General features: G+C 40.3%; 3 protein-coding genes across 3 annotated transcripts in view; 2 read left to right on the forward strand and 1 right to left on the reverse strand.

Annotated features, from left to right (window-relative positions):
- The window catches only part of LOC146632092 (E3 ubiquitin-protein ligase MARCHF9-like), an 8,382-nt gene extending 4,949 nt beyond the window's left edge, over positions 1 to 3,433 (reverse strand). The window contains exon 1 of the mRNA XM_085354057.1: positions 3,086 to 3,433. Coding sequence (XP_085210183.1) covers positions 3,086 to 3,433 — 348 coding nt within the window. The remainder of the gene's footprint in view (positions 1 to 3,085) is intronic.
- A 17,268-nt stretch (positions 3,434 to 20,701) lies between these two features.
- cdk4 (cyclin dependent kinase 4) lies at positions 20,702 to 38,277 on the forward strand. Its single transcript, XM_085354058.1, has 8 exons — positions 20,702 to 20,911; positions 31,728 to 31,962; positions 32,038 to 32,173; positions 32,348 to 32,515; positions 34,466 to 34,575; positions 35,779 to 35,829; positions 35,915 to 36,050; positions 37,495 to 38,277. The coding sequence occupies exons 2-8, from the start codon at positions 31,745 to 31,747 to the stop codon at positions 37,594 to 37,596; spliced, it is 921 nt and encodes a 306-aa protein (XP_085210184.1). The 5' UTR covers positions 20,702 to 20,911; positions 31,728 to 31,744; the 3' UTR covers positions 37,597 to 38,277.
- A 4,190-nt stretch (positions 38,278 to 42,467) lies between these two features.
- LOC146632094 (arf-GAP with GTPase, ANK repeat and PH domain-containing protein 1-like) lies at positions 42,468 to 59,993 on the forward strand. Its single transcript, XM_085354059.1, has 19 exons — positions 42,468 to 43,614; positions 50,036 to 50,094; positions 50,180 to 50,267; positions 50,583 to 50,668; positions 50,776 to 50,917; positions 50,997 to 51,131; positions 51,263 to 51,384; positions 51,589 to 51,747; positions 54,374 to 54,457; positions 54,728 to 54,832; positions 54,926 to 55,073; positions 55,660 to 55,788; positions 56,810 to 56,947; positions 57,080 to 57,139; positions 57,386 to 57,537; positions 57,842 to 57,932; positions 58,573 to 58,795; positions 58,985 to 59,285; positions 59,712 to 59,993. Exons 1-19 carry the CDS (start codon positions 42,468 to 42,470, stop codon positions 59,991 to 59,993), a joined length of 3,651 nt encoding a protein of 1,216 aa, XP_085210185.1.
- The last annotated feature ends 955 nt before the right edge of the window (positions 59,994 to 60,948 follow it).

A 60,948-nucleotide genomic window follows, 5' to 3' on the forward strand; every position in this document is an offset into this window, starting at 1 on the left:
GTGGCGTAGTTACAAATACCGTGAATTAAATCAAGACTGGACTCGTACTCCATTGCAGACGGCTGCAGACACCGTGGATGGATTGTTATTCTATATTATCTACAGGTCTGCTTTCAGGAAGAGTACACGGTTAGCGAGTCTGCAGTGTTGTGGTTGTGCTGGCTCAATCGTGGTCACTGCAAATTGGATGCATGTCCACTGAGATATACATCCACTGACCTGTCGATGTAGAACGTGTAAAGATACTTACAGTTGTGTTCTGCTTTAATATGGAGTTAAAAACTAATTACACTTGTTTTGCCTTGACTGATAAGCACTGCCTGTACATGTAACCTCACAGTGTTGTGTTATCTCTCTCAGTAGTGAACAGGATCCTGTAACTCCAGCCTCTCCTTTGGGAACATCTTAGAGTTTGTTGACTCTTCCTACTCTTTCTGACAGCTTGGAGTGATTCTTTACTTGGCGAGCTTTGCTGGCATTTCATACTGAACATTATTTGGCTTTTTCAGCCTGCTGCTGTGCTGCTGATGCTTTGCTACTCTCTTTTTGTGGTGAAGTAATCAATAGCCAGTAAGGCTTTTTTTGTTGTTGTTGTTAAAAAAGGAGAGTTTTTGAAGAACTTCTAGGAAATTATTACTTATGGGAAGGTTTGTGGTTTGAACTTTGGCTCCTCCAGTCTGCATGTTGATCTATCCTTGGTAAATATACCAATGGAAATGGAATGGAAATGCAGTACATAGGGTTAAAAAACAGAGTTGGTATTGCATGGTTGGTCAAAATCTGATGGTACTGCATTCATAATTCCATCAATTTTGACCAAATCCCCAGCATCACCAGCTAAACCATGAAAGAGCCTCTGCTGTGTGTTACAAATGCCTGCAGACACTCACTGTTGTACCTTTCTCTCCTTTTTGAGCCTTTTTTTATTAGTGAATGATTTATAGGTCAGTGTTAAAAGGTTCAGCACACACAAACAACATTCCTCTGAAAATATTCAGGTACACGGACTGGTCTGAAAATGAGTGAAGGAGCAGCCAAAGTCCAAAAAAATAAGAGAAAAAGACAAACTTTGAAAGACCAAGAAAGCCTGGAGAACTATTGCTTAAGACCACTTTAAAAATGACAAATAAGTCTGGCTTCTTGGAAGAAAAAATTAAAGAAGCAAGAGGCGGCTCAAGATTTTTGCACAGTGTATAGTATATATGTGCTGCCTGCCTTAATATCGTGCGCTTAAGCGATTTCAAACATGAATTCACGATGACACTATGTGATATTCTTTGACTATATGCTTCCTAAGACCTTTATCTGAATACCTTTCTATACTTTCCCCTTAAAAGAAAGCACAGGATATCTGTTGCAGGTTTTCATTGTCAGCATGACTCCCTAAGGCTTTGGACTGACAACACTCTTGCACATCTTCATTTATTTCCTGTCTGACTCTGGGTGACGTGCGAGGCCTTTAATTATGTGGATTTCTGGAGGCGAACCAAAAACTTTACGGACACCTCCAGCAGAGTCTGTCTGTGGGAGACACTTTCACTGTACTTTGACCTTCCTGTAACTAAAACACATGATCAAAGGTTTGATCCCTTCATTAATGGTTTCTGCTACAGAGTCAGAGTTATTAAACAGATACTGCCCTTCGAATCCCTTAAAATAACAATGAGCATAGATTGATTTATTTTCATGCTGAGAAATCCTTCTTAAAACCTTTCTTTATTGCTTTTTTAAAACAGCCTAATTTTGTGCATCAGATGCTGAATCTGTTTCCCTAAAGACTTCACTACTTCACACAGTACATATAAAGCTCCTCCCTTTTCTCTGAGACTATTCTTAACTGATGCCCTTTGTCTGCCCACTGCTATTTTCAGATCGCTGTTGATAGATAGTTCCCCTATTTTAGTCTTACTCTCTCTGACTTCGTTCTCTCTCTCTTTTTTAAACTTCAGAGCAGATGTGATGCAGTCTTCCAGATACTGAAAACAAGTTGAAACTGATCTACAGTAGCTGACATGTTCTCCATGTGTTTGCAAAGGAAACACATGGAATCCTTACCACACCCATGGCACATAAATGAAATCCTTACTGGTTTTACACATCAAGATTGCCTTAAAGGTCCTCGGGAGCACTTTTGCATTTGTGAAAAAAGATGTTATCACAGGTTATATCTGGCAAGCAATACAGAATTGTCTGTTGATGTACTCTCAGACTTTGGGGGCAGTGGGAATACTGAACTCCTTCATACCTGAGCATGAAAAATAGCCTTAGATTATTTGTTCACTCTTTTTAGTAACACAAGGCGACTATATGTACAGTTTCACTATGCAAACCTGAATTGACAGTTTATTATGCTGAATCTTGACTCTTATGTGACTCCAGTAAAGGCTGAGGGGCTTTATTTGTGTGTGTCAGATGATACCACTTACTTACTAGTCCTCAGCAGCTTCAGGAATTATCCCCTGCTCCTAGCATTACACACCCAAATCTCTAACTGAGTTGCATTGTGGGTAATGTGCAACACTTTTGGAGTTTCAGTCCTCACTGGTAAAGTAAAAATCTGGAGATTTCACCCTCTGCAGCTTTATCGGCTGTTCCCTTATTTTCCAAGCAGATGGATCTATGTGTTTGATTTCTTGACACAACCTTTATAACGACTTGGGACGGGCATTAGAAGTACACTTGTTGTGACTTCTTGAGAACCAGGAATTGTTCACATTTCATGTAAATGTGTTAACCATTAGACCTGCTCCAGGTTTGACCATTCATTAAGTCTGCCTCTAGGTAAATCACACTCAAGTAAAGCATTTGAGTGCATAAAGAAAGAGCTTGAGTACACTGGGCTAAATGCAGCTCAGGCTGGTGGTAAACTTTAAAGATCTGGCTTCAACTTCTTTACTCTTTTGGACAATGAGTAAATTTTCTAAGCAAACGTTCTCCATGTATCCGGTGGAAACTTTTCTGAGCAACTTGTCTTAAGACAGTTTCTTCAAGTGATTAGAGAGAAGCACCACGAACAAGCCACTGCTAGAGGCTCCAGTTGTGTTTGTTCCTCCAGCACCAATACCTTCTTTTTTTCTAACTTTACCTTTTCTGGCCCCTGGAAGCAGATCCGGCACTGCGGTGATCGCGTCCCGCTCTCTGAGAGACTCGGGAGTGAAGCAGCATCCATGTTTCCTACTCCTCCTCCCTGAGGTTTGGCACCTTCTTTATCCTCAAACGCCAGGCTTCGTGGCCGGAGGTCAGAGCCATAGTACTCCTCCTCGTCGTCCCGCTGAGAGCACCTCAGCTGTGGCCAACCACAGCCTCCAATAGCGAGCCCTCTCATCGTGGTCTGTGTGTTCGGGTCAGTGTCCGTCCTCCTGCTTGATCCAGAACGCATCAGTAGCAACACTTTGAGTTCATTAAAGAACATCCGGATGCGATACTTAAACATTCTTCAGCAGCTTTACTACACAGCCACAAACAGAGCAACCTTCAGCTTTACTGTCACAGTCCCTTCATTATTATTATTATTATTATTATTATTATTATTATTATTGTTGTTGTTGTTGTTGTTGTTGTTGTTGAGGTATTGAATTGATTCAAGTAGACAGTTCAAATCTTACTGAATAAAATTCAGATCTGAATTGAGAAAGCATGCGACTAACATGATAGGCTATTAGATCAGCCCATAGCTCTTTGCATATCCTGTTGTTATAGCATGTGCACCGCAATCCAGCCAATAGGGAAGGATTATTTTTCATGGACAGAGGCGTTTTCTTTCGGGATTCAATGGAGGCTGAGAGCCACGAACTGTGAGGCACAAACATTAAAGTCAGAGTAGTCCAGCAGCATCCTCTTACACGTCTCCATCCCGCTCGCTCGCTGATATCGCAAGGTTCAAACGGGTCATCTCGATGTTGTGAATCACAAGGAGCTGTCCGAGGTTTGCCACAGAATGTTTTCTTCTTCGTGCGGAAACAGCGAGGGTGTCTGAGGTGTGGGGTTGATGCAGAATCCTATTACCAACTAAGTCCAATCCGATTTATATTTGAGTTTCTCATTTACCCACAGAGCGGGTAGAATTACACGAGGTGACAAGCGTGCATCCTTTGTTGTCTGGCAGTGGCATCCATCACTTCGCCACTCTTTCCTCCAGTTCGCTTTAGCCCTTTCCCCCCTCTCTCTCGTTCTCTGCTGTTACATCGGGCGGTGGGGGAGCTCGTCCCGCACTTTCTCCCCTTAAGCAGGTCCGACAGCCAGATTATAAAGTTAGAATCCAGCGGGGTTCAATCTCAGCGGAGAAAGCGAAGAAAATAACATCACATGAAAAAAAAATCCTTTCACAGCAACTTGTAATGCCACTTCTTTTCCCGACCATCTCTGCGCCACAAATCAGGGGGAGCGAGAGGATGCCAGATATGGATTCCTGTGAACACAAAAAGAGCAGACCGCAACTGTCCCTTCCGGGTTGCTAAAAAAAACTGCACCTCCTCACTTATTTAGCAAATCATATAAAGACCCCGGAGAATAGGCGAGACAATGAAGTGCCACTTCACCTGGCAGACTGTAGTATAGTGTCTCCTTCATCATAATCCCAGGATGCTCAAATTCGATTTTCAGAAGTTTCGCATGCACGTCAGCTCAAACCACCCAAACTTCGTTATCTGTATAGTTTCCTATTTTTAAAAAAGACTTTTGCTTCTTGCAGCTAAGAAGAAATTATCTCCATCCTTCATTGGTGGTGTAGCTGCTGACTGTGGCTGCTGTCCAAGGTGCTGATATTCATGTGACGTTAAAGCCACGTGCTGTTATTCGTCTGCTGGTTGAGAAAAAAAGCAACTATTGTAATAATCCAGTGAGTGAGTGTACGTGTGTGGTTGTGAGCTGGTCTGGTATTACCCATGTTGTGGGGACCTAAATCTACTCAAACAGTCAATTTATAGGGACGTGTCTTTCTTCTGGGGACAAAAAACAAAGTCCCCTCAAGGAAAATCATTGAATTGCATGGAGGTAATGAAATGTCCGCAGAAATCATGGAAGCCCAACAGTTTGCGTGTGTGTCTAACAACCAGAACAAAAGCTCTCCAGGGTTGAAACAGTAGAAAGTGTGCATATAAGATGATTTAACAGATTCATCATTCACAGGAACATAACAACACAGCACAGATAATTGTTTCAGAGGAGACAGTGTACGGTTTATTATTAAATAAATAAACATGCTCTCTGTTCTCCCATTACAAGAAGCAGCGATTGGGCCAGAGCAAAAAGGCAGATTCAAAAGATGGAATGTTTCACTAGAATGAAAAAGCTTTATTTATTATTTTCTCATGAGACTTAATCACAGGGGCTGGAGGGATTGGTGATCTGTCCACAGTGTCCCTGATAGCTGGGATAGACTGTTTTCTTACAGTCGTGTAGAGAGAACTGAAGCATGTCTGCATGGACTCTGAGAACATCAGTGTGTCGTCTATTCGATGTGACAGGGACCAAGAGTTTTGACAGTTTTGCACGGATTGCAATGAATATTTTGAGCCATAGGTCTTGGACCTGAACAAGTAGATGCAGTCAGACTGCTCGGTAATGTCCTAAGTATAAAGAGGTCATGTAGTGAGATCAGGAATTATTACTCACATTTATTATAAATCACATTTTTATGACACAAAGTTTGTTTTAGCACATTCAAGCTCACAGCTGCCACACTTTCACCCAAACTTTCACCCCCACACCAGGGGAGAAATCTTTGAGGAGTTTTTGCTTCAACAGTGTTTGAACGGAACTTCTTGACTTCGTCCCGCTTTGTATTTCAGCTACTCTGCACTTCGGAAGAAAAACCCTTTTCTACTTGAACACTACACATAAAGTCGACGTGAAGCTTTATTTTTCCCAGGATCCTCCAGCAGCCACCAGGCCCAGGCTCTTCCAGCAGCCACTAGGCCCAGGATCCTCCTGCTCCACCAGGCCCAGGAGCGTTAAGATGCCGCCTAAGAGGAGCAACGTTAATGAGGAGGAACTGGAGGACATAAAGAAATCCCTAAACTTTATGTCTGAAGAAATAACAACAATTTCAAAACAACAAAAACTGATACTCAATTTAATGGATGATATTAAAGAACTAAGAAGGCAGAGCGAGGAAAAGGACAAGAAGATTGCTATGCTGGAAGGACGGGTGTCAGATCTGGAACAATATTCAAGAGTAAATGATGTGATAGTGACAGGACTGGAAACCAAGCATCAGACATACGCACACAGCAAATTCAAAAGTGTTAAATGTTTTGGTGTTAATAGTCTTCTTGCAAAAGTAGAGTTAATTTTACTCTAAGCAGAGTCACATTCTTTTAATGTAACTCTGAGGTGTAAAATGATAGTAGTTGAAATCGAGTGTTAAAAATGAGTGTTTCGCTGTCAAATCTGGAGGTGTTACAATGGAAACATTAACTCTTGACCTCTTAACTCTGAACTCCTACAGGGGCTATGACACCAACAGAGTAAATTCACAGACTGCGCCCCCAGCACGGCTCCAATCGAAGCTGAAGTGAAGCCGTTTCAGAACATTTTGCTCTACATATTTGAGTTGTTTGCCATGCTTGGTAAGTCATTTTTTCAAAGATTGTTTCAATTATTATTATGAGCTTTTACTTCTGTGGCTCTTTGGAGTTGAGACAAAGCTGTGTGAAAGGCATTAGCCATGTTGCTCGGTGATAGCATAATATTCTGTTTTAGCTAGCTGAAAGGTATTGTCTGCGGGCAAATACCACAGCCTTGGAAAAAAGCTTGCATGTGAATTTTCAGTCAAACTTTTGGTCAAATACACCTAAAACAATGTCTAGAATGTGAAATGTTGGTATAATGGTGCTACTTGAAGCCTGAAAACGATCGCCCATAAAAAAAACAAACGAGCAAACAGCAGTAGCTGACGTCCTGACTGGATTCTACGTTAGCATAGATCCCTCCAGAGTTTTGTGCACACGGTTTAGGTAAAAATGAAAAAGGTTGAGGTTTTACATTTAGTTCAGTATTACCTGTTGCCTGTGTCTTTGTCTTTTGGGAAAATACTTTACACAAGTAATGGCTCAAAGAGGATTCCTTTTTTTTTTTTACTGTGCTGCAATTGTTTACTGGATTATTTGTGCCATTAATTAGTGTCAACTAATTTTTATTCAATCTCCGCACAGGATATGCTTGTGAAGATGGAATATGGGGGAGAGCAGAAGTGCGTTGAAGTTCCACAAAGGGATGAATGAAGGACATGCATATTGTATTGAAGAAATAAGTGATGAGAATGCTGTTATTTGCATTTACCATGTCAGACCTTTTGATAAACAAAATTCTAATGAAAGTGAGAACATGTATACTGTTACATCTTTCAGAAAATGTTTTGAAATTGTGGTGCACAGTTCAGAATAAATGTTTTTCAAAAACCATTGCGTCTTTTTAGTAAATGTTTATTTCCAAAAGAAATTTCTAGAAGTTCAGAACAGTAAAATTCCCGCTTTTTAGAATGAATTAGAAGATAACTCTTACGTAGTTAAATTAAAATACTCTTTGAGAGTTAATATATAAACTCTTAACACCAAGTGTTAAATTATCAACTCCTGAACAGATTTGGTGTTTAACACTAAATCAGAGTTAACGTACCAACTCTCCAAAAAGAGTTAAATTAACACTCTCTGGTGTGGACCCATATAGACACTTTAATAGTGTTGAAATCAAATCCAACAGTGTTAATTTGGACATGCTGGATTTGCTGTGCACGGGTAGCAGCAGCAGAGAGAGGGGAGCCACCCGAGCAAGAGCTACGCTCTTTGGAAGAGCAGGTAATGGCCTTCTTTAAAAGCAAAGGTATAGAAATGGACAGTAAAAATATTGAGGGATGCCATCCTCTTCCGAGAAAAAATCAAATACCTGCCATTATCATTCGTTTTGTTAATAGAAAACAGAAAAAAGAACTGCTCAAGCAAGGAAGAAAGCTAAAAGGTACAAATGTTTATTTAAATGAACACCTAATCAAGAAAAATGCAGACATTGCAAGACAAGCAAGAATATTAAGAAAACAGAAGAAAATACAGTCAACTTGGACGTCAGACTGTAAAATATTCATTAAGTTAAATGGAACACCAGAGCAGGCTAAGGTTCTAGTCATCAAAGAGATGACGGAACTAGAAAAATATAACCGATAAATGCAAAGCAGTGCTAAATATGATGTGACCGTCCAAGTGCACAACCAACGCAGATGTCTGACAATTTTCAACTAACAACTCATATAGATATTGAAAATAAGACATTGATGTATGACAGCAACATAGATCCTGATTGTAATTTCTTTAACAATAAGACAAATGAATGCAATTATTATACAAATGAGCAACTTAAAAAGGAATTCAAGGTAGAACAGGGTATAACAATGGTTCACTTTAATAGTCGAAGCTTATATGCAAACTTTCAATCCATCAAAGACTACATAACACAGTTTGAACAGCCATTCAATGTGATAGCCATATCGGAGACCTGGATAACTCCTGGAAAAGAAGAAGACTTTAAAATAAATGGATATGAATTCCTTCATGTAGACAGGATCAACAAGAAAGGAGGTGGGGTGGCACTTTACATTGATAAAAACCTAAAGTACAAAAGAATGGGAAGAATGACAACTGTTATTGATGGAGTGATGGAATGTTTATCAGTGGAAATAAGTATAGAAAAAAGGAAAAACCTAACTGTCAGTTGTATATATAGAACACCAGGATCTAAGATTGAGATATTTAAGGATAATATGGAGGACTTATTTACAAATATAAATCAGAAAAGAATGTTTATTTGTGGGGACTTTAATATTGACTTATTGAATCCAAATCATAATAAGAGTACAGAAGAATTTATTGATTCCATGTACAGCATAGGTTTATTTCCACTGATAACAAGACCGACCAGAATAACATCTCATTGTGCAACTCTATTAGATAATATATTTACAAATATAATAGAAGGAAAGATAAAAAGTGGGCTGTTAATCAATGATATAAGTGACCATTTACCAGTCTTTGCATCGTATAATTGCCATTATAAAGTGAACAACGATGGACATAAGATTATTTACAAAAGAATAAGAACAGAGAAGACCTTAAATTGTCTTAGAAATGAACTTTTAAAGCAAGATTGGAATATTGTATATGAACAAACAGAAGTTAATAAAGCTTACGAAGGATTTTTAAGAACATTTAACACATTACTTGATAAAAACTGCCCAGTAATTGAAATCAATAGGAAACACAACTATGCAGGAAGACCATGGATGACAAAAGGACTACAAAATGCCAGCAAAAAAAAGAATACCTTATATCGAGAATTCATAAAAAAGAGAACAATAGAAACTGAAATGAAGTATAAAACTTACAAAAATAAATTAACTAATATAATGAGATCCTGTAAAAGAGAGTATTACATTAAAAGGTTAGAACACAATAAAGATAACACAAGAGATATATGGAATGTATTAAACAGAATAATCAAAAATGAATCAAGGAATAATGATTACCCTGGGTACTTTATAGAAGGGACAAGAAGTATTAATAACATGGAGGAGATAGTAAATGGCTTTAATGAATTCTTCGTAAACATAGGGCCAAAACTGGCAGAAGAAATAAAGGTTGATGGAATAGAAAGGGACACTGGTGAAAATATTGAAAGGAATAGTAGCTCAATGTTTTTAAGAGCAGTGGAAGAGAAAGAGATTTATGACATGGTTAGAGGACTTAAGAACAAAACCAGTACAGACTGGAATGATATTGATATGGTAACGGTAAAGACAGTTATTGATGGTATCGTAAAACCATTAAAATATATATTCAACTTGTCGTTTCAAAAAGGAGTTTTTCCACAAAAAATGAAAGTTGCTAAAGTTATTCCCATTTACAAAACCGGTGAAAGACATCATTTTACAAACTATAGACCAGTGTCAATACTCTCCCAGTTCTCTAAGATACTGGAAAAACTCTTCATAAAAAGATTTGACAGTTTTGTGGAAAAATATGAATTAATGACAGATAGTCAGTATGGGTTCAGAAACAACAGATCAACAGCTTTGGCACTGATAGATCTAATGGAAAAGATAACGGAATGTATGGATAATAAGAGGTATGCGCTCGGAGTTTTCTTAGATCTAAAGAAGGCGTTTGATACTGTTAATCATGAAATTCTATTAAAAAAACTGGAAAAGTACGGGTTTAGGGGAGTGGTTTTGGAATGGTTAAAAAGCTATGTAGGGAATAGGCAACAATATGTACAAATAAATGAATATAAATCTAATTTGATGGATATAGCTTGTGGAGTACCTCAAGGTTCAGTACTGGGTCCAAAAATGTTTATTATGTACTTAAATGATATCTGCAGAGTATCGGAGATTTTAAAGTTTGTAATATTTGCAGATGACACAAATATACTGTGTGCAGGTGGGGAATTGCCACAGGTTTTGGAAATGATCACACAGGAATTAACGATATTAAAGAAGTGGTTTGATATAAATAAATTATCATTGAATCTCGATAAAACCAAATTTATGTTGTTTGGAAACCAAAAGAAAAACATCGAAGTAGAAATATGTGTTGACAATGTATATTTAGAAAGAGTAAATGAAATAAAATTTCTTGGGGTGATCATTGACCACAAGCTCTGTTGGAAGCCACACATTACTTATGTTCGGGGGAAATTGGCACGGGGCATTGCCGTCCTGGGAAAAGCAAAGCATATGTTGGATCAGAAAGCACTGCACATTTTATACTGTGCTTTAGTACTGCCATATATGAGCTACTGTGTAGAGGTCTGGGGAAACACATACAAAAGTAACACACAAACAATAACTATAATACAGAAAAGGGCCATTAGATTAATAAATAATGTAGGGTACAGGGACCATACAAATGCACTCTTTGTCAAAATGCAAGCTATTAAATTCCAAGACTTGGTGAAGCTTAAAACAGCGCAAATAATGTATAAAGTCAGAAATAAATTGCTTCCCAAAGAAATCTGTAAATTGTTCATAGAAAGAGAAGGTGGGTATAACTTAAGAGGGAAATGGAATTTAAAAATACAAAGTGCTAGAACAACTTTAAGAACAATGTCTATCTCAATTGCAGGAGTTAAATTATGGAACAGTCTAACAGAAGAAATAAAAGACAGTCAAAACATAAAACAGTTTAAAGTAAAATATAAAAACCTAATTTTAAATAAGTATAAGAATGAAGAAAACGGGGTTAACCCAGGATGGTAATGTTGCTGGTAATGGTGTTGCAGTTCTTTTTTGGTTGTTTTTTTGTTTTTTTTTGTTTTGTTTTGGTTTGTTGTTTTTCCATAACTTGTGTATCTGCAAATATACACATTCTGTATTTTTCATATGAAAGAAACTATACTGTGGTGGGGCTTGCTAATTTCTTGTTTTTGATTTATGTATATTATGTTTTGTTTTACTTCATATGTTTATATGTTTCATATGTTGTTTGTTTAATTTAAGACAAAAAAAAATTAAATGAATGAGAGGTAAAACTTGAGGGGGTATAGGGACAAATAAGTAAATACTTCAGCCTACTCCTTTTCAAACAAATAATGGAATGATATTTTGTAATGATTGTGAAGGCACATGTTTGAAATGTTTGAAATAAAAATGAACTGAACTGAACCTCACCTAAAACAACTGCAAGGCTTCTGTGTAGGTGCAGATGTTGTGGTATTTATTTAGACTACATGAAACTGTGCGTGCAAATGTGCATTTGTCATTATTTATTTTGGTATTAAATAATTTTTTAATTTATGGCTTTATGTGTTTCTTAAAGCAGCCACTGTTTCCCATTTTGACAGCGTCGCACGAAGATGCAAAGCTGTCAAGAAGGCATGATTTCATTACCTGGTAAGGTGACAGAAGAGCTTCTTCGGAGTTTAATTGGCACCGTTTGTGTTCCAGTTTAACCAAACTATCTCATTTACATCAGCTGATTGTGGAGGCCAGGTCGTCTGATGCACCACAACACCTGGAGGCTGTGCAAGGGCCACAGGTTCATCTGGTCTGTGATACATAAAGCCATGGTAGCTGGAAACATAAATCTAATTGGACCAAAGCACATACTTTGGTCTTCAGTTCAGCTTGTGTTTCTTGGCCCAAGCAATTTTCTTCTTATTATGGAGCTCCCTGGGTAGTGTGTGCTATTTGAACTGTGGGAAGCATTGGGCTGTACTCTGAGGTGCTAGTAATAGGCTATTTGAGGCTGGTAACCAAACTTTCATCAGCCATTGTGACATGAAATAGTAGGCAAGCACGGGTGTTGCTAATCACATTAATGAAGGTTCAGTTATTTTTAGGTCCAGAAGTATCTTTAATGTGATTAGTAACATCTGTGCTTACCTACTACTTTAAGTCAAAATGGATTTTGTGAAAGCAGACTGTCATACTGAACAGTTTGACAGTTCCTTTGATTTTATAGAACAAAGGATCTTCTTATTGAAAATGACATAAACCTCCTTGAGAAGTAAATCAATCATTTGAAGAAGGAATATAGAGAAAAGTGATCCTTCTTAAAAACATAAGAAGTCTAGTCTGAGGTGATGAAACAAAGCAAAAACAAATAAACAAAAATCAACAACTAGACAAATTATTCCAACGAGATAGAGCTTCTTTTTTTTAAAATCTTACTTAGATACAGAGAAGACATGAAAGAAACACTGATGACTTGCTTTTTTCAAGATGCAATTAATACAAATTCAGTTTAGAGTAGATTATGATACCCAAATATTTTTTTTTTTGTCCTTTCAAAGTGTTCCAGCACCATTACTGGTTAAAGCAAAAGATTTTGATTAGAGGTTGAGGTTCTGCCTCTTACTAATGAGCACTCAGTAAGGTTTGTATTTATTAAGCAGTAGTTTGTTTGCTCAAATCTACATTTGTAGAATATTAAAACTGAATTGCAGTGCTTCTTGTACTTGTAAAACCTTTTTTAAAATATAATACTGTTATCTGAATAATTTGTGTTTTAGAGTTAGCAGAAAAATAAAGGTTCAAATCATTAATAATATCAGAGAAAAGAAACGGTTTCAAGGTAGAACCACAAGGGGAATCTAATAAACAAATGAATTTAGAAAACCCAATGAACTTAAACATGACCCATAAACATCAAAATAAACTAAAACTCAAAACACTGGGTTAAAAGACCCAGGATCATGACAATGAGCTGAAGATGGTCTTGTTTTTCCTATTATACAGGTTATTTGTTGTGTACTGAGTACCTGATGGCCCAAAAAAACAAGAAAGAAGTTTCAATCTGAAACTTCTTTCAGTTTCAATCTGAACAAGACTTACGTGAAAATCATCTCGGGTTAAAATATTTTAGTCATACAGAGTGTATAGAGCTTTCAGTGAGTCAAAAAATGGCAGCTTGGGAAATTTCTAAATATGGTAAATGGCCTGTATTTATATAGCGCTTTACTAGTCCCTAAGGACCCCAAAGTGCTTTACATATCCAGTCATCCACCCATTCACACACACATTGGTGATGGCAAGCTACATTGTAGCCACAGCCACCCTGGGGCGCACTAAAACATATTTAACTTTGTCTACATTTTTTTTAGCAACGTAGAATTCAACTTGTGTTACTTTTCATGTATTTTCTTAACTGCAGAAAACACAGGTGTAAATCTTGAAATGAATAATTAAGTTATATACGTCAGGTAGAGATACGGTTTTCAGGGGAATTGTGGGGGAGAAAGGTCCTCAGATATTAATAGCGCTTGCATTTTTCAGTGATAATATTAAACTTTAATCATTTAGAATAAGTACTTTTTAAAAAGAGATACAGAATGTATAAGAAACCTAATGCATCATACTGTAGTGGTCTGTGTGTGGAGTATTTACCTGGTGTCTGAGCTTTGTGTTTTTCAAAATAAAGGGGTGGTGAGATGAAAACTCCAGAGATGCCTGAAACCCTAAGGAACAACTTTATTGTCAGACAAACGTGTTTCGGCTTGTGGCCTTCATCGGGGTTATTACAAAACACCAAACAGCTTGTGCTTAATTTAAAGTAAAACAACAGAAAATAAAAAAAACTAATGAACCAATCAGCCACTCACACATAAACATAATCATTAATGGGGATGATGATTGTTCAAATATGTTCTGGACTGAACCATTACAGGATAAGTGACTGGATGTCACCTTATACATGTAAAAGTGGGTCATTCCCACAGGTGCACAAAAAATGCAAACAAGATAAAAATTATACATAACAATCACAGGAACTCTAAGAAATGAATTCCATGAACTAAACAACAACAATATGCATCACAATTTTTTTAGAGACATTTTTTCAGAGACAAAAATAGATCGAATCACAGAAACTCATTAATAGCTAGATCTTGCTGCACCTCCACCCACCAGTCTGTCAAGCTAATCAAGTTCGCAGATGACACCACCGTCATTGGGCTCATCTCTGACGGGGATGAGTCTGCCTACAGGAGGGAGGTTGAACGTCTGGTGTCTTGGTGCAGCCACAACAACCTGGTGCTGAATGCCCAGAAGACAGTGGAGATTATTGTGGACTTCAGGAAGCACACAGCCCCACTCCCCCCCATCATCCTGACTGACACCCCCATCACCTCTGTGGACTCATTCCGCTTCCTGGGTACCACCATCACCCAGGACCTGAAGTGGGAGCCCACCATCACCTCCGTCATCAAGAAAGCCCAGCAGAGGATGTACTTCCTGAGGCAGCTGAAGAAATTCAACCTGCCAACACGGACGATGATGCAATTCTACACTGCAATCATCGAGTCCATCCTCACCTCCTCCATCACCGTGTGGTACGCTGGAGCCACTATCAGGGACAAACAGAGACTGCAGCGTGTTGTGCGCTCTGCTGAGAAGGTGATTGGCTGCAGACTCCCATCTCTGCAGGACCTGTACACCTCCAGGACACTGCGGCGTGCAGCCCGGATCTCAGCTGACCCTTCTCACCCTGGACACAGTCTGTTTGACCTGCTCCCCTCAGGCAGGAGGCTCCGGTCCATTCGCACCAGAACCTCTCGCCACAAGAACAGTTTCTTCCCCTCTGCTGTTGGACACATGAACAATAACCACATGACTGTCCCCGCCACTAACACATGACCCTACGCTGTGTCACTGCATCATTTCATGTCTGGCACTGATCACCACCTGCACTCATGTATATATCTTTCTACGTAGCACTCATAATTCTTATTCTCATGTATATATGTTTGGCACTGATCACCACCTGCACTCATGTATATATCTTTCTACGTAGCACTCATAATTCTTATTCTCATGTATATATCTCATGTATATCTCATGCACATATCTTTCTTTCTACATAGCACTTTAATTCTTATTGTCTGCACTGAAGCACCGCAGCAATTTCCTAATGTTGTAAACCTCAACATCTGGCAATAAACCCATTCTGATTCTGATTCATTCATACCTTTGGGAAATAAACTCTTTAAATGGAATATCTAGAATGCCTCTCACTTTTCTCTGATGAAATTGATATAACCAGCTCTTTGACTGAGCTTGATGGCTTCAATGCCTATAAAGAATAAAGATGAGCTACAATGTTTTTCATTAAAATTTCTTGCAACAGGGCTGGTTAAATCATTTCTCTTAATAGAACTTCTGTGTTTGTTAATTCATTCTTTCACAGGTGTTTTGTTGCATGGACACCGTATCATGTAGACCACATTTTTAGTTTTGCTGGTAATAAAGCTTTTTGCATCAATAATCTTGCCACTTGGTTTTACATTTTTGAGTATTCTCAATGTATGGAAGACCCACACTTAAAATGACCTTGTAGGTTATGAGTTGCCAGGTGTTGTTTCTGGGGTTTAGAATCACAAAAAGCTCGAATAACCCTATCCCTAATGTTTTTATCATTGGCTGTTCTTTAAAAATCTCCTGTAAATTCGAAGGATGTGCCAATATTTTAAAATTATTTCTTTAATGTTCCTGGTTTTTGTTGTAATGGTTGTGCAAAAAACAAGATTTCATTTGGGTTTTGGAGGTTTCTTAGTTACCAGATAAAACTTTCTGTTTTTTGAGTCCACCTTATTTTCTGCAAATCTTAGCCAGTCCTCTTTGTCATTTTTATAACATCTTTTCTTTGCTGTAATTATATTGTTCAGGAATTTCACAAATGCATTTGAATCTAATGACTTGGCTTACAGGTAAACCTTTTTTGAGGCTGAAAACTTGCAGCGTGAAGTAATGTATTTCAATAGGTTTGGAGTAAAGAGAGGTGGACAGATATTTGTCTTTTTTGGTTACTATTATGCCAAAAAGGTTAATTTCTTTACTACCATGAACAAGAGTAAAACATCAATCTGCAAAGTGTTCATTTAAAAATCGTACAAACTCCAATACTGTGGAGACTGATCCCTTCCAAAATAAAAATACATCATCTATGTACCGTTTCCAAGACATGATGAATGGTAGAAAAGGGGTTTTTTTGGTGGTCGTATAAAATTCATTCTTCCAGATGGACAACAAGTAAACAAGCAAAACTAGGTGTCATTTTCGTGCCCATTGAAGTGCCAGAAATTTGAAGCCATAGTGTGTCATTATAAAAGAAATCATTCCTCTTCAGAACAAAAGCAGCCAGCTTAATTAAAAAGGAAGTAGATGGTGATTTTGTAGGCCTGTAGGTGAAAATGTTCGACTGACTCTTTGTCTTTGAGGCTTTGTTGTTTTTTCACAAGGATGTAACATCATTCATTGGTGGGAGGTATTTGAAAAGAAGCAGGAAATGAGAGCTGTCTTTTATGTAGGAGTTCAAGGTCGGTACGAAATCTCACTATGGAAGCCTACAAAAGTTGATATTCACTAGATTTCTGTGGATTTTTGGAAATATATACAAAAAGCTTTTAAAGGATGTTTACTGCGTAAAAATGTTTTTTCCTTCAGAGAAATTTCACCATAGAAGAGGTCAACAAGGAACAGCTGTTTACAGCTTATTTACTTGTGACCATTGTGACAATGGCACCTCCTTTCTTAAAGGCTTTAAATACAATTATTTATCCTGTCCAAGCTCTATTACTGCTTTCTGTTGATCATTTGTTAAATTATTTAAGGGAAATCAAGTTCTGTGAGTCTACAGTATGTATCTATCACGTGATTTCTGTTCTCAGTGGGACAAAAATTACTTTTAATATTAAAATCACTTCATTTTGACAAGACTCACTTCTCATTAAAAATTCTCTGACGTTTTTACAGCTCTTAAAAACAAGTTCAAATGGACTTACAGAAGGAGTTGGCACAAAAGAAAGACGAAGTTCAAACACTGATAGTGGAGCGGGAGTCAATACAGTTCTGCTCGGGTTGGCAACAGCTGACTTCTTCCCCAGTATTGAGATCGGGTCCATGGGCGGTCGAATGGATCTTTTCCTTTTCCCCCATCATCCAGGAGATGGGGGTTCCAGGGGATGAAACATTTTGCCCAAAAAAGGATGTCCAAGGTGGCTGGAGAATTTACATTGAGTCTTTTTCTTGTTTGGAGTGGTTGAAGGGAATCTTTGCTTGGATGTGTGTGTCATTAAACCAAACTTTCTGTTCTGTTGGGCGTGGTTCAGTGATGGTGGAAGTATTGGTGGTTAAATTGTGAGCGTCTTTGGACCAGGGATATATAAATCCCTCCTTATAGTCGTTCTAATCTCTGAGGAATTCTGGCTTTTTTTAGGTCTTTTATTTCTTTTTCACATTCTGTTAGTCTTATATCAGGTTCCTCCATTTGTTTTAGTGCATCATTATTATCTCTTGTCAACACTTCCAGGTACTGTTCATTCTTTAATATTTCATTTTGTATCTTACTTTCTTTCTCATTCAAGTACTTTATAGTAATAGCCATCAGCCAAATGGCTTTCACATATAGTCGAAACACGTAATAAAGTTGTTCCCTAGTGTTTCAAGTGTTGCTGTAGTTTTTATCTCACCAGTTCTTTATTTTTCTCCAAGCACCTTGGAAAAGGTGAAGTTGAGGCGGAAACTTTTAGATAACTGATTTTTAAAATAAAGAAATTTTCATAATTTATGCAGAAAGGAGACAATTTGGTCCATTATATGTTCAATCATAAGCTACAGTCATGATATTAAACACAGTATCAGGGCTTACTGGGTCACTTTCATACAACTGAGCCATCACTGATGTTATTATTAACAGCTGTGTTTATAAGGCAAGTAAAGTGTCTGCAAGGGAAGAGTCTATCGAAGGTTCTTAAAATAGTTCGAGATCACTTCCTTATAAATCTCTGCAACTGACTCTGTGTTTTCTCAGCAGTTCTCCTGGTAGGCAAAAAGCCCTCGAGCAGCTTTAGAGAAGCAATGCCTTGATTTAGAGTTTGTCCCAGCTACTGGGACAGCCTGCACGTCACTATCACTGTACTATATTCCCATTTCTGGTCACAAGTAGATAATGTCTACTTTCTTCCCCTCTAGCAGGCAGCAGGCACATAAATGCATGAGTGATGGCTGGAGAGAAAGCTGTAAAAGCAGGGAAAGACTGAGCGCCAAATGGATATGTTGTGCAGGATATCAGAGCACAGAAATTTTAGCTGACCTAATGGGATTTTATTTATAAAATACTACGTCCACCATTCATGCTTTTGTTTTTTGACCCCATGCATCAGTGCAGACTGACTGTGGAGTTTGTTCATAACCAGTAAGCATCCATTAAGTAAATATAATGAATGTGTCTGGGATTGAATTCACCCCATTAAAGCCCCTTTATTTCCAGTACTAAACACTTGTATGTTGTTTTGGGTGCCTGATGCAGAATTCCCTCAAGGCACGGAGACAGACAGGATGTCCATTAGTGTGGACAGACGATAAGATCAGATTATTGTTAACAAGAGATTCACAGCCAAAAGTATTCAACCTAATAGCCACGTGTAATTCATTATTATCTAATAATGCAACACTGAATTGTTGTAACAGTCTGATAATCTGTCCAGGATACTCCACCTCGTACGCTACATCAGTATGACAGACTTGATATCCACCACCTGCTACTCTATATTGGATAAGCATTCAAAATAACAGTATGGACAGACTATTAGCTGTCAGAGATGAATGAAGCCTGATGTTATTCCATTTGCATCTTTTAAATAAATACACAATTAGCCATTTTGCTAATCTAATTACACTGTTTAGTTTACATGGTGTAGTCTTTTTCTCCTTTTTAGAGGACACCTGTTTCTCTTTTGAATTGTTTTTAGACTAACTGTTGAAAAAAAAAACTGTTTTGAAATTGAAATTAGGTGATGTTTTAAATACTGAACATATGGAGAGATTAAAGAAAAACTGTTAAATTAATTTGCAGGTCCATATGTCTCTAGATAAAGTTTGCAAACTTTAGTTTGGTATTTATGTAAAGGGTGATTTTAGGATATGAAATAAACTATTACATAGTTACTGGTACACAGTAAACAGAGGACAATACATATATGCATATTTCAAAGAAGTTGTACAACTTTTAATAGACTGGCTAGTCCTCTAGCCTCCATAGAGGAGGTGGGTGAGAGGAGGATGTTAGCCAAGCTAATGCCCATTATGGACAACAGCTCTCACTCCCTGCATGAGACTGTGGAGACTCGGAGCAGCTCTTTCAACAGTTAACAATTACAGCCACTGTGTAGGACGGAGCATCATTGCAGGCCCTACATCCCAACAGCAGTCAGACTGTACGATAGGCACATAGGATAAATACTTGCTGAGAAAAATATGCGTGTATATATTATCATTCCTGCTGCACTTTATTTATGTATTTAAAAAAAAACTTTGATTTATCTTTTAGAGTATTTTGCTGTGTATAGTATTGTACAAACCAGTCTTGTGTAGTGTTTATTTGTAAATCATTTTTCTTATTTATTCATGTATTTTAATGGTTTTCTGAAGTATCTCTAATTCACTTTTTCTTTCTGCCCCTCGTGCTACTGTAACAAGTGGATTTCCCCAGTGTGGGTCTATATCTAGACCATATCTATATCTGCATCAGTCTGTCTGTATCTGTCTAGCTGTAGGAAATGCAGAAAAAGAAGAGTGATTTCAATCTTAGAGTTAAAACTCATTTGACGAACCACACTGCTTCAGTGACTGGATGGACGGATTTTTAACATATTTTTGGGGAGGATCTAAAAATCTATCAGGTACTTCATATAAATTTTGATGATGTGTTAATTAACTCATAATTAGCATTATTTGATCAATTTAAGTTATTTATTTGTCTGTTTATTTATTTTTCAATGCCACCAGCAGTTTTTTCATCTTTGAACGTTAAAAAAATAAGCCAGTTCAAACTAAGAAATGATTTGTTTTATAAGCTGAAATCTCAAGAAACTATTTGTTTGCTTGTTATCAGTAGTTAAATATTTCTAAGCGACGTAAGCAGGCTATGTTATTCTCCTGCACGACGCACAAACTCAGACACGGTAATATGTAAATATATATTCTAAATAATAGTTTTGATGGGACAAATTAGATTTGACTACTACATATCAATTATCCTTAACTACCTCCCGACTGATTGTCATATATTGCTAATAACTGCAGATTCTGGACACTTTATAAAAGTTTAAGACGCACAGCTGAGCTCGGGAGTTTTTCATTCATTTGCTGGTGAATTATTTTGGCTCCGCCTCCGAGATTTGCTAGAAGCAACAGGAAGACAACCCAAAAGGGGTGCAGGCTTGAAGAAAAAAACACAGTGGAGGCCGAAATCATCTCGGTGTATTGGCTTCTCCACAGCAGATCCACTGCTGGGCTTTAAACCTTACCGACCTGCCACTTGTGACCCGTTTGTATGCGAGTTATACGTGGCAGATTAGTGAGCATGTCTTCCTTATAGAGCTAAAGTGAGCTTACCTGCCACAGAAGAGAGAGAGACAGACGGGCGAGGTGAGTACAGTATCTGGGCTGACGATTACTCGAAGCCGCTTGCGATCAGAGTGTGTGACACTGATATTTATGTAATGTGGCACAGATGTGGAAATGGAAGTTGCAGGCGGCGATTTGCCTCATCCGCTGCTTGCTGTAGTTTGCTGTTTTCCCTGCCACGTCAGTGAACATGTAGGTGAGGAGGAAAAAGTCCATGTGGCCTGTTGTTGCTGCACTTTGTTGCCAGTGTAATTAACAAAGGAGCGCTATGGAGGAGCACCACGTGTCGGGACAGAGCAGGCTTTCTGTGTGCCCTGGCCTGCTTTCTCTCTACCTCCGCCCACTGGCCTTCAGTGTCACTGGTTTGCATTTTGCTTAGAAGAATCAGTAAATGAATGAAATGTGTGGAGGTAACTGTGAGTTTCACGACCAGTTCTGGCAGCGATCAGTGACCCCAGTGTTGTCAGACGCTGAAGCTTCCAGATGTGCAGCTGTAGTGTGTCCCCTGGTTGTGCAAGCTGTTCTATGCTGGAAAAGGAAACCGGGAGATGTTTTTAGGGTGACAAGTCATGGGTTGTTCACTTCCTGAACGACTCACAGCTCAGACAGTGAGACCACAGAAAGGCTGATCATTCATTATGAGAGTCATTGCTCTACAGGCAGGCTGTGGTAGTTTCACTGAAAACCACAGGGCTGTTCTGTTGTGTCCTGCTGTGAAGACAAGGGGAAAACACTGCTGGCACTAGAGCCCGACGGATTATTTATTCTGACCACTGTCAACCAAGGATGGGGCAAAATGCACATGCAGTAATCCTCTCTAATAATAATAATAATGGATACTTTATTGATCCCCATGGGGAAATTACTTGTTTTTCTCTGCATTTGACCCATTCACTCAGTGAAGCAGTGGGCAGCCCACTAAGCAGGCGCCCGGTACCTTGCTCAGGGGTACTTCAGGGTAGCCGTTAAGTGGATTCGAACCGCCGACCTTCCGATCATGGGGCGACCACTTTACCTACTGAGCTATCCCTGCCCCAACTGGTTCCTCCTGCCAGATATTATCAGTACATGTTTGACAGGGTTTCGCACATTTGATTCATTTGATGTCCGTCACAAAATTGTGCTTCCCACAGTTTGTTTGAGTCAATAAATGTAGACATTTGATCTGCCTGCTGCAAAACGTACATTTGAAACCAGTTCTGGGGAGCGGGGATAAATATTTAAGTCAGCCCACACAACCAAGTGCAGCCTAGCCCAGACCAGTTAAACTGGTGTTAGAATTGTGATGGGAAGGTTTCCTCCCTGACTCCCAAACCCCCGAGAACCCGCAGAACCAACATGAATTACAGAGTGCCTGCTTTGTGACTGTTCGTGGTCATTCATTATAAAGTGAAGGAGTAACCAGGTTGCATGCAGTGAAGAGGCAAATGCAGTGCATATCATTTATTATCTCGACACATGTTGAGTACCGCTGTATCATGACGCCTTTGTTATCACGGGCAATGTTTTGGCCTATCATATCAAGCGTTAGTAATTTCCTGCCCTGATATTAATTTGAAGCAAATACAAAGGAACTGAACGCGGCCTGATAAATGGAAGTGCTAACAACTTGATTTTTTTTGTTGTTGTTGCTCTTTTAACCTATGAAATGTAAGGTTTAATTTAAGTGTTGTATGCAAAGTTACTGACAAAGGTGTCGACTTAAATGAGGAGTTAAAGGTGAATATAAACTTGGAGTCAAATTATGTTGCTAGCTAGTTTACTGCTTTTCCCCTTTCCAGGCACATGAAACATGCTCATATGTTCATATTTATATATTAAACCAAATCACAACAACAGTCACCTCCAGGCACTTTATACTGTAAGGTCAATACACCAACAATCAGATGATCCCCTATTATCAAACACTTGGCGAGAGTGGGAAGGAATAACTCCCGTTTAACAGGAAGAAGCCTCCAGGCTCAGGGAGGGGCGACCATCTGCTTCGACTGGGGTGAAGCAAGGAAGACCGGACAAAAAGCACACGATGGGAGAGAGCCAGAGTTTAATAATAACAAATGATTAAATGATATAAACACATAGTGAGTGAAAAAATGTCAGTGAAGAAGAAACACTCGGTGCATCATGGGATGCCTCCAGCAGCCTATGCCTATTGCAGTATAACTTAGGGTCACCTGATCCTGCCCCAACTATAAGCTTTGTCAAAAAGGTTTTTATGTAAATATATCTTGATGGCAAAATTGATCTCAGTGTTATTTAGAGAAGTGAGTTCTGTTTTGTTTTTTGCAGAAGAGAAAGTTTTATTTGCATCCTGTATGTCGGTTCATTTCTTAATAATTTCGAGAGAAATTTTGGTGGATTCATGTCAGCAGACAAGTCTGACTCAGTTTTCTTTGCACAAGAGGAAGAGTTGCGGTAAATTAAAGCAATACCTCTTCCTCTTAGTAACAACAGTTTATATTGACTACATGTGGTTTATAATTGCCGTTTGTGGTTTGGGAGCACGTCTGGATATATAAAAACAACTGTAGGCAATATTAGTCATTTTTTATTCTTAGTAACTAATTACTGATTACTTCCCCCAAAAAGTAATCCAGTTACTTTACTGATTACTTATTTTCAAAAGTAATTAATTACTTAGTTACTTAGTTACTTTTTAAAAACACGATTTAAAACCTGAATAGGTGATAAAGCGATAGACCTTTCAGCCCAATTCTACTTTTTCTGCATAATCCATCATACAAAATGTAATCAAATGGAAAAGTCCCTTTTTAAAACTTTTATTAGTTTTAATCTTTTAACTTTATGCATCAAGCAAAAATTTAATTATATGCAACATTCTCTGACTGGAAGAAATTTGTTTAATATTTAAACCTATTTTCTGCACATTCCAGCACATAAAATAATTTTTTTTTTGTGTGTTTACACTCAGTCTTTCAAATAGATGCAAGTAAAACACAGCAGAAAATAAATAAAGTCAAAGACTAGCGGTCCTGTTGCTCTATTTTCACCTGTAAAGCAGGAGCGGGGTAGGCGGAGGTTTACCCTGGTGCAGGTGAGCCGCAGCGGTCAGTGGAAGAATCCGCGAGTTTCTCTGTGAGTTTCCCATTACGTCGTTGCGCACTCAGTGCTTGCTTGGACGTTTGGGGGGGGGTTTCGCTGTAAAAAGAAGTTTTCTTCCCACGCACAATGCTAATGGACACTAATGTTTTTGTCACTTTTTATGGAATCAAACTCAAAGTAAGGTCAGTACTTCCACGCTTTAAACACTGTACGCTCATACTCTCTCCCGCACTCGATATATTATCCACTGTTGATCTGCACACAGCTGTTGTCACGAACGTCGCACTTGCTTACGTCACTGTCATGAGACATTCTCGCAAAAAAATCACGGTTTTAGTAACGCAGTAACGCAGCGTTCCTACGGCAAAGTAACGGTAATCTAATTACCGTTTTTGCAATAGTAATCCCTTACTTTACTCGTTACTTGAAAAAAGTAATCGGATTACAGTAACGCGTTACAAGTAACGCGTTACTGCCCATCTCTGGTTGATACAGTATTTTAGCCGATGCAGTGATCCAGTGGATTATTCATTCATTAAACACTTTGAGATATTAATAACAAATCTGAACTTGGCAGGTTTCTTTCGTTCCATATGGACATTTTCTTCTCGTGGAAGATGAGGACTGTAAGATTTTTACTGAATTATCTCTATGCTGACAATAAGCCCATAAGTGCACTCTCTATTTATTTGTTTTCCATCTCTGGGCTCATATAAAACACACAGAGATGCTTTCATACTGTGTAAGCCAAATATCTCACAGCCGTTTACAGTGTTGGACTTTGGATTACCTGTTTTGGAAAATGACATTAGCAGCCAAATCCAGAAGAGAATGAATTCCTTGTTGAAGTGTTGGACTTTGAGTGGATTGTGTTTCTAGTCCTTTGTTGCTGTGCCTTTCTTCAGAAAAATGTAAGTTCTAGGCCTACTTCATCTTTCTTTTCTCTGATCATCGTTAATGCACAGAGTCAGGTGATGTTTCTGCTCTACTTTTATTAACAGTTTGAGTCACATGAAAATAGGGAAAATAGATTTTGTTGGTGGCAGTACATCAGCCTGGGGATGTCAGGTTACAGTCAGCTTTGTCCTCTACTCCTTTTACTCAGAAGGCATGAACCAAACGGATGGTTTTGCTGTGCTGTGGTGGGTAATAAATACTGTTAAACGAAAGTGGTGCCGAATCCAAAACACTGGAGTCTAGTTTGGTTTGAGGTCTTTCTTTATTTCTTCGACAGCAACACATCGCTCGCTCTGTGACTTGACATAATGGCAGACAAGTCTTGGTCTAAACAAGATCAACAGGTTCTTAAGAGACCCTGAATGGGACATTGTTTTGTTTTCACACTTTAAAGAGAAGAGAACTTCTACCAAGGAGTAAGCGAGCTCAGAATGCAAAAGCAGGGCTTGCAGAGAGATCCGTATCAGGCATTAGAGGTGTAGTAGGTCAAAGGGGTGTGGATGGATGGAAATCAGTTAGGGGATGGGCTGAGCGGAGGAAGTGCACCAAGCTGCCTTGACAGATTAAAGGCCGAGGCTTTAACAAAGAGAAGGAAGCAGAGGGATGATGTTGTCTCTGGCCGTGTACCTGCTTCCTGTCGGGAGACTGAGGGCTGGAGCGACGGCACAGAAAGATTTTTTGGGTCGAGTGATTGAAGGTGCTTCCTGTGCTGCAGAGTGGTGGGCAGAAGTCCCTCGTCAAAGGACCTCGACTTTAAAGTGGAGCCGCATTTGTTGAGTCACATGACTCCTGCCACTTGTGGATTAAAAACCTAAAATTAATAGTATTTCCCTTTTTTGATGGGTGGGGGGTAAAGGGTGGGGTGGGGGTAGCAGTTGTCTTTATGTGGCAGTTGACAGTTGGGGGCAGGCAGGAAATGGGAGGTGGAGAAGTCAGGTGGGGCCGGAGGGGAGTATGATACGCAACACGTATTCCTGGCTGGAATCAAGCTTAAGATGTTTTTTGTGTCATGCGTTTCACCCATTTCGCAAATAAGACACTTCACATTTGATAAGTATATAATAGAGCACTGATGAATATATCTCCGCTCTAACCGATGTTGGCTTAACTAGCCTTCAAATGCTTTGCAGCTCCAAGCATAGTTTTGTATTACAAACACACAGTGAGAAAAAAAGCAAAGTTAATTCTGTTATGTGCACAAGTCAATTTTAATAATGCTGCTGGGTAAAATATAAAATAACACTAAAATAACATCAAAGTAACTTTTTGTTTGAAAAATCTTAACCCTCTCAAGGCAAGCGTTGCAGATTTGCAACAAGTAAAAGCTAACAACCTGATTACTCCACATACATATTTTATGAGTTTGTTTTACTCAGAAGTACCACTGCAGGTGTTCTTTTGTGCATTAGCAACAAAAACTTAATTTGAGCCTGAGAGGGTTAAAAAACAAATGTGTAAATTGTAAAGTATTTACAGCATGTGTACATTTTTAAGGAGCTACATTAAACGAGCTGAGTGACATTTTTACCATAAGTTTGTCAAGATGTGGGACATTTTTCTACTCCTAAAGCATTTTAGTAGAACTTTCTCAGTCTTTCTGTGTGTATATATCTGTATGGACCTTATCACCTCTTCAACAGGGAGACCAGTCTGTGGCAGAATTTTGTTTGTCTTACTAGAGCTGGGCGATATATCGAGTTTTTAAAACATATCGATATAATTTTATACGAGATATAAGATGTGACAATATCCTTTATATCGATATAGTCTATGTTACGTTATAATTATAGTTGTGGAGCCGCAAGTTTGCCTCTCTTTCGTCCACTTTTGTCTCTACGCAACGTTACTCCGCCTCGCCTTCACTGAAGACAACTCCCCCTCCTCCCCCATCGCTTCACGTGCAGGCAGCGACAAGATGGACACGGCAAATCTCCTTTAACGAGTTACTGCGCATCGCCCTATGCGTGGTAGTGATGGGTCGTTCGCGAACGAAATGGCTCTTAGAGCCGGTTCTTTGACGTGAACGACGCGAGCCGGCTCCTTATCGCGAGCCGTCACGTGGGTTTTTTTTTTTTTTCTTTCTCTCAGCCTCTCTCTCGCACTTTTTTCCCGCTTCACTCTGCACGCGGGCCTTGTGCTTTACGCTGGGCAGAGGGAGGAGGGGCGGTAGTTACACTCAGTAGCACAGGAACAGAGCCAGAGAGAGAGAAAGAGAGGCAGGGACAACAACATTAGAAAGGTATAGTAATCATCCACAACTATTTTCGGTTGCAGATGATAAAGGATTGAGAAAGTTTATTCATGCAGGTCCATATGACAGAGAATATGCATGTTCTTTTAGTTTTCATATTATAATTTATATTTAATTGTGTTGTGGTTTGCAGTGTTTTGTGTTCTTTTCACTTTAAATTTGTGAAAGGAAAAAGCTGAAAATTTAAATAGTTAAAACTTGAAATGTGAATAGTTGATTTTTGTATTATATGATTTATTTATTACATTTTATGTGGAGTGAATAAATAAAAGTATATTTACGGTGGCCCCTAGAGACAAAGCACATACAAACTTCAAATCACGTACGAACTCTGAAGCATGTACAAACTCCAAAACACGTAAAAACACGTACAAACTCCAAAACACGTAAAAACTCCAAAACATGTAAAAACACGTACAAACTCCGAAGCACGTAAAAACTCAGAAGCATATAAAAACTCAGAAGCACATAAAAACTCAAAACACGTACAAAAGACAACAGAAGTGCTCCAGGATGCTGGGCGCAGTGTTGAGCCTTTGTTATCTTGTGGCTACACAAGCCAGCAAGTACCAACGACCAGATTTGGTGTGTGGTAATAACAGGTAAATGAACTTTTTTTTAAATTATTTGAATATATATATGAGTGCCTGTGTATAAATACACAAACAATACACACATGCTTTCAATTGTGTAATTTAAGTGATCTAGTAGCTCTGCTTTGGAAGTTCAGTTCATGCTAGAAATGTGTTTTGGAGTTTGTACGTGTTTTGTCTCTAGGGGCCACCGCATATATTTATATATAAACATATATAAATAAAACCACTTGTTTTTACGTTAGTAATTCCTTTTGTGCATAATTTTATATTATTGTTAATAATAAATTAATTAAAGCAACAAAACAACCTGAAGAGCCGGTACGGAGCCGAAAGAGCCGGCTCTTTTTAGTGAGCCGAACCGAAAGAGCCGGGTCTCTAAAAAGAGCCGGAAATCCCATCACTAATGCGTGGGGCTGGACGGCGTCAACGTGCTAACGAGCTAAACATGCTAACGAGCTAACCGCGCTAACGAGCTAACCGCGCTAACCCTAAAATCCTTTCATTCTCTCAAAAGTTGATAGCGCGCCTTATGTATGAATTCTGGTTGTGCTTGATGGCCGCGAACCGATTTTATGTGGTACACGGCGCTCAGCAATCTGTCAAAAATGTTTGAGTACGACTTTGGTAAGCTACGGAGCTGCACCGCTTGATAGATTGTCGGCGCATTACGGCTACCGAGGAGCTTCGCGGAGTGATACAAAGTTTATAGTTAAGGCTGGATCAGGTGACCTTGAATCCTACCTTAGTTACACTGCAATAGGCCTAGGCTGCTGGGGGCTTCCCACTGAGTGGTCTTCACTCTCCGTGTGTTTATACACTGCTCTGCATTGATCGTTACTTATTATTAATCTCTGGCTCTTTCCCACAGTGTGTTTTTTGCCTTTCTTCCTCTCGTCACCCTCAGACAGTTGGGGCAGATGGCCGCCTCTCCCTGAGCCTGGGTCTGCTGAAGGTTTCTTCCTGTTAAAAGGGAGTTTTTCCTTCCCACTGTCGCCAAAGCGCTTGCTTGGGGTTTTCTCTTTATCAGAATCAGAATCAGAATCGTGTTTATTGGCCAAGTATATGTGCAGACACATACAGGGAATTTGGTTCCAGTAGATGGTGGCTCTCAAGCACAGCAATGTAAATCACACACACACACACACACACACACACACACACACACACGTGTCTATATATACACATTACACATACATACACAAAGCTGTGTAAACCAACTATAAATAACGAATCTAAACTTATATACATAAAATACAGAAATGAATGAGGTGGAATGAATACTACAAAATGTACATAAGGTGCAGCTGCAGTCTGGCAGTGGGAGCAGTGTGACAGGTCAACTGTTAAGAAGGGAGATGGCGAGGGGAAAGAAACTGTTCCTGTGTCGGGTGGTCCTGGTCTGCAGGCTTCTGTACCAGCAGCAGATCAAAAAGTCTGTGTCCAGGGTGTGAGGGGTCTGTGATGATTTTCCCTGCCCGTTTACTGGTTCTTGAGAGGTACAGGTCCTGGATGGAGGGCAGGGGCGTGCCGATGATCCTTTCTGCTGCCCGTACAGTCCGCTGCAGTCTGCTCCTGTCCTGTTTAGTGGCTGCTCCATACCAGACTGTGATGGAGGAGCACAGGACAGACTCAATGACCGCAGTGTAGAACTGGATCAGCAGCTCCTGTGGAAGACTGTACTTCCCCAGTTGTCTCAGGAAGTACATCCTCTGCTGGGTCTTTTTGAGGATGGAGTTGATGTTGGTCTCCCACTTCAGGTCCTGGGAGATGGTTGTACCCAGGAACTTGAAGGTCTTCACAGTCGACACAGGGCTGTCTGATATGGTGAGGGGGAGCAGAGTTGAGGGATGTCTCCTGAAGTCCACTGTCATCTCTACAGTCTTAAGAGTGTTCAGCTCCAGATTGTGCTGACTGCACCAGAGTACCAGCCGCTCAACTTCCTGCCGGTATGCAGACTCATCACCATCCTGAATGAGGCCAATGACAGTGGTGTCATCTGCAAACTTTAGGAGTTTGACAGCCGAGTTCTTGGAGGTGCAGTCGTTAGTGTAGAGGGAGAACTGTCATGGATTGCCGGGGCAAGCCGTGTGGAATGTAGAAAAGGACCCAAAAGGCGGCAGCTCTGGTGCAGGTGAGTGTTTATTGACAGGGGTGTAAGTACAAACAGCGGTGGCGACAAAACATGAAACCGGAAACCTAAACTGGGTAAACTAATAAGACAAACCAGAATGAGGATGCAGGGAGGTCCGGAGAAATACATACGGGGAGACGCAGGGAGACCGAGGGGAAACAACACAGACGAACCAGCAATTACTAAGACAGAAAATACAACTTAAATACACTCAGAACACAGGGAGATTACACACAGGTGGGAGACACAGCTGGGAGTGATTAACATGACGAGACCAGGGAGGCAAACTGAAAACACTCACATAAGACGCAGACCTTCACAATAAAACAGGAACACACGGGGGGGAACAGGGTAAACACCAATTAGAGGTGAACAGAACCAAAATCTCGAAGAGAAAACACAAAACGCTGGGTCAAAAGGACCCAGGATCATGACAAGAACAGTAGTGGTGAGAAGACACATCCTTGGGGGGCACCAATACTGAGGGACCGGGTTTCAGAGGTGATCTCCCCCAGCCTCACTTATTTTTGTAGGATCTTTACCTTACAATATAAACTGCCTCGAGTTGACTGTTTGTGTGATTTGGTGCTATATTAATAAAATTGAATTGAATCAAAATTAAAGGGGTACTACATCATTGAAAACTACAGCTGAGACAGTCGAATGTATTTGCACAGCAACACTGACAGCAGTAGTGAGTGGGCTAATTATCTCAAGAAGTCAAAAGGACTAGTGCTGCTAAAGACTTGCACTATAACCTATAACAACACGAGTCTTTGGAGCAATTCATTCACAAACAGACACTAAACTGAAAGCAAAATGAACAGACGAGGACATTTTTACAGATGTTTGGTCTGGTGGCAAAAGTGTAAGGTCTGCTAGACGAGGGGAAAAGCCAACAGCTGCTGATAGAAGTGGATCTCTGTAGTGGGGGGGTCTTTGGAGTATTAGGGAAAAGGTTTTAAAAATGTAATGTAGTGGAAGAAGTTCAACTGAATAATTTTAGCAAGCTAGAAACTTTTTCACATCAAAAACAGGCTAAAGCTCAAAGAATAAAAGAGAAACTGGTAGCTACCAAAAACATTTGCTATAAAAGCCCCCGCTGTAGTTAAACAGATAAGCATACTGTTGCTATAGAAGGTCATTTGTAAGCATACTGTTGCTATAGAAGGTCATTTGCAAAGTTTAAAAAAAAAACACGAACAGGAAGACTTTCATTGAGAGCGCATGAAGTTCTAACACAAAAGTGCTTTTTTATCGCCAATTCGAAGTTATTTCTAAGATGGACTGCTGGCAGTGTGACAGGAAATAGACTTTGTACTCGTTTAGAAATGGATCCTCAAGCACAAGAGCTGTTGAGGAGCATCAATTCATTTTGGATGTGGCAGGTTTGCAGAGATGTGGTAATGAATTTCAGCCTCTGCCTGGTGTTAGCCCGAGGACTTTTCTCTCTTTATTACTGAACAGTCACCAGCTTCTCCCACACAGAATGTCTTTGGGAAGATGATGTTCCTTGTTCGGTGTAGAGAGTTCATAAAAAGTTCATTATGCTGGTTGACTGTTGTTAGATGGGTTTTTATAAGTTTTTTTTTCTTTTTGCATTTTTAAGCAATGCCAGTGTTGTTGTTCTCTGAAGTGGATGGTCAGATAACCACTTGGGTCCAGGCAGTCTTCATGCCCAGAGGGTGAATCCAGCTGACTTTAACGATTTCATTACTTTTTTTCTAGCCTCATCATGTATTTGCATCTTCAACCACTGTGATCGGTCACTTGAAGCAGTGCACTTTCCACAGGACATTAACCGATTGCCAGTAATATCATTATTGCTTTATGTGTCAGGCTCTTTCAACTTGGCCATGGCCCACAGCACCAGCATCCAGTATGACCCGGTGGCAGAAATCGGTGGAGGTGCTTATGGGACTGTTTATAAAGCCCGGGACATTGAGAGCGGGCAGTTTGTGGCTCTGAAGAGCGTGCGTGTGAGGACAGACCAAAACGGCCTCCCGGTCTCCACAGTCAGAGAAGTGGCTTTGTTAAAACGGCTGGAGCAGTTCGACCACCCCAATGTGGTCAGGTGGGTGTCGTCTTTTCATCTTGTGATTAAAATGAATGCTTCACACAGGAGTCATGAATTTTCTTACTTCTGCAGGCTTATGGATGTCTGCGCCACCAAGGGAGCAAACCAGGAGACCAAAGTCACTCTAGTGTTTGAGCACGTGGACCAGGACCTTAAGACATACCTAGAGAAAGCGCCAGCACCAGGATTATCTCCAGACCGCATTAAAGTGAGAACTGGCTCCAGCTATATCTACACTAAAAGTTAGCTAAAGTAAAATAACATTGCTGATACCACATTCCAAGCATGGACGGTTCTGCTTATTACTCATTTAAATCCCTGTTCCCAAGCTGAAAGCTGTAAAATATGTAGTTCCAGTGAAGCTCTGCTTGTGTTTTTGCAGGATTTGATGAAGCAGTTGCTGTGTGGTCTTGCATTCCTTCACTCTAACCGCGTGATGCACAGAGACCTGAAACCAGAGAATATTCTGGTAACCAGCCAGGGCCAGGTGAAGCTGGCTGACTTTGGACTTGCCAGGATCTACAGCTGCCACATGGCCCTCACTCCTGTGGTAAGACGTGTATAGAGTAATTTTCCAAAGGATATTGTAATTTTTTTTTCTAACTTTGATTAATTCTTATTGTCAATTTTCTACCATTTCATTGTAGTCAGCACTTCAAAGTGTTTTAGGCAGCTAGACAGTGAAAATAACATACAGTTTCCAGTCTTCAGCGTTCTGGTGCCAGGCATAAACATTTTGGAAAATATGCTTATTTGCCTTCTTGCTTAGCGTTAGATAAGAACACTACAACCAGCAGATGGTTAGCTTAGCGTAAGGCAGGACTGGAAATGGTGGGTAAACAATCCAAAAGTAACAAAAGCTGCCAAGTAGTAACCCCACGCCTCGGTAATTAATGCATTATATCACATTTTTGTGTAAAGATGTTGTGTAAAATCTCACGCCGTGACTTGGATGGGAGCAGTAACTTCCTGGAGTGTTAGCAGATTGCCAGGAAATACTCCAGGACAAACCATGATGCCTCAAAACTACATTTTTATAAAAAAAAAAAAAGACGTAATATCCAGATTTACTGCACTGGCTAGCATTTTATTACTCATGTTTAAACTGCTATGCCTTGTTTTGGCGTTTTGCTTTTAATGTCACGCACATTTGCCCCATAATTGAAGATGCTGTGATTGTGGCTGTGTCCGCTTATTATTTGTTTTATTTGAATTCAGAAAAATTGTTTTAGTGGTTTAAAAAATGAACAGTAAAGTAACAATAAAAGGCTAGAGCCATGCTGGTATGTCTGTAACTTTAGCTAAATGCTAGCTTCTGCATTAGCATGAGTACAGTGAAAGAAAATTACCTGCTGAAGATGCAGACCTTTGCCAGGCAGGGGCATTTTTCCAGGACTTTTAAAAGGAGAGGCCCATCAATTAGTCAAATGAGTCAGGGAGGGAGGCTCATAGAGTTATTTTTGGTTGCTATCTTAATTACAAGGACAGGAAGTAGCTCCACATGCTTATTTTGGTAGATTTTTTATACCAGATAACCTTCCTGACACGACCCCAAAGGACTTTATGTTCCCTCCTGGGATTAAACCACAGACGTTTTACTGATATAGTGTGGAAGTACTGGAGGAGGCTAAAAAATATTCAATTAAATACGTAGGAAAACAAAAGCACTTTAAAAGTGTTTTTAAATTTAGTAGCTGTAATGATCTTAATGTTCACTAGACCTCCATTAGAAGACGTAGCTTCCCCATAATTATAAAGCACCCTTGCTGCAGATTCAGATTTAGCGACAAAGTAATGGAGCCAATAAAATAAAGAGTGGTTACAGCAGTAAGTATGTTTAATTTTCCTGAGTGCTAGAAAAAAACACATCGTTTTGCTTACAGTTTGCAAATTCAAGAGTTTGGGGGGGGGGGGGGGGGGGGGTATGAGGGGGAGCACATCTTTTAACAATGCTATTTAACCCTATAGCTGTCACTGCACGTAATGGTATTTACGTGCAGTGATGCACTGAGGGGGACAAAACAGTTTTTAACAGAAAAAGGGGCTCAAAACTTTCTTGTCTTCCTATCTTATCTGTAATTTCCGCCCATGGTTGGAGTGACATGACTACACAATTTTGGAGGGGCAACATGGGGGCCCAGTTGAATATCAAGGGGGGTCGACTGCCCCGCCCCTGCTACTAGATAATGTTTTGTGGAGTTTTTTGCTAAACACTGTCTTTGCACTACGAATAAACTCTTTTACGTGATCTTCAGACATCAGTAAAGCATTTTTTCTCACCTCAACCTGAATGACACACTCTGGAAACATCTGCAGAAAAGCAGCTAATGTGCGAGTGTTTTGTTCTTCAACAGTATTTGACCTGTTTGCGACTCTGTTAGAGCCCAACCCCAAGTTAGAAATTCCCATCAGATCATGATGAATTAGTATCAGCATATACATATTGATAAAAGGTTTTTTTGGTATGTATCCATTGAGCTGTTCTGTTTGTGTCTTCCAGGTTGTGACCCTGTGGTACCGACCTCCGGAAGTCCTGCTGCAGTCCAGTTATGCCACACCCGTGGATATCTGGAGCACCGGCTGTATCTTTGCAGAGATGTTCAGACGGAAGTGAGTCAGCATTCGATTTTTGTGATCTGAGTCACTAAGTTAAAAAGTAGCAGAGGCCTGATTACTCATCCTCTGCGAGGTGTGACGTGAGCTCTGGGTTCTCATTAAATTCCTGAAAACAGATTAGATTGCGATTTTAAATCATCTCCATCGTGCCAAGTAAGTTTGATTTGCCCTGGTTCTGTGTGAAACCATTGCCTCGATAACCATGACATCTTTTAACTGCACCCGTGATAGGGAAGCAGTGTGTACAAAGGCACAAGCCTGGGACTCGTGTCTAGCTTTTTATTTGCTGTTCAGGTTCTGAAACTGTTGGCTAAGGTTAGAGAAAGTTAAATATTTACAAAGTGTTGTTCATTTTTTCGGTTTAAGTCAGGCTGACTTTCTCATGTTTGACATAGATGTGGATCATTTCTTCTTTTTAATCACGTGCAAGAAATATTTAGTAAGATGCCAGGACATGATAGCAAATCCAGTGCAAATGTGCAACGAGGCTGAACATTTTACAGATATATGAACATTTCTGCATTCTGCTTCTGACTGAAACCAAAATATTCACGGCACATTTGCAGTCAGTGTGTGCTCTCTGGTCCTGAGGCACGGGCGGTTTTTAGTTTCTCATATATTAGTACATATATCAGTAAAATGAGTTTTAATAAGGGTAAATTGGTTTAAAGAGTAAATAAAAAAGGTCTTTGCCATAAACATTTTATAGCTGTAACTTAAGATTAAGGTTTATTGAGTTAAACTGTATTTTTTTTATAGCTGTTTAGGGAATGATGATGCTTGGTGATACAAATTTACCATAGAGCAGGGGTGGGTAATTAACCAATAAGCTTAATATTAATATTAAGAACTGACTTCAGCTCAGTATTAATTTTGTTTGGTGATTTAGAAGTTTAATTTAAGAGACTGATCCTGTGATAGCAGCAATTTTATGAACGTATTAGAGGAGCTTTTAAGTTTAATCAGAAATGCTAAGAAGCACACAGCAGCTCCACCTAGCGGTACAAATGACACATTGCATCAAAGGATGAATGCCTAAAAAACGATCCCTTTGTGAGCAGTTCCTATGAAGATGGTGAGATTCTTATGATTCATCAAAAATGCACAGTGTTATGATGTTGTAGCTTTTAGGCCAAAGGTCAAAAATAACCATCAGCTTCCAGCTTTTAACTCGTCTTTGTTCTGTCTGTGTGTTAGACCTTTGTTCTGTGGAGAATCAGAAATGGACCAACTTGGGAAGATTTTTGAGTGAGTAACAAACACTTTCAGTCACATTAACCCGACTGATCATTCTCGCAACTCCTTTGTCACTGAAACTTACACGTCATTTCAGGGTTATCGGCTTGCCGCCAGAGGAGGAGTGGCCGACTGATGTTACACTATCAAGGAAAAACTTCCCCACTCTCACGGCTCGCCCAATCACGGACTTTGTCCCAGAGATAAATGAGCATGGGGCGCAACTGTTGCTGGTAAGGCTCGTGAATTAAATCATTAGAGCGGCTTTGCATCCTGCCTGGTAGTTGATTTATGTCTCAGCTACATACCGAGTTAAAATCAGGGCATTAACAGATTAAGCAACCTCATATCCCAGAAGAATTTCATTTGCCTTAAACACGAGCCTCAGGAATTCAACTGCTGCGATCCTGACAAATTCCTGTGACTCCTTTTGCTTATTCAGCTGGTTGTGTTAGAGGAGAAACCCGGACTTGTGGAAGTGCCCTTTTAAGAAAAGGGTTTTGTTCGCATGCTTTACAGAGTGCTGGTTAAAGAGGAAATATGACTTAAATTGACATTTTAAATGGAATATTTAAAGGAGATTTACAGTAAATGTTCATTCCTCCTGTGATTAAAGGCGTTACCTAACTATTTAAAGTAGACAGAAGATTTTATCATGTCTCCCTGTATGATGTGATAAATAATAGAAACACAAGTGCTTTTACTTCTCGGTTTCACTGCAGAATTGGTAAATAGGACTGAATCTGCCAGTTAATCTTCTCTGGTGCAGGAAACATACCTCCGAGATCTTTTTGCTCCATATTGACATGATAGCATCACACAGTTGCTGCACATTCATGATGTGAATCACCCATTTAACCACATGCCAAAGGTGCTGTGGAGGCCATCCGAGTACAGTGAACTCATTGGCATGTTCAAGGAACCAGTGTGAGATGATCTGAGCTTTGTGACATGTTATCCAGCTGGATGGGTACACTGTGGTCATAAAGGGATGGTCATGGTCAGCAGGCTGGTAGGCTGTAGCATTTAAATGGTGCTCAGTGGTTCTAAGGAGTCCAAGATATGCCAAGAAAATAGCCACCAGCAGCAGCAGCTTGAACCATACAAGACACGATGGAGCCATCTTTTCATGTTGGTTACCCCAAAGTCTGACCCTACCATCTGAAAGTCACAGCAGAAATCGAAAGACCAGCCGACGTTTTTCAGTCTTCTGTCGTGTGAATTGTAGCCTCAGTTCCTGTTTTTAGCTGACAGGAGGAGCACCTGGTGTGGTCTTCTGCTGCTGTAGCACGTCTGCTTCGAGGTTTGATGTGCTATGCATTCAGAAGTCTGCCCATTCCCCTCTGACCTCTAAACTCAGAACTGCCGCCCACTGGACATTTTCTCTTTTTTTCTTTGGAAACCCTAGAGATGGTTGTGTGGGAAAATCCCAGTAGCTCAGTAGTTTTAGAAATACTCAGACTGGCCTTTCTGACACTACAACCGTGCCACATTCAAACTTACATCCTCTTTCTTCCTGATTCTGATGCCCAGCTTGTCTTGACCATGTCTACATGCCAGTTGCTGTCATGTGACTGGCTGATTAGATATTCTTTGGCAGTTCATCAAACTGTCCATTAAAGAGCTCACAACGTACAGTGATACACTTCTAACATCGTGCTACTCTTTCCTCCACAGAAAATGCTGACCTTTGACCCCTTGAAACGCATATCAGCCTTAAACGCACTAGAACATGAATATTTTCGGGACGAGGCGACGTCGACTCAGACAAAAAGCTGAAGTCGTCCAGGGAAGCGCGCAGCAAGAGGTAACAGTGTCGGAAGTTTCGACGTATCAGTGTCATTCACCGCTCTGCCTTTCACGATGTCTGCTTCGGAATATTATTTTGTTATTCCCGCATCACAAAAAAAAAGGTAAAAGGCTGAGAAAGAGGAATGAAATGAGGATCGCTGCTATGGTTCTCAATGTGTAAATGTAACGAGTAATAACGTGTCACGTCTTAAAGGACAGTACCAGTGTTTTTTCACGTATCAGTATCGTCAGCTGGCACTCATAAACACAAAAGTCGTGTCATCGCCGACAAAATGTTCCTCCTGCGACATTTCTGGACGTGTCAGATTAGAAAAGCCATTAGATAGTGAGTTTACTGTAGCTGTATTGATATAATACAATAGGAACAATAACATTGTAAGACTGTGACAGGCATTGAGCTGTATGTAAATGATTTAAGCTAGCTGTGTTAAATTTGTGAGGAAAAGGAACAAGTAGAAGTGGATAAGCACACAAGAACGACACACCTTATAAAAATACTGGTATTGCCCTTGAATTAGCTCAAGAAACAAAAGTATTTTTCTATGTGCTGAAAGACTGAATGGGTGTAGTTCATTTCGTGTTTAACATTTGTCTTCTGTTGCTGCAACCATCTGAAATCAGTCATCACTGCAAATATAAATAAATGTTTCAACCACACTGAGGCTTAATTGTGTTTTATTACACAGATTGGGGGTCTGTGGAATGAATGAAACCGAAAAATGGACTGAAATGTGTTTCTTGAATGAACATGAGGTATAAAATTGTGAATCGTGCCATCGTTAGCATATTCAATTAGACGGTACTGTGAAAGCCCCCCCTCACTTCTTTATTTTTGTTAGGTAAATGGGACTGATTCAGTGCAACAAGTGCGAGTATTTAAGGCAAAACAGAGTTCGTAATATTTAATATTTTGTATGACCACCTTTAATCATCAACACAGCCTGAACTCTCTTAGGCAAGCTTCGTCATCATTGCTATAAGTAGTGTCTTGGGAATAGTTCTCTGGACTTCTTGAGGGGCATTCAATGATCTTCTTTGGATGTTTTCTGCTTTTTATTCTGTTTTTGGTCAAGATGATCTCTCGCTGCTTGAATAATTTTGAGGTTTGGGCTCTGGTGAAGCAGATCCGTCACTGATAGTGTTTTGCTGTGTTTTTTCTATTTAGGTATGCTTCAAAAATAAAGTTACTGGGTGAAGGTTTCCAGTATTACATGGTAGATAAATTCATAATCACTCATAATTCCATCAGTTTTGACACAAACTCCAACACACTGGCTGAAACCATCACAGAGCCTCCACTGTGTTTTACACATGGCTGCTGTACCTCTCTCCTCACCTCCTCCATACCTGTTGATGACAATTTGAACCAAAGATGTCTCAGATCCATCACGCCATCAGACCTGTTGCCACTGATTTTTAGTCGAGTCCTTGTGTATTTTGGCATTTTTCTGCCTCCTTCACTTTCTTAAGGATGCCTTAATAATCCCACCTTTCCACTGAGACCATTGAAGCTTTAGAGAACAGTAGATGGATCAACTGAAGAGGATTTGGGTTTTTCAGATACTGTTTTTTCTTTTTTTTTTTATGCCTGCCACTTCTTCATTTGTTCTGCACGTGTTCAGTTTCTTCAGATTTTTTAAGGAGACGCTGCACAGCATGCCGAGATGTGCCATGTTTTCTACTTTGGGAGTAAACTTACATGAGAAAAAATGTGATTTTTATGCCTGTCAAACTGTGCTGTTTGTGACATTTTTGTAGTTATATCTAAAGAAATTTGGGGAAAAAATACTTTTTTATATTTTTCTTTTATTTGAATGAAGTTTTATTTGTCTCATGTAGACATTACATTAGTGCATCCATTGAGTTAGGCGCATTTTTAATGCTTGAATGACTCATAGGTCAGTGTGAAGTAGTTTAACAAATAAACAGTAAAGAAAACTTTGAAAGACCTTCAGAAAGCACAGATTGCTCAAAAGCATTTTAAACTTTGCAAGAAAGTCCAGCTGCTTGGATGTGAACTATAAAGAAATGAGAGTTGGCTGAAAGACTTTTTCACAGTACTATACAATAGCAATAGGCACTAGTAAGAAATGCGTTTATAGAGTGTTTTAGACTGTTAAAAGCAATATTTAAATCCCCAGGTCTATCTTGATTTGGTTAGATGAATACATTTACATTAACAGTTAACTTTGTGCTTTTGCAGCATTCCCATTGTTAGCAAAAAGCTCTAAATGTTATCAAGGCTGAAAAATGTGAATTAAGTAAAGACATATGAATGTAATGTTTTGGCAGGTAAGCACAAAACCACATATTAAACACTGTTCTGCTTTTTAAACGTGGGTTTTAACTTTCCATGATTTCCACCTAAATGGCAACCACCTGTGGCTACAAAGAAAACACTCAAAAAACCTGAAAATTAAACAGGCATTTGAAAATAGCGCCATTATTAGCACAACTGAAATATCTGACACATACTGTATATGAGTAATAGCCATTTTTGACTTTTACGTATTAGTTAAGTATGGAAACGAATAGATATCATTCCAGATATGTGCAGAAAGCAAAGTGAACGGTTAACAAGTAAATTATAAAGTACATATCAAAAAATGAGCAACAAAAATGCCAGCGAAGATTTAAGTCGATGAGATAAGATAGGATGAGATGAGATGAGAGCCTTTATTAGTCCCAGAGTTAGCTTCAATGTGTGTGATTGTACTGCTGCTGAAAGAAACTCTACTTTTCATTATTAACTGATTATGATGCTAATATTATAATTTCAGCAGCCTTAATAAATCACAATATGTTTAGTAAATATCTTAAAACCACAAAGGCTTTAACATAACATACGGATACCCATAGGTTTTACGGCTCGATCTTCTGTTTTTAATCGAGACAACAACAACTGTGACTCTGAGGTTTAAATGTAAGTGTGAGAAGAAAGCCGTTTGCTTGATCCCTGAGTCATGTTGTTGATGCTGACAGGTTCACGATTAAGAGACAAGACAAAATAGGACCTTCTACCTGAAGGTTGTGCATTGTGTTACTTCTAAAGTATGTTTTTGTCCTTCCGCATCTTGTATCTTCTCTGATGTCTTCCACCTAACTTATCATCAATATTTGGAGTTTTCCCTCCATTTCTCCTGCTGTTACTGTAGATAGCTTCCCTCCCTCAAAAACCTATCTTCTGTTTAACATTTTCTATATCTTTCTAATTTTTTTCCCCTTTAGAAACGATCCATCCTGTACATCCTTACTTTCTCACTCAAAGAGGACATGCAGTGAGGCAGAGAGAGAAAGCAGGAGCTGCTCACAAGGAGAGCGGAGAGAAAGAGCTAGAGACAGAGCAGATGCATTGGCAGGAGTAGAGCTGAGGCTTTTTTTTCCCTCCTTCCTGTCTCTCTTTGTGTGTGTGTGTGTGTGTGTGTGTGTGTGTGTGTGTGTGTGTGTGTGTGTGTGTGTCGGCACAGATAAAAAGAAAATGTGATGAAGGTGGGCAAGGACCACCACCGCCTCACAGCAAGCTGCTCATTCCCCAGCCTGATTGCCCGAGCCGTATCCAGCGTGGATGTGGTTGTGCGGCAGGCTAACGGCGCGTAAGCAGGGGGGCTCCATGGCTCTGTGGCAGTGAGAAGAGGAGGAAAGAAGGAGGAAAAAAAGGAGGAGGGGCTGTGGTGAGCTGGTGGGCTTCCTCTGCCTCACAGACACATTTTATTGACTTGCTAATTGGATGAGGCACTCGGAGGAGAGGATGCAGTGACCGAGAGGAGCTGCTCTCCAGAGGAGGCATACATGCAGAAGAAAGCATTGCTTGGGTTGTGGAAATCGGGCTACTTTATCCCTCTTTCCTTTTTTCTTTTTTCTTTTTTTTTTTTTTTTTAGCTTTTCTCGAGACATAACAACAGATGTTTTTTCAGCATCTCTCAGTGACCCTCGCACTGTGCATACATAATTTTATGCATGACATTGTCGATCGGAGGCTCCAGCTGCCAGACGCTTCGTGACAAGTGAATGATTTCCATTTTGTTGTTCCCCTTTCACCTGTTTTCATCTTCAGTTGGAGCTCTTTTCTGTCAGCCTTGTTTGATGTGCCATTTGATATGAATGGTAATCCGGCGGCAGGATGATTTCTTCGTCAGATCAAATGTGCACGAAGCCGTGAATGGATACTCTTCAGTGGGGAGAGAAAAAAAGAAGGTATGATATGAGCAAAAGCCGAGACAAATATTGTAGTAGGGTGGCATTATACAGCTAGTATTAATATTAGCCCTATTCAAGAAATGGATCAGTCATGAATGTATAGACTGTTGCATAATTCCAGGCTGAAATCTGAGGCAGGGACACCTACTCTGTGGAAAGATATACCTTATTTAGATCCATCCATGTGTCTCTGTGTCAGATTTGCTCTGAATAAATGAATTTAAGAAGGAAAGCAAGGCAGAGAGGGAGAAGGATTATGAATGAATCAGTGGTAGAGACCAGTAGTAGTGGTGTGCATTGAAGAGGATTAATGGAGGCATTTTTTAAAAAAAAACAGTCTAGACTTGTTTCACCAGTGGGTCAGCCTTCTGAATATATTCCATAAATTTGCAATTCAAGTGTTCCTCTATTTTTTATTACTGACTTCCTGTTTTTATTAAGGTTTTAAGAGCAAACTTGGACTACTGTCAAGTGCATTAGCCCGACATCAGCCAAAATCTGCCACACATCATTTGATCAGATCTGTATTTGATTTTGTTTTTTCTTCTGGTCTTCAGTCTCATCCTGGTTGCCATGACTGAGGTGTGCAGGTCTTTTGAGGTCAGAGAGCAGGTGTCATTGCACTGAGGTCTGCTGTCCCAATGAGCAAAGCGGCCAACCCACAGAGACGCACCACCTACCTCATATCCCTCACTCTGGTGAAGGTTGAGGCTTTGCCAGAGGATGTAGCAGGAAGCCAGACGGAGGCTCTTCCAGAGGGGGAAGGGAGCCCTAAGAAGGAGGAAGAGGAGGAGAAGGAGGAGCTGAACATTACTCCTGACAGGGAGGAAGAACCTGTGTGTTTGGAAGTGGCAGAAAAAGAAAACACAGAAGTAAAAGAGGAAGTGGAACAGGTGCGGGTCAAGTATGGCAGCCCTAGTGAGAACAGAGGGAAGCCTGAGAGGAGGGATGGACACCAAAAAGACACTGTATCGGTTGGTAAGAGCAAAGACGCTTCTTTTGAACACCCACCTGTCAAGCAAATGGTTAAAGTATACGGAGGAACTACCACAGAGGGAACTGCGCGCAGAGAGGGACCTCGCTCAGATGCCTTGCGCCCTAAGACTGAGCTCTACCGGGAGCCCCCCATGCTCTTCTTAAAGGGTGAAAATGGAGCGGACTTGAGCGGTCGTTCACGTTGCAGCCTCCCCTTTTCTGTCCCATCACAGGTCAGCCCACGTCCTGAAGTCTTGATGAGATCCCACGCAGGAGGTAACTCTGCATGGAGGGAGTTCAGAGAGACCAACACAACAACCTTGTATCACTCTGCAAAGACTTTGGACAGAAGGGATAACCGCTTTGGGGACCAGTCCCCCTTAACAGCAGCTACAACCATGGGGCCTTATAGGGCGTCCTGGGCCGACAGCGATGGCAGGGGGGCGCTCATCCGTCCCGGAGCTCCCGTCAGTGGAGGATATTCAGGCATAATGACCCGGGACAGCCCTCAGGGGGAGAGATTTAAGACAGTTTCCGTTTCCTTATCCGCTACCGACATGTCCAGGGCTCAGAGAAAGCCCACAAGTCGTACCCTGGACAACAGCGACCTACATTGCCTCTCCGAGGACCTGAAGAAGGGAAAGGAGGGACAGGGAGGAACAATCCACCGTGCTCCTCCTCCTCCCCCTCGTGATCGTAAGATGCTCAAGTTCATTAGTGGGATTTTTACCAAAAGTGCAGGCGTGCCAGCCGGCGTCAACACTCCACCTCCGCTGTATCCACCTGTGGAGAGAGGTTCGAGTGAGGAGGAAGGTAAGGCAACCTCATGAATCTACTATCTCTTCATACAAATGCAAATGAAGGCTGTAAACCAGGGGTGTCAAACTCAAATACACAATGGGCCAAAATTCAAAACTGAAACAAAGTCGCGGGCTAACGTTAATATATATTGAAATATATTTATTCCTCCAGATATAAGAATGAATCTTTTCTTATGGACTCAAACACGTTTGCTGAAAAACTGAATATGGAACAAGCAAAGCTTAATACTAAACAATATATATATTAGCTGTATAATACCAGTAGGCCAGCTCTAATAGTAATTTGGTATGGCTTCGCAGGCCAAATGTAATTAGTCTGCAGGCCAAATCTGGCCCGCGGGCCAGAGTTTGACACCTATGCTGTAAACAGTAGCACACCAGCACCCCTTTATTTGACAGTCTCACTCTTCTGGACTCTTTTGACAGACCCAGACCTAAATTAACACGTGCTTAAGAATCAGAGTTTGTTGTACATGGCGAACAATATGAATGAGATCTCTGGTGTAAAAGTGGCAACAACAAAAAAATCATTTCAGATATATTTTGTTTCACCCAACAGCAGTCCCTTGGGAGGAAAAAAATTAGCCAATTAAGATGATTAGTTTATTCTGTGTAATTAAGTAGGGTCCCGTATTTATTACCCATGTATATTGCCTTCTCTGGAGTTTGTGTGGAACTAAACCCCTCAAAAAAACAAAACCGCCCCCTCTTAGTTATGCTCGAATGCGCTCGCTTATTTATTCACACGTTTAATTTATGTGAAGCACTTGGTGAAAGTTCCACGCAGACACAAGTATAGTGGAAAAAAATGCATTATCATTACTTTAGTTTGGCTTAACGATTTGTGTGAAACATCTTCTGTAATTGTTTCCTTTGCATGTTTCTCTGGGGAAATAGAAGACTTGTGTAAATAAAATAAAAAATAAAAAAAGCTAACATGAACATGTGGTACCTTTACAAGTGAGCTTTGTCACTATTGTTGTATTGCATGGTAGGTAACACCCGAAGGGCTAGAAATGTTCCAGTTACTTAAAGCTAATAGGTAACTTTTCCTATTTAGTGAGATCAGATGAAACAATTCCACTTATTCGTGGGCTCTTGGTGTATTTGAGATTAGTTTTAGGGTGGAATAATAATAAATATGTAGTCATAAACATATGAGGTGATCATGGGAGATAAGATTAGAAATGAGTGCATCAGAGGGGCAGCTCAGGTTGAGCAGTTTGGAGACAAAGTTAGAGAGGAAGGCTGAGATGGTTTTGACATGTGCAGAGGAGGGATAGTGGATAGTGCACTGCACAAAGGATGTTGAATACGGAGCTGCTAGGAGCATGAGGAAAAGAATAAGATCACAGAGAAGATTCGTGGATGCAGTGAAGGGAGGACATGCATAGGGTTGGTGTGACAGAGGAGGATGCTAGGGGTACGGAGATGAAGCAGATTATTCGCTGTGGCGACCTCTAAAGGGAGTAGCTAGAAGAAGAAGAAGAAGAAGAAGAAGAAGAAGAAGAAGAAGCAATCATAATAACATCTGAGGAAATAGCATACCTTTGAGAATTTATAAGAATTACAACGAAAAGCAAATAATGATGTTTTTGTATCTGGACATAGAAAATAAATACCTGAGTGTTTTTCTATGGATGAAGAGTATTTGTTTTTAAGGTTAAGTGGTATATGTCCTTTCAATATTCAATTACTCTTTCACGGCACAAGTGGGAAAAACACAGCTACAGTAATGAATTTGTGCTGCTAATAGAAAACTTGCTGTCCAAAAACTGGTAAAAATGAACAATTTTGATAGTTATTGCAACCATTTCACATTTTTATTCGCTGTTCTCTTTGTGTTTAGCGGTTTTGGACCTTAGAAGCAATTTAAATATATCACCTTGTTTTATTGACCAATCATCTATTTAAGATGGTAATAGATGATGAAAACAAGCTTGTTGGTAATCATTAGATTTGCAGTGTAAAAAGTAAATGTCAAGTTAATATCTTAGTTAAAAATAGAAGCTGGATCTGATGTAGGCCTGCAGGATATCTGATGGAGAGGTGATTAGAATATCAGGTCACTGTGAATTTATAAACCTATGGCAAGAGGGGGGAAATTACAGCAAACTTTCTTAGAGAAGGGGAAGAGATTCAAAGAGATTTTTAAAGTAAGAGTGTTTCAAATGTGTACAAGCTGTTCCTCTTTGGTAAAGCTGAGGCCATCACAGCAGTAAATAGCAAAGATGGGGTTTTTTCATGTGAAAATGCTGTCATGTGTCTTGAGTGCTTTGACTCTATGTTTGGGATATCAAACAAACAGAAATGTGTTCAGTGTTCATGATGCAACTCTATCAATTTTTCATTTTTTTTCTTTCTTTAAAAAAAATCTTTGACAGGGTGTGTAGGATTTGGAGTAAGCCCTGAATAATTTGTCGGGAGTAAGTGGGACATGAATAATTAAGGTTTGGGATACACAGAGCTGTGTTCATCGGCGGAGCGAGGGGAGCGGGTCCCCGCCACTTCCTGCTCTGTGCGTGGAGTTAATCAGCCTTCAAATGCAGTCCATTCATTTGTCAGCGTTATGTTGTGTCATGATGAGTCTGTAATTGCAGCTTAAAATGTCAGCGTTCTGCTGGCGGACAAACTCGGTGATTTTGATGCAGAAAATATTGGCCAACACCGGCAGAATGTGAGATGCGCGCAGTTTCGTGTTTTCAGGTGGACATCACGTCTCCATGCCTCTCACACACGTCGCTGTATCCATGAGAGACCGTTTATCGTATAGAGACCCAGGCTTGGATGGAGGCTTCTGGAAAATGGAGTTGCCATGGCAACAGCAAGCCGCGAGAGGTGCTATTTGGTCTGTGGTGTGACGCTCTTGATGGAGGGGAGTGTGGGTGCAGGTGGGGGGGATTGCCCAAAGATGGGGACGAGGGAGAGTGGAGTCGGTTTAAAGTTAGTATCTGTGTCCCCGTGGAACCAGGACGACGCTGCAGCTCGCTCCACCCAGCTCAGCGTGACCTGCCAGCTTCAGAGAGTGCGCGCGCGTGTGTGCGTGTGCAAGAAATGTCTGTGTCATTGTCTCTGGTGAGACAGTTTCCTCATCACTGTACATCTGTAAGCACTATCGCATTGTTTTTGCCCCCGCTGATGGGGATTTGTGTTGTTCCTTCAGCTTCATATTTGCACATGTGTCCTCTGTGGCTCTGTCTGTCTGTCTGCCCCTCTTTTTCTCTCTTTTTCAATGTCCATTCACCGACATCTTTCTGTCAAAGATAAAACAAAGGAAAATTCAGCCATAAAACCAGATCCAGAGCCTGTTCACTACAAAGATATGCTTTATTTATAATGCAGCGCATAAAGGCATTTAAAGGGTAAAAGAAAAGCTGCAGATAATAATAAAATTGTAAATGAATTAAAGTTTTTAAAAATCTCTTTGTTTTAAAGAATTCTTTTGGCTGCCAATTCCTCAGCCCATGGGGATATATATATATGTATATATGTATATATGTGTAGATAGATAGATAGATAGATAGATAGATAGATAGATAGATAGATAGATAGATAGATAGATAGATAGATAGATAGATAGATAGATAGATAGATAGATAGATAGATAGATCTCACTGGTATAAAGCCTGAAACTAGTTGAGGTTATTATATAATATTCCTGCTGAATCTTGCATTTCTTTCAAGACAAATGTTGCAGCTCAGATTAAGTGACTTGTGATTTATACTTCTGTAGAGTCTGGAAAAGAAATATATCCATGACCTCAGAATTAAATTAAAGGCTGAGCTACAGAGGAACAAAAATAAGAATAAGAATACATTTTAACAGTTGCCTTGGTACTCTACCTCCCACACTAATACTGCTGTCTGTGCTGCTGGTAAAGAGTTTTTATCATGTAATTTGTCCACTCTACAAAATATTATTTCAGCCTGTGACTGTAGGTTACACTGAGTGATAGAATTACACAGTACAGGATTTGGTATTATGATGACAGTTAACCAATGTACTAGGTATATTTGGCCATACTCTCGCCATCATTTATCACCGTGACAGTTTTTAATAATTCTCAGTCATCATAGTTGACTGAGAATTAATGTTCATAATGTTCTGGTGATGTTCATATCGCTAAGAGGCAGTGACAGGAAAGCAACACAAACAGCTGTTTTTGCAGGGTCTAGTCATTCCACAAAGTGTGGTTAATGTAGCAAATATATTGTTAAAAATGCAATGAAAGAAGGTGTGTTGTGTATGAAAGTTTTTCACAGACAGTTCCTTCAGGAATGAAATATAGGATGGGAGGTAAATAGTGACTCAAATAGCCACTGTCATAACCGAGGTATGCAGAAGAGCATCTCAAATCTTGAAGCAGATGGGCTACAGCAGCAGAAGAACACACCTGGTGCCAATCCTGTCAGCTAAGAACAGGGAATTGAGATTATAATTCACAGTGGCTCATCAACATTTTGAACAAAAATAGATGCCTAGTAACTAAGTGAACACATTTTCTGTACAATAACAACGTTAACAGACGGAGGATTTAGTGCGCTCATCTCTAGAGTCCGACGTCTGCCGCAAGTTTAAAATGATGCTGATTATGAGTTAGCTATCATAAAGAGACATTTACTTTCTGACTCCTCTCCTCCTCTAAACTGATTTCAACAAACTGTGTACACCCAGAGTCAGCCCTCAAGATTGTTTTCATACAAGGAAAATCTCCAGTGCAGTAAATCTGTGTGTTCCTTGAGTCCAGTGTTAGAGGATTACTCAACAAAACATTATTTCGCAGAATGCTGCATGAGCATACGTGTTTCTACAAATAATTCTGAAACACTGTGACTTATATTTGACTCAAATCTTAACCCACTTTAGGTTATTTGACTTTCTTATGCAAACGATCTTCCATCACAAGCCTTTTGAATCAGGTTTCATCTTCTCGATACCACAGAGCACCGAGTGGCATACTCGGTCTTGTTTCAGTTGACACTGACTTCTATAAAATTCATGAAATGAGGGGAACTGCACAGGGAATAAAATGAATTATCTCACTCCAGCTGGCTCATATCTCTTTTCTTTTTCTTCTTTTAGTCTTCGAGGGTGAATAAAAGAATTAATGGCTCGTTAAGGTTGGTTTTGCCAGTTAACCACAGTAAGAGGGAGAAAAGAAGGTGGTTTAACAATGTTAGGGTAAAGTAAAGATACCTGCCATGCTGGCTAACTCGTATAGACTTGCCCATTTGTACACTTGATTTAATTTTCTGGGTGCTCACAGTTGGGGGAGTGACAGCCTCTTTGAGCTCAGAGGGTGGATGGGGGCGCTTGAACATTAATGCTGCTCACTGTGTTGGATCCACAGATAGTTAGGCCAAACCTGGCCAGCAATCATACTACTGCTAAGTGTTTTTGGGACATTGTGTGTGTTTTAGAAACTCAAGGTTTATTATTATAGTTTTCTGCTTTATCCTGACTCTGAACTGAATCCAGTGACTGTTTTAGACCGTAACAATGCTGGAGACACTTAAAGTCATATTTTATTTTTTTTATTTTTATTTCAAATGAGGCTAACTAACTGTGGTTTTCACTCATCATCAAAAGCAACTTCATGGTTGCTAAGTCTGCTGTAAAATGTTACCAAGGGTTGAATTGTTGTGTTAAAGGGTTGAGTAGAGCTATTTTGCATAAAAATAGCAAGAATATGTTTAAATATAAATCTATATTTTAAGTCAAATTATTTATTTAGGGGGCAGTACAGTAATGCAGTGGTTAGCATCACCTCACAACAAGAAGGTCTTGGCTTTGAATCCATCGGCCAGCCGAGTGCTCCCTCTGCGTGGAGTCTAAATGTTTTCTCCGAAGACTCCGGCTTCCTCTCGCGATCCAGAATGTTAGGTTTACCAACGACTCTAAATTAGCCATGGGCGTGAATATGAGCGGTACTGGTTGCCTCCATGATCTCTCCATGATAACCGTGTGACATACTGCCAGCCTGTCCACGGTGTACCCTGCCTCTTGCCCGATGACAGCTAGGATAGGCTCCAGCCCCCATGCAACCCTGACTTGGGTAAGATAAAGGTCAGGGGTGGATGAATAATGTATTTATACTAAATCCTACCGAACTGACTCCAGATCAGCACATACACCCCTATAAAAACTATCAACTTAGAATATTGGGCCTGTTTTTAGGCTAGTTTTTATTAGTCACTGGGCTGCCTGCGTCTCACACAAACCCCTCAAAAATGAATGTGAGGAGCAATACCACCCAAAATAGCACATAGACTCAAAGCAGAGGAATACCCAAGTGCTTTATGTCCTATATCACGTTATATATATTTGTTTGTTTTTGTTCCTGTGTTTCAACTCAACTTTTCACCGATGAATCCCGTCTTCCTCTGTTTTTGCTCCGAACGTTTGCCCTCAGTTGTATGCACCAGCAGTCAAGAATGGACGATGAGCCAAACTGTGCAAGAGCTACATCTGGTAAGCAGGAGACTATAGTTTTTACAAATCAGTTTGTGGATTTAATATTGAATTTATCATTTCTCTCTCTGTCTCTGCTCTTCAGGGTGTTTTGGGTGGTCTGTGCAGTGGGAAGTCTGCTCTGGTCCACAGACATTTAACTGGAAGTTACCTCCCACTGGAGAACTCAGAAGGTTGGTTTAACATCTCCACCCATTAAGAGCAGAGCTTTGTGAATTCAGTTCAGATTGATTTGGTTTAACTTATATAGTTGACAACAACAGTCATCTCAACTCTAAAATGTAAGGTAAAGGCTGAACACTATTAAAGTCAGATCTCCGACAAGCGACACCTGAGTCTCCTCCAGCAGATGGATGCTGGCTGTTTCTGATTTAGATGATCCAGGATCATTCTTTTAATCACTTTAATCACAATTTTAGTGCTGTAAATATCAAATGAGTTATTATGTAAAAGCTTTAAAAACATTTGTTTGTTCCAATATTTGCCAGGACGCCAGTATATTAAGGATGTGCTAGTTGATGGTCAGAGCCATCTGCTGATAATCAGAGAAGAGACAGAACTCCCGGATCCTCAGGTGGGTGGAGAATCGAGCTGAACTTGTTTGAGGGCTTATTTTTAATAAGAGTAAGTATTTCTTCCCTCTTGTACTTTTTGACTGCTATTATTTTTCCCTTTTGTTAGTTTGCAAGTTGGGTGGACGCAGTAATCTTGGTCTTCAGTTTGGAAAATGAGGCCAGCTTCCAGGAAGTTTACAAAATCTATCACCAGCTTGCAATCCATCGGCCCGTAACTGAGATCGCTTTCATAGTCGTCGGCACTCAGGGTAAGATGCTCACGCTCAGCATCTGTGCTTCCTTTATAATGAACTCTCGTTGTAGTTGGGTGATTTTTGCTTATTCCAGATAAGATCAGCAGCACCAACCCCAGAGTGATAGATGATGCCAGGGCCAGACAGCTCTGCTCAGACGTGCGGCGCTGCACTTACTATGAAACCTGTGCGACGTACGGCCTCAATGTGAACAGAGTCTTCACGGATGGTATGTACGTCCGTCATATCCAGAACCATATGGTGTGTGGTGCTGTAGAGGATGGACAAATATGAATTTTATTGGGGACTAATGTTTCATTTTTTAATTTAACTTCTGGGTTTGTTTGTTTTTTGCCACAGCTGCTCAGAAGATCATGGCAGCTAAGAAACAAGCTGCCCTACTGGCTTCTTGTAAATCTCTTCCCAATTCTCCCAGCCACTCTGGAGGCTCCACCCCAGTCTCCGGTGTCTTTCCAGGACAGGTAAAACCAGCACCTTACCTGTTGTCCATAAGAAGCAGCTTTTGTTACTCTATTTTCTGTATTTCATTTTGCTGTCAGGCTATTTTTAAAGTGTGCATGCTGTTGTATCAGGCTTAGCTATTTGCTCCTTCTGCTCAATTATCACTTCATCTCCTCAGTCCTCCTCCTGTTCCTGTTTTTTTCCCTCTCTCTCCCTCTCTTTAGGCGAGTAACGGTGGGCAGAGCAGCGACTACTCGTCCTCACTTCCCTCCACTCCTGTGATCAGTCACAAAGAGATTGGCAGAACACTGAGAGGGGAGAAGCAGGACGGTACTACACCTGTCTTGGTCCGTAGCGTCCGAAGACGCACCACGAGATTTGCGGTAAACTTTACTCAGTGCAAGCTCCAATCATGCTTAGAGACCCTTTTGCATTTTTACTGTCAATCTTCTTTCCTCCACTTTTTTTCTTACTCCAAGCCAACCCTTTGGTAGGTTTCCATGTTTAGAAAATGAGCTGTAAACACTTGGCAGGACAAACCAAACCCAATGCAGGAACATACTTGTGGTCTTAAGTTATATAATACAGACAGCTAATTAAGCTGAAGTGACCCTACATTAACTACAGCGTGCTAAATTATCAGCTAACTGTAGGCACAAGCTGCGTCCAGTGATGCAAAATAATTCCAGTAAAATTGTTTTCCTCATCAAAGCTGAAGCACTGACTTCTTTGTTTTTCTGTTTGTGGAATTAAGAAATTCAGGTAACTATGCAGCAAATTATTACTTGACATCGGCTCGGTCACATTGGAAAAGCTTAGTGGTTCAAAATATAATTTTGATGATGCTGAAAGTTTGTTGCATGCTTTAGATAAGTACTGGGCAAAAGTCTTGAGCCATTCCTCATTTCCTTATATTTTGCTTCCAAGTAGCCAGGATTTGTAGCAGTTGCTTTGAGTAATAGTTCTCCAGGGTTTCTGAAGTTTTTCTCAAGGGATTTTCAGAGAAATGTGTTTTTTGTTTGTTTTTTGACACTTTCTTAGTACATATTTTAAACTTATCTTTAGCCACTTTGTTACTAACAAGCTGTTTCAAAAAAGTAATGATCCCAAACACACAATGGATCACCATCATTCAGAGCCCGGACCTGAACATTATTAAAGTAGTGTGAGCTCAAACTGACAGACAACAAAACAAAAGGCAGCCAACATCCAACGGGGAGCTTTTAATGTCCGTCAAGAAGCCTGGAGAACTATTCCTGAAGACTACTTATAGAAATTAGAAGAAAACTTGCCTAAGAGAGTTTAAACTGTGCTAAAGAATACATATCATGCCATACCATATTTCCATTTATATTTGTATATCACTGCATCTTTTTCTCATTTTCCACCCTTTATTTTGAAATATAGAGACATGAGGGATGGCTGAACACTTTTCCACATCATTGCAATAATATAGAGCAGAGTAATATAGAGATAGGTGGGGCTAACAGTCAAAGACAATACACTGGCAGAGACATGTTGTCATGTTCCTGGGTCTGTTGACCCAGCGTTTTAAGTTTTAGTTTATTTGGATGTTGTTTATGTTTAAGTTCATTAGATTAGCGAAGTTCATTTGGTTATTAGACTCCTTGTGTTTTCTTCCCCTGTATTTAAGTTTCCCTCACCCTTTGTGTTTCATGCTGCGTGTCTTATGTTATCAAGTTTGTATTATCATGTCTGTCTCATGTTTCCTGTTTTATTTTGAAGGAGTCGTGTGTTCTTTGTTCATTGTATGTTTCAATATATGTTTCACTTCCCCTGTCCTGTCATTAGGCTCATGTCAGTCAGCTGTTCCTCCATGTGTTCACACTTCCCCTAATCACCTCCTGTGTATTTAAGTCCTCTGTTTTCAGTGTCTCATTGTCAGGTCGTCTGTTGTCCACGCCATGCTTCCCATCCCATGCCATCCCATGCCATCCCATGCCATCCCATGCCATGCCATGCCATGCCATGCCATGCCATGCCATGCCATGCCATGCCATGCCATGCTTCCAAGTTTCATGTCTAGGTTTTTCTTGTTGTTTGTTTAGTTCTCCCAGTTTAGGTTAATGTTAGTTTTACTTTAGTTTGCCTTGCCCTTTGTTTGTACCTTTTTTACCAGCCATATTAAATGACTTGCTTTTTGTTAACATTCAAGTTTTGTTCCCTGTTCCTTGGAGTCTGCATTTTGGGTCCACTCTTCACAATATATACAGTCTGCCTCCACCAGACTCTGACACATGTACTGTAATATCCATTACAAACATTGCATATTTGTAATGTCTATTATGTCTATAATGTAATTATAATATTATATTCACTTGGGGTTTTGTTGAATGCTGTGAAAATTCAGCCTTATGGGAAAAACAATCTGAAATGTCATTAAAAACCTGCATTAACAAATATTTGCATCACCTTGGAGACCTACTCATCTGGCTGACTCAACATTTGAATCTAATAATTAATGCTTATGTTTAATCACATGGATCATACTGGCTTTTAAGCTGCTAAATGCACCACATATATAGAAATCCTTCACTCATTTTGTCAGTGTTTTTTTACACTGGGCAGGCAGTTTATTCAGAGGATTATCAGAACAGCAGCCTCCTGTGTCTGGGGCTGAAGTTGATTATAGTGAACCAGAAGAGTAAAGCTGTGGGTCAGAAAAGCTAAACAGTGGTCTTACAGACGCCATACAGATGAGGAAAACTACAGAATTAGGGTGGTAATTCTCTCTGCGTTTATTGCTATAAGTGACCAGAGCTGTAAGCATTTGATTAGACACTTGCATAAAAATACAGATTAATGCAGCTTCATGTAAAGCTACAGACAATTATTCTGAACCAGTTGCTATAAATACACACTTATAAGCCAGCTTTTACAGCCAGCAGAAACTTTCCAGCAGAAGCTCTGGGAAATATAAATTAAAATCAGCAGTAAGCTGCCCATTCCTGCCTGATGCAGTTATTGTCCATCCTTCCCTTCCTTTAGGGCCGGAGAGGCAGCGACTCAAACAGAAGGAGCGCAGACTTTAAGGGCGATCTGGGCAGCGGGCGCTCCATTCCCATCAAACAGGTAGGGCACCGATTTGCACTTGATACAGAAACAAATATGATGTATCAGATGACCCTCAGCAGAGGACATCTCACCAGCAGTCACTTCAGACGTGTGAAGCCAATTTCATCGTGTGGCGTGATGAAGTGCTGTGAGCTCCCATTCTGCCCTGATGAATAGTTAGTGGGTGTTTTTGGCAGCCAGCTTTCATTATGCTGCCGTAATATGTGAAATGAACACTTGAGACATTAGTAATAAATTGACAGTCTTCTGTGTTGTCGCCTCTGTAAGGGCATCTTGCTGAAGCGCAGTGGGAACTCGCTCAACAAAGAGTGGAAGAAGAAGTATGTGACATTGTCCAATGATGGCATACTGTCCTATCACTCCAGTGTCAATGTGAGTCGGCGTGTTAACAGAGCGCTCCAGAGCATTATGCTGCTGAAAGCACGACTGATGTTTGATGGTAATGGCTGATGTCTGGTTTGGCAGGACTACATGCTGAATGCCCCCGGGAAAGAGATGGACCTGCTGCGAGTGACAGTGAAGGTGCCGGGAAAGCGGCCGCCTCGCGCCATCCCTGCCTGCGCCCCCCCAGCTGGGCTTAACGGACGGGTCAAAGACGTTCAAGGAGCTGAGGGTAAAGATGTTCTCTATGGTACACAAAAGAGGGAAAAATCTTTAGACGTCTCACAATAGCTAAACCTTATATACCGTATATTTAAATAAACCTCGTGTAAATTAATTATGTCATCTAAAGTTACTGTGATATTGAACAGATTTTGGTCTGGCTAATCTAAGAAGCTCAAGATTTTAAATCTCCATGCTGGTACTTTTCTCTGTGGAGCTGATAAGATGAAATATTTTACCTGATGACCTTTTTCTATTAGAGACAGTGATAAAAAAAAAAATGTAGATATGTAGAAAAGAAGGCTGCAGAACTGCTTTGTACGTATTGTTCTTGGTATTTTAAGACGGTTGTAAATGGAGGGGTCAAGCATTTGTGCAAACGGGGGGAAATTGCAGCAGGCTGTGAAACCTCTGCAAGACTACAAAACAGCATCATAAGGAATTTTGCAAGTGCTTTAAGAGTGTGTGGGGAAACTAAATCAGTAATGCATGCAAGTGTCAGAAAGCGTCACTGTTTGTTTTCACATTTAGTGTTTGACTAAATTGCTTTATTATTAAGTATGTGGTTGTTTATATGGTTGCTACTCTTCCTGTAGTCCCAATGAGTGCAAGCAGTCTCCTGCAAGTTGAGGAGATGGAGGGGCTGGGTGGTGCCCTGTTCCTGAGGGGTAACAGAGGTGTGCAGCGATGTCCTTCCACACTATCTAACCACGCTCAAAGCATTGGTGAGTATGGGACTAAAAACATGTAAGACAGTGAAATTTCTGAAATGTAACAAAAACAAAATGTTATTAAAAATGTTTCAAAACTACGAAGACAGCGTGGCTGTGATCTTTGAGCCCTCACTGCATGGGTTCAGCAACACTTCACAGCACACTGTCATTAACGTCGCCTCCACAAATGCAAGAAAAATCTTTACTTTGCAGAGAAAGAAAAACATTCTTTAAAAAAATTAGGAAGGCTGTCACCTTTTCAGGCCACAAGCTCATTTAGGCTAGACTGAGAAAAAGTAGGAAACTATTCTGTGGACCATCCAGTCACAATTTGAAATTATTTTTGGGTGGCATGGTTACTGCATCCTCCCAGCTACAGAGAAGAGGGACCATCCAGCTTGGTATCAGCATACAGTCCAGAAGCCAGCATCCATAAAGGCGTGGCACGATATTTGTGCATTTGGCCTGAAAGACGTACAAAGGGTTTGTTCCCATGCAGATGATGTCATTTTCGGGAAATGTCTTGCTTTTTTTTTCAGCATGACAAAACATTCCTCACCATCTGCAGCTGTGTGGCTCCACAGCAAAAGAGCTCAGGTGCCGCCTGCAGTATTGAAAGCGAATTTAACAATATGAAAAGAAAAACATGACAAATGAGGCCCTGAAATATTGAGCAGCTGAAATAGTATTTTGAGCTAGGATGGGAAAATATTTCTCTTTTAAAACAACAACAACATTTGTTTCACTTAGTTCTCATAAGCCCAGAGTTGATGCAACACAGTGGTAAACATGTCCCTGCACCAACCTTTTAAAAAGGTGTTGCTGATATCAAATTTAAAACGAGCACCTATTAAAAAAAACAACATAGAAAAACCTTAAAATCTCTCAGTTTCAGCATTTGATTTTTTTTTTTTTACTATTTCCACCAATTTGTGAATGATTGCATTCTGTGTATAAGTCATACAGTGTCCTGCTTTTTCGGAAACAGGGTTGTAGTAATTTTACGTTTGTTATCCTGTCTGCTCGTTACAAGACTCTGCAGTTGAGGGCATCTCGAGCTCTTCCTCTACCAAAGACGTAGGTTCTGCCTCCCCTGTCACGGACAGAAAAAAGCATCGCAGAAAGAAGAGCATGAATCAGAAAGGAGATGCCACCGCCGGCCAAGCAGATGGTAAATGATTACAAGCTTCAAATATGTTTTCATAGGCACCGATCGGGATGTTTCTAATGATATTTGTAGCTTTACTACACATGACGAAGACTTTGTGTTTTTCGCTGATATTTTCTCTCTTCTCTTATGCAGCTAAGCGCAAAATGTGGAAACTCAAAAGCTTTGGTAGCTTAAGAAACGTAAGCAAGACAGGTAATATAAATCAGCTGCGCTGCCTCCACACATGCCAGGCTATCACATTAAGAGTCAAGTTTCTAATTTAAAATATTGACAATTAATCAATTAAATCCTGCAGATCAGCAGCATAAAACTAAACCTTGCTTATGCACAACTGTGATCCTGAAGTGATGTTAATAACCTACTGCTCAAATTTCTGCATCCAGAAATCATTAAAAAAAAAAAAATCTGAGCTCTGTGTTATTGTCTTTCTTGTCTCAGACGAGGATAACTTTGACTTCCTCGTTGTGTCGAGCACTGGTCAGACGTGGCATTTTGAAGCACAAAGTGTAGAAGAGAGGGACTCCTGGGTCCAAGCCATCGAGAACCAGATCCTGGCCAGCCTGCAGCTGTGTGAAAGCAGCAAAAACAAGGCAAGAAACGACAGGAAAACATTCACTCTCTGACACACAGCAATCTAGTTTTTCATTCATTCATTTTATTGCCAGTGACAAATGGTAAATATTACAGACTTCCTGCAGATAAAAAGCTCCTTGAGAAAAAACAAGAACAGTGATTTTTTTTTTTAAAGATCCACCCTAAGTTGTTTTTTTTTTCTTTCTGTTACTGTCAGTACAATGACTGCGGTCATTCATCACTTTTTTCTTTGCAGAAATAGATTTAAACAGGAGAGTTCATACAAGTTCATTTATTCTGGTTACTGTTTGCCTCTCACAGGCTCGAAGGAACAGCCAGAGTGATGCAGTGGCTCTGCAGGCGATACGCAATGCAAAGGGCAACAACTTCTGTGTGGACTGTGACGCTCCCAGTAAGTCATGCTTGCCTATTTCATCCCTAATTTGACTGCTCTGTTTGCTTTCACGTTTGGAAGTTTTAATCAGAGCCGAGACCTCTTTTGTTGTTGGTGTAAGAAGCTGCATAGAGCGAGGAGAAAATAATTTGCTGCGGACTTGAACTTCTTTGTGTTCAGACTCTAGAACAAATGTGGACAATCACCGTGGAAAATGGGTATGACCCTCCTCCATCTGACAGTCTGAAAATAGCTTTCCGTGCCTTAGAGCGTTCAAAGCGGGGTACTTTTAACTTTTAAATTGGTATTTAGCATATTTGAAAACAGTCATTCATCCGCATGCTATGAGATAAGACAATGGAGTGTGAATGCAAATATTTTTACTGTATGTGCCTTTGTGTGGTATTTTTCACATCCCACACGTACCACATTTTTCATATGATCTCTGTATTGTTTGAGGGCCAGATAAAGAATTTTGATGACTTATCAGATCTAAATTAAATTTAATGCTGAGGTTTTTTTTATGCTGATTTCTCAGACTCTTCTGTTGTGCACCATGGCCGATCGGGCGCATTTTAGTGGCACGCAGCCAAATGAAATTGGTAGACTGTCAGTTTCAAATGAAGTTAATTTGTTGTGTGCACGCTCCCTCTTCAAGATCCGACCTGGGCCAGTCTGAATCTGGGCGCTCTCATATGCATCGAGTGTTCCGGCATCCACAGAAACCTGGGGACTCACCTGTCACGGGTTCGCTCTCTGGCGCTGGATGATTTGCCACGAGAGCTGACGCTGGTTCTCAGTGCTATCGGCAACCACATGGTCAACAGTATATGGGAGGCACGCACAATGGGCCACCGTAAACCAGCACCCGATGCTACACGGTAAGGACAAATCATCTTTATATATATATATATATATATATATATATATATATATACACAAGTTTTCTTTTTTTACAGTATGGACACATGAGCTGTGCAGCTCTTTCTCTGAGTCCACTGGAAAGTCCAGTGCTGTCATCTGTCAGCTGTAAATGCTGATGACTCACTTGTTTCTCTGTCCTTGTCTAGAGAGGAGCGGGAATCGTGGATAAGAGCCAAATACGAGCAGAAACTGTTTGTGGCGCCGTTGCCTCCTCCTACGAGCGAGGGCCCAGACATCACTCTATCTGGCCGTCTTCTGTTGGCAGTGATGGAGCACAATCTCCCCAAGCTGCTGCTACTTTTGGCCCACTGCACTAAGGAGGACATTAATGCCCCTCTCAGCCTGGCACGCTCCTCCCGGTCGCTCTTAGCTCTGCGGCTGCCCGCTTCCCCCCTGCTCGCTGCCTGTCAGCAGGCTGATGTGGTGATGACGCAGCTTCTAATTTGGGTTTGTTTCCCTTTGTCTCTCTTTTTTTTATCTTACACTGGTCCAGCTACGAAGCAGGTATTCTCAAAAATATATAGGGATGTTGCTGCAGTGGAGGTACTTGGTTAGGTAATGATTATAAATTTCTTCATCACAGCAAACCATTTTGTAGAGCTGTGCAAAAATGGTAAAATTACCTCCTCTGAGTCGTTCACTCAGCAAAGAACAAAAGTGGTCTAAATAGATGACTCAGCAGACAACTGAAGGTGATCTAAATGTCTGAAAGGTACAAAAGCTCTCTTAATCGCACCTTTCTGACATCATTTAGGGCAATCCTGTTCAGGCTTAACTTTTTTCCTACACATTCTAAAACTTCCTTGAAGTGTGGAGGATGGGATTATTACATAATCTAATCCACTTTGCTTTCTTCTCTTTTCCCGCCTGCAGTATGGCTGCGATGTTCGGTATCGGGATGCTCAAGGCCAGACAGCGTTGGCTCTGGCTCACAGCGCTGGCAGCCAAGAGTGTGTCGACATCTTGCTCCAGCACGGATGCCCGAACGAGCCGCCCCCATCCGTCGCCGCGACAGTCGGTTTCGCAGCGGCAGCCACATCCAGCTTCCCTGTTGCCATGACACCAAGCCTGACGGTTGCCACGACACTCAAGATCTCGCACAAGAGCGGCGGCACAAGCTTGAGTTACAGCACCTCCAGAAGAGCAGTGTCATAACCGAAATGTGGTGTGGCATAAAGCCTGTGCGTCAGAGTGTGTTAGAGTATATGTTTGTGTGTGTGAGTTTGTCACTTTACCCTCATAGTGTCATTGCGCGTCCACACAGGCCAGCGGGACTGATGGACATGTTGCCAGATGTTGCACTCGTAGAGCCAGATGAGGTTCTAAAAGGTGTCTGTGTGTGTATCAGGAGTGTAAACTGTGAATCACACAGCCACATGCAATCTGCTTGAACGATTTAACCAAAAAAAAAGGCAAAGTCTTCTCATTACGCTTTACAAGTGACGGTAAGGTAAAAGGAATACGACATCCTCTGCCTCTGCATTCAGGTTTAAAGGAATGTATTTATCCCGTATGGAGGACTGAAAGTGCCAAAATAAAAATAAGCGCATAAATGACAAAATGTATATAGATGAAATACAATTAAAATTATATTAAAATTAATATAAGCAAAGGTTAATTTATAAAATGTGACAGGCTGATATAGCATCTTCAGTTCTTCAATGATCTCCCTAGGCAGTTTTTTCTGTTGTCAGACTGGCATTTATTAACCAATTGACAAAAAGCTGATCCCACTTTAACTGAGGCAATTGTAGAAATAAATACAAAATAAGGGAAATATACAGAAATAAATAGAAGGGGGATTAGGTTGCAAAGGGAAAAAATGTAAAATAAATAAAATTTAAATTTATTTATTTAAATGTATTCTTACTTTTTTTTTATTTTGGCACTTATAGTCCTCCATAGTTATATCAGATTGTATGATTCACGTTTCAGAATGCAGTCAGTGTTCAACTTTATTCTCCACTCCATTAAAAATGGCCTCAAAGAAGCTTATCAGAGTATCTCCAGGCCAGACGTAAAGAGCTGCAATAAATTTTAAGATTTGAGGGGCATCTTGAATTTCTAGCGTTAAAGATCGCAACAGTTTTTCATTTGGACTGTGAATGTG

Source organism: Diplotaxodon limnothrissa, linkage group LG5 (assembly GCF_057381915.1).
Source record: "Diplotaxodon limnothrissa isolate DT_005_m linkage group LG5, D_limnothrissa_male_GT1.1, whole genome shotgun sequence".
Taxonomy (NCBI): domain Eukaryota; kingdom Metazoa; phylum Chordata; class Actinopteri; order Cichliformes; family Cichlidae; genus Diplotaxodon; species Diplotaxodon limnothrissa.

What these genes read in the sequence shown, in the direction of transcription:
- cdk4 (XM_085354058.1), top strand. Translation starts at nt 31,745, where the DNA reads ATGGCCCACAGCACCAGCATCCAGTATGACCCGGTGGCAGAAATCGGT. An exon ending in GCAGAGATGTTCAGACGGAA is followed by an intron (nt 34,576 to 35,778) that starts GTGAGTCAGCAT and finishes TCTGTGTGTTAG; the next exon opens with ACCTTTGTTCTGTGGAGAAT. An exon ending in CAACTTGGGAAGATTTTTGA is followed by an intron (nt 35,830 to 35,914) that starts GTGAGTAACAAA and finishes ACGTCATTTCAG; the next exon opens with GGTTATCGGCTTGCCGCCAG.
- LOC146632094 (XM_085354059.1), top strand. Translation starts at nt 42,468, where the DNA reads ATGAGCAAAGCGGCCAACCCACAGAGACGCACCACCTACCTCATATCC. An exon ending in CCGGTGTCTTTCCAGGACAG is followed by an intron (nt 51,385 to 51,588) that starts GTAAAACCAGCA and finishes CCCTCTCTTTAG; the next exon opens with GCGAGTAACGGTGGGCAGAG. An exon ending in GCTCCATTCCCATCAAACAG is followed by an intron (nt 54,458 to 54,727) that starts GTAGGGCACCGA and finishes CGCCTCTGTAAG; the next exon opens with GGCATCTTGCTGAAGCGCAG.